The sequence below is a fragment of the Pelodiscus sinensis genome, chromosome 13, assembly GCF_052426305.1.
Source record: "Pelodiscus sinensis isolate ZL-2025 chromosome 13, ASM5242630v1, whole genome shotgun sequence".
Taxonomy (NCBI): domain Eukaryota; kingdom Metazoa; phylum Chordata; order Testudines; family Trionychidae; genus Pelodiscus; species Pelodiscus sinensis.
Genome location: NC_143064.1, coordinates 29323911 through 29395999, shown reverse-complemented (window position 1 = coordinate 29395999; position 72089 = coordinate 29323911). Strand labels below are relative to the sequence as shown.

General features: G+C 46.0%; 1 long non-coding RNA gene across 1 annotated transcript; it reads right to left on the bottom strand.

Annotated features, from left to right (window-relative positions):
* Positions 1-15723: 15723 nt before the first annotated feature.
* LOC112546146 (uncharacterized) lies at positions 15724-54184 on the bottom strand. Its single transcript, XR_003089776.3, has 3 exons — positions 54033-54184; positions 37120-37182; positions 15724-16046 (listed from the first exon to the last, which is right to left on the bottom strand). It is a non-coding gene; the product is annotated as an uncharacterized LOC112546146 (long non-coding RNA).
* Positions 54185-72089: the final 17905 nt, after the last annotated feature.

The window sequence follows — 72089 nt, the reverse complement described above, 5'->3', positions numbered from 1 at the left end:
TATGAAAGGGGTGCTGGTAAGGAGCCTAATATATGAAATCGAATGATTCTTTATACACTGATCCCTAAGAACTTGACAGCTAGGGGAAGAGAAATAGGTAGATGACAGTTTAACAGTCAATTCAGGGAAATGCTGTAATGTGAGTTTTAGAATCTGAGTGTGGTTGTGGCTCTTTATAAAACAAAACAAAACTTGCTTTTACAAAAATCTGTGATATATATTTTTTTCACAGTCAGTTTTTTGCAGCACCATCTGGTTGCTAAGTCTTGTAGGAGAAATTGACCTTGTTAAAATATGCCTGGTCTTGTTTCATGTGCTGCTGAGCTCCAATTGAACACAAATGGATGTTCTCTCACAGCCAAAGCTCCACAGATTCCCTTTATGTCCCTCATTGGGCCAGTTTGAGAGAAAGAGAAAGAAAGGCAGGGGGAGAGGGAAAAAGCCCACATGAAATGGGGATTTACAGCCACCAGTGACAAGTGAAAATGACTCAGAGAGACCTCCAGCTTTATGAGCAATGTTTTAAAGTTGACTGGCTGCTTAAATAAGTTTGTTCTTATCCCCAGCACAGTGTAACTAGCTCAAATTGGAAAAGAAAAAGGTTTAACAGGAAGATGGAGGGAAAATGGGAGCATAAAACATTTTACATCATGTCAGAGGAATATGTAATGTACAATAATATGTTAAAAAAACCTGTCGGCAATGTGTGTGTGTGTGAGAGAGAGAAAGAGAGAGAGAGATTGTCTTTAAGTGGAAGTGTGCTACCCTACTGCAGATGCAGCAAAAAAGGGGCAATGAGCACTGTGAGAGCAACACCAGGATTGATTTTCCTTATAGAAGCACAGCACAGGGGCACTGGGACTAACACCGTCTCTTCCCCTAAGTCCCAGCCAGATGTGGGTAAAAAGGGCATCTGGTTGCAATGTTGATGGACACAGCATCTGGGACCAGGAGAGGACAGAGTGTGAGATCTTTCCCAGGATATGTTTCTGATCAGCCTTGCATCCTGCTCAACCCCCCGCCCCCCATGTCCACTAGATGGCTTTGAGCAGCAGGATGGCAGAGAGGGAAAGCTCAGAGCACTGACACCTCTTTCAATTCTTAAATAAATAAAAGGCAGAGGAGGCACTTTGATATTTCCTGTCCTTTCAATGAATCCTCATGGCCAAGAGGCACATGGATACCAGGATGATACAGGCCCTGTAAATAGTCAGATAGAGAGACAGAATCCCTAAGCAAACTCCATCTCCAGAGGGATATCCCAGAGGGATAAGGAATCTTTTTGAAAAGGCTTTATTTTCCAAAAGATCCACGTCTAGACTGGCGTTTTTTTCCGGCAAAGCTCTGAGCCGGAAAAAAGCGGCAGCCATTTTTATGCTAATGAAGCGGGGGAGATTTAAATCCCTGCTTCATTTGCAATTGCGATATGTCTAATTTGCATCTCTTTTACGAAAAAGGGATGCAGTCTAGACACAGCCCTTAGATAGAAGAGTAGCCAGGGTCAGGCTGTCTTCATCTTTCTCCAGAGAGGGCTAGCAGGGAGCTGTCTGGATTGGTAAGGACTATGGAAGTAGAGATGGACCAACCAAGACACTGAGGGGCATTGAGAGCAAAGGGTGAAGGGCCTCTGAGGTGTGAACTGATTTCTTCTTCCCTAGCTGCTGGCACCCACCGGTTTACTAAAGGTATTAAGATAACCCCTATGGCCAGTTTCACCACTGACCCATTCATGTCGGTGGAGCTGCACCTGCTTATGCTATAGATACAAATGGACCTTTATGCCTCATCAGCACATCATGTTTTAATGGGGAAGTCAACACCTTGACCTCATCTCTCCCAAGCACTTCCTCTGCTCTGCCACTATGATCTTCCTCACAGAGCTCTTTCCTACTTCTTCTGGAGCAAGTTCATCTCTTCTTTCTAGTGCACAAGCTCTCTGCAACTGTCTTCCCTCCCCACCCTTCTTCAGCAGTTCTACATGCATTTTGAAATACTGCTCTTCAAACACTTATTCCAGGTTCATTGTGGGGTACAAGCAAACATAGGTCCTAGATGCTCACTCAAGACAGAAAACAGCAATAACTAGATGAAATCAAGTCAAGAGAATCAGTGCAGAGAAAAAAGCAGATCTAGCATGACTTCTCGTCTTGAAAAATGTTAGCTCTCATCAACCAAGGACCACCAGCCTGATTTTCACAGGGGATTGGCAGCCTGAAGCTATTGGGAAATTTATTAGGCTTATAAAACTTCAGTTCTCTAATCTAATTGTCTCCATTTCCCCTAAACTCCTGGAGGGAACCTTCTGAGTTAAGCCCCATTTCCAAACCAAGCCAACAAGTCAACATTTGGCACTTGGGCTGTGTCTAGACTACATGCCTCTGTCGTCAGAGGCATGTAGATTAGACACATAGGCAAAGTCAAATGAAGCCATGATTTAAATGATCGCGGCTTCATTTAAATTTACATGGCTGCCGCGCTGAGCCGAGAAACAGCTGATCAGCTGTTTGTCTGCTCAGCGCGCTAGTCTGGACGCTCCCCTGTCGACATCAAAGCCCTTTGTCGGCAGCCCCATTATTCCTTGTGTGATGAGGTTTACCGGGGCTGCCAACAAAGGGCTTTGATGTCGACAGGGGAGCGTCCAGCCTAGCGCGCTGAGCGGACAAACAGCTGATCAGCTGTTTCTCGGCTCAGCGTGGCAGCCATGACTTTGCCAAAACAACAAATCTACATGCCTCTGACGACAGAGGTATGTAGTTTAGACGTACCCTTGAAGTCAAATTACCAATTTATGCCAAGGACAAAGAATAATGATACAGACTCCATTGTCTGGGTGCCTGAATTCCAAGAAATAATTGGAGTCTCAATAGAGATGTAACCATGACTTAACGAAATCAGTCCCACTCCTCTGCCTCTTTTCTCCATACCTCAGCTCCCACTGAAATGTCCACTGGAAACAGATAAAACAACTTGGTGCTCCTATGACAGCTATCAAGGGCAGAGATATGGCACTCACATTCTCTACAGCAGAAGTTAAACACAAGGCAAAGGCATGAACCATCATGTATGGTCTTTACTGTTATGGTTTCACTTCCTAGGAATTAATGTGACTCCTACGATACTCTGTAATACATATTTATGACACAGTCAATCAGTGTCACAGGGTTTTGCCAGACAATCACAGTCTGTATTAGCACAAGAAATGACAGGTGAGGTCTGGAGATATGATTAGGCAAGGGTGTGAAGAGAGCTACAGGGAACAAGTAGAGTGGAGCATCACTGAGCAGAGGGGAGACTGGGAGGCACAAGGAGGAGGACATCACTGTTTTATTTCAGGGGAGCCAGAAGTCTGGCAAAGGAGATGGGTCTAGAGAAGATGCTGCAGAAAGACAAGGAGGATATTCCATAACGTGGGCTCCTCATCTCCGCAAAACCAGAAGGACCACAGAATGGGCGGGAGAACCAGAGGACATGAGGGCATAGCTGTAGGGAGCAAGGATGGTGGTGCATTCCAGATATTAGCAGGGATGGTTGCATTGGGTCGTGAATGGACAGAAATTCAGTGAAAGGTGTGAAGGATGGGGATGGAGAAGATGAACTGCAGTTTGGAGACAGGGAAGGGAGTGAGGAATGAGCCAGAGGTGGAAGAAGTTGGAAAAGAGAGGATTGAAGGGAAGTGGTGATGGAAAGAGAGCTTTGGTGGTCTGAATACTCCTAAAGGAAGTGACCTAGAGGGATGAAACAGAAGAGTTGACCAAATTATGAACCATGGAGAAGCCATCAGTCCGTATATATAGTAACATTTTCTCCTCTAAAATCCTCCATCTTGCTCCCACCAATTCAGCTCCACTGGTGGCTTGCTGGCTTTTTTTACCACCATAATCTAGACTTATTCTAAGTCAATTTCATTTCTACTCTTGCATTCCCATGGTTGCCATTCTGGGTGAGGCTAGACAGGTGATAGCATCAATGTGAAGTCTTAGGGAGAGAAAGCCAGCATAGACAAAGCACTAGTGGCTTCTGGTAGAAGAGTGTTGTCAAACACCAAAAGTAAAGAATAAATGAATAGGAGACCCAGGCAGTACAGGGTGCCCAGGAAATGATGGGTATATTCAAGTGGTGGAGAATGAGACTGGGGGATGGCGAAACGGGAATAGGTAGGAGAGCAGAAGGGCTCTAACTGGGCAATAATATAGCAAATTAATTTTAATGCGGATAAATGCAAAGTAATGCATGCTGGAAAACATAATCCCAACTATATATATATAAAATGATGGGGACTAAATTAGCTATTGCCACCAAGAGAGAGATCGTGAAGTCATTGTGGCTCGTTGTCAGGAAACATCCACTGAACGTGCAGCAGGAGTCAAAAAAGCAAACAGAATGTTAGTAAACATTTTAAAAGAGATAGAGAATAAGAATATTGCCTCTGTACAAATCCATGGTATGACCACATCTTGAATGCTGCATATAGATGTGGTAGCCTCATCTCAAAAAAGTTCAGAAAAGGGCAACAAAATGTTTAGGGGTTTGGCAGAGCTACCATATGAAGAGAGATTAAAAAGACTTGGACTTTTCATCTTAGAAAAGAAGAGTTTAAGGGTGTGTGTGTGTATGATAGAGGTCTATAAAATCATGACTGGTGTTGAGAAAGTGAATAAGGAAAAGTTATTTACTTGTTTCCATAACATGAGAATTAGGGGCCACCAATTGAAAGTAATAGGTAGCAGATTTAAAACAAACAAAATGAAGTATTTCTTTATGCAATGGACAGTCATCCTGTGGAACTCCTTGCCAGAGGATGTTGTAAAGGCCAGAAATTTAAGAGTTAAAAAAAACACTAAATACATTCATGAAAGATAGGTCCATCAATGCTTATTAGCCAGGATGGGTTAGAATGGTGTCCCTAGCCTCTGTTTGTCAGAGGCTGGGCATGGGTGACAAGGTGGGGTCACTTGATGATTACCTCTTCTGTTTTTTCCCTTTGGCATACCTGGCATTGACCACAGTCGAAAGACAAGACACTGGACTAGATGGACCTTTGGTCTGACCAAGTGTGGCTGTTCTTATATTCTTATGAGAGACTGATAGAAAAATTGAAGCAGTTGGTTGTGCTCTTGCGAAGGACTGCGGTAGGGATGGACCGGGAAGGGATGTTTTCTGGAGGTGCTATTGTAAAAGGGGGAAGCTAAAAGTGTGGCAGTGAGACTGAGCACCACAGATGCATTAGGACAATAATGGAGTGAGGCGAGCCAAGGAACCATGGGATGTGTTGTATCCTTCAGGGGCAGAATTCTCAGCCCCTACCTTCGATTTGTCTGTTAAGTGTTGCTAAAGGGTCTGAGTTCCAGAGCCAGGCCCTTTGTACTTGTCTCCCAAAGGAAGATGGCAATGCCTCGATTGGGTCAGTAACGACCTTCTTCCAAACCAGAGATCACTGGAGGTGGCAGCCACTTCCACGAGCTTCAATAGCTTTTTATAGCTAAATTGCCCATTAGGGTAAAGAACAGGTGATCATCCTGGAGGTACAGACATGAGCCCTCAGACACACAGGTTTGCTCTGTGGCTACATCTCCCAACAAAATCTAATAAACCAGCAGAGCTCTCTTTATGAATTGAGCAATCCCACTTAGCAGGCAGGCTGTGCTTAGCTGGGCAGTGCTGACACTGACACCTCAGGTGGCATTGCTGTCACGCACAAGGCCAAAGGCAGAGAGATGGTTATCCGCCTGAGAAGCCTAGTAATTTGCTAAGCATTCACTGCCTGCCATGCCTGCCTGCCATGGAGGAGATGGGGAGTTGTGAATCTGTCGGACCTATGTGTTTACTGGGGATTATTGGTATGTGTATGACATCACCAGCAGCCAATCAGCTCATTTGGTATTTGTCCAGAATTCCGCAGTTATTTCAGAATAATAGTCCCTAATAATAATCGTATCTGGAGACTTGTGCCCACATGTAACAGAGCCCCCCCCACAATTAAGCATAATGAACAGCATCTGCTCAGCAGAGGCTCAGGTATGGAAGTGCAGGGAGTATGGGAAAGGACAGAGGTACATTTGCAGAAGTCTGTGGAGAGTACTAGGTCTGAAATAGCAGGGAGAAGGGGTTGGGGGCTTCGGTTCAGAAATGAGGGGTATTAGCAAAGCTGCCTGGGACGCTCACGACTGAACTAACAGGGCAGCTGGCTGTTGCCAGTCAGGATTGGGGTGCATCTGCAATGCTCGGGGGTGGTTTGCAATCCCCTGATTTGCGTCAGTGCTTTTGCTACCGATACTCTTTTTTCCTCCCCTCTCTTGTCTGGCAGATAAGTCCTCTCCCTCCCCCATTTCCTGACCCACTTGATCCTATTGTATTGTGCACCTCCTACTGTACTGATTATCAAGTTGAACAGTGCCTCCTAACCTTGTCTTCCTTTGTGCGCCTGATGCACTAGCACATTAGTGCTGATGCAGTGGCTTTTTTTTGTGTGCGGGTATTTGTCTGATCCATTGACTGGAAAAACCATCTTTAGCTTGCTAAATCCAGGCAGCCTTTCTGATGGCTCACAGCAGCTTCGTGCTGGATGTTTAGCCAGCCAGTTTTTGTAATTATCTCATTGGTTATTCCGGCAGGGGGACAGGATTCAATGGGCAGGCTTTAATCCAGGAACACAGCAGCCCCAACTCGTGGATGGCTCAGTCAGCTGTGATCACTGTGAGTTTCTTTGCCCGAGGCAACTTCATCACAGTAGATTATAAACTCTAGTAGATTTTGCTACACTGCTTGTGGCCAGGCTGGCAACAGGACACATGCTTCTCTCAGCAGTCTCTTTCTTTCCTTTTCATTCTCTTTTTAAAGATGAACTTTGCTTTCCTGTTTGGTAACCAAATTTCACATAAGCAACCCTGGAAGCAGAGTGTGTGCCAAGCTGAGCACATTCAATTCCCCCACACAGCAGGTCTTTTCAGCTGTCTTCATTTGTGTGTTTGAATTTTAGCCCTCACAAAAGAGAGGGGGTGAGCCTGAGTAGTGCTGACTAGAGGCAGGCACAGCACAAGTGACATCCACCGAGCCCTGCCAATGCACATCAGTCTCACCTGCAGGAGAGTGGGGCAAATACCTCAAAATGAGCTTTGCAGATTTTTGGCTGGAGAGAATAATGAACTTGCTGTGGTCCTCCCCTCCCCCGCCCTCCTTTGTGCATTTCCAGGAACCAGCTGCCAGGCGGGGACAGCCACAGAAATGGAGAATTTTAAATGAAGGTGAGCGAATATTTACACAGAAAGTGACTTCTGACATCTGATTCTAAGTGTTATGTTCACCCAGTCACAGCGGAGACAAGATACTGTGTAAAAAGTGGATTCTATCAACAAATGCTGCCCACGTCTCTGTTTGCAAATTGTTGGGGAGCAGCTTACAATTTTCGCATTTGCAGTTTGGTAAAAATAATCTGAACCAAACATTTGCACATCGTGGAGAGGTGAAACCCAGAAAGCAGCGATCGTTGATTGACAGGGAACTACAATCAGATAGGACTTTACAAAGAACAGTGCACTTTGGGAAGTGCATACAACAAAAGCATCTCGTCACAGAGATGGGTGATAATAGTTCTCCCCTGTAAAGCTCTTGTGTGACTTCCTGGCATATTGCCTTCATTTATGGGCATCATGTTACCAGAAAGAAGTTGGCAAAACAGAGGGAGCTGATCAGAAAGCTGAAGGGGGAGATTATACCTAGATTGGTTAGGAGACACCTGAGGGGAGGGTGTGTGTGAGTGTGGGAGAGACATGGTAACACTCTATAAATATTTGAAGGTGTAAACACCAAGGAAGGAGATGAATCACTTGCAGTGGTGCTGGTGGGATGGAATTAAGAAAGGGGAGCATGCGGGCTAAGTATGAGGAAGATGTATTGGGTTGCAGAATGCTTTCCCAAGGGAAAGGATTAAAGTCCCATTAGGATTAAAGCCCAACTGCTTGAGCTATTAGAAACTAGCCTGGGTAAAATACTAGACTAGAGGTGGGCAATAAAACGGCAGCAGTTTGTCAGGGTTAACCCCGGTGGCCCCCACCACTATCTTTACATACAGGTGCTGCTGATCGCAACTCTTGTTGGCCACAAATCACTGTTCCCAGCCACTGGGAGTGGCGGAAAGCAGCGCGGCCCAGGACATTACTTCCTGCCACTCCCATTGACCAGGAACGGCGATCCACAGCCAACAGGAGCTGTGATCACCCATACCTGTGGAGGCGCAGGTAAATATGGTGGTGGGGGCCCACCAGGGGCTAATCCTGGAAGACTAGATCCAGCATGTAGGCTGGTATTCACCCATCCCTCTACTAGACAGTGTACAATTCCTTAGTCAGGCGAAGGCCTGGATGATCTCAAGGGGGCTCTATGGCTGTAATGCACTGTACTAGTCCCAGTAGTACTATGTCTCTTCCCCTGTCCTGTGGTTTCTTAGAGGACCCCGGATGATGACCATACATCTCCTTCTGCTCGCTTGTCCTTGGATTGTTTCTTATTTTGCCAGGCTGTCCATATGTGAAGCCAACATTTTGGCAAGTACCAAAATTCTGAGTTACCCCCCAGTTTTCCAAATGCCACCCCCACACCCTGTTGTCATGTTCTCTTTTTGGAATCTGCCATGATAGGTGGCAGAACCCAGCTGGCACCAGCCTGTGAGTCTTTCTCTGCTCTCGGCACAAACAGAGCAGATGGGAAAGAGGACGGCACGCTCTGTGTGTGCCAGAGTGAAAATGGTTCAGCTGTAAATGAATATTTCCAGAAACCTCTTCTTCTTTGGTTTATAATTATGAGCAGATTTTCTTGTGGATAAAAGAGAGATTGGTTTAAAAAAAGAACTGACCTTGTGTGAGAAGAACTGATTCTTCTTGGAAAATATGGTGTCTCAAGCATGTTAACTCTTCCACATCATACAGGCACGAACAGATTTGCTGAGCCCAAATTCCTAGCAGCCAGAGTCTGATCCTTGGCACTGGACACCTTTGGTGCACCAAATCTATTAACATGATCCTTTTAACAAGCTGCCATGGTCCCTCAAAACCTGTGGAAAATTGACTTCTGAGCAAAGGCTTTCCACCTGTGATTGCAGATTCAGAAAGTTTCTGTCATAAGTTGTGATGTTCAAGAATAGAGGCATCCCAGCCAGGGACTGAGGGGCACTGAGGGTACCTCTACACTACAGGACAAAGTTGAATTAAGATACACAACTTCAGCTACGTTGATTGCGTAGCTGAAGTCGAAGGAGCTTAACTTGGCGTTTGGCGCTATCTACATAGCAGGAAGTAGAAGGAAGAACACTCTTCCTTTGATTTCCCTTACTCCTTGTGAAAGCAGGGTTACCGACATTGACAAGAGTGTCTCTCTCACTTTGAATTAGCAGTCTTAACTAGTTCACTAATTTGAACCCTGGAAGATCAACAGTGGCAGCTTTGATCTTCCTCTGTAGTGTAGACGTATCCTGAGAGTATTCTGGGTGTGGGTTACAGCGCTAGAATAGCAGGGGATGTTGCTGGTTGATACTAAGGTGCATCTGCAGAGAGCAGAGCTGGGTGACAGACTCATGCTGGAGTATCAGGGAAGTCATGAAGGTCAGGAACAAGGCACACCACTACAGACATCTGATGGCCTTACTTGCATGCTAGAGAGTATAATAGCAGAGTTGGATCTGGATCCTTGTACAGGTCCTGCATAGCAGCACAAATTATGTATAGGGCTAATCACAGTTAACACAAGCAATTGATGCAAAACAAATGTATTAATCACAATTAATCCAAGTTTTAATTACACCATTAAACAATAATAGAATACCAAATGAAATTTATTATAAATATTTTGAATGTTTTGGTGCATTTTTTAATAGATTGATTTCAATTACAACACAGAATGGAAAGTATACAGTGCTCAACTTTATATTATTTTTATTATTTCATTTATCTTTAAAAAAGATAAATAAAAGAAATTGTATTTTCCAATTCATCAATACGAGTACTGTAGTGTAATCTCTTTATCATGAAAATGAAGTTTACCAATGTGAATTTGGTTTTGTTACATAACTACACTAAACAATAAAACAATGTAAAACCGTAGAGCCTAAAAGTCCATTCAGTCCTTCTTTTTGTTCAACCTATTGTTCAGATAAACAAGTTTGTTCAAATTTATGGGGTCCTTCCTTTAATTCCCCACTCTGTAATGCCCTTTCATGATAAAAAGGTTGCACTATGTACTTGTATGAGATGAATTGAAAAATGCTATTTCTTCTGTTTATCTTTTTTACAGTGAAAATATTTGTAATCAAAAGTAATATAAAGAGAGCAATGCACACTTCATACTATATGTGGTAATTGAAATAAATATATTTGAAAATGTAGAAATGATCCAAAATATTTAAACGGTAGTCTATTGTTTAACAGCGCTATTAAAACTGTGATTAATTGTGATTATTTTTTTAATCTCACAATTACTCAGGATTAATATTTTTAATTGTGTGACAGCCCTTAATTGTGTTACTTTCATTCAACACATCAAGCTGCTAGGACATGCTGACTGATATTTGAATTTCCACTGTGGAACCAATTTGAAATAGAGGAAAGATTTTATACATTTAAACCCAGAATATTATTTTCTCAGTAACCAGCTGCATTGCCCCCTGCTGCTCTGATGTGTGTGTTTGAATAAGAGCTTCTCCCATCACAATCCCACAGCTGCTATTAGCCTGATCCAGCAGTGATTCCATGGGGCCTGACTCTTCTCTCCCTTACTCTCTGTTCATATCACTGGGGTTAAAGGTAGAAGAAACCAAGCAAGTGAGAACTGAATCAGGCCCCTCATCCTGTATCTATGACACCCCAGTCCATTGCCCTGAAAATGACTGCCATGTCACTGTCTCTGTATTATGATTTCAACAAAGCATGACTCAGGAGGACTGGGAGAGAGGAATCCCTTTATTTTACAGCAATTATCTTTGATAACATGTCAAAAGTGCCAGGGAAAATTATGAAACAGATGTGAAAGGCAAATGAGTCCTTGTCTGAGTCTTTGGAAGTTTTCCCCAGTGTGAAAAAAGGCTCCTGAAGTTTATTCATATAAAAGCCACCTTATTAAAGAGTCTCATGGACAACTTTGAAGAACGTTCTATATACAGATAAACGTACTTCCATAACAGGGATTTTCCGTGTTTCTTTTGATAATGATAATGATCTTACATTTCAGTGCTGCCTTTTATCCCAGAAGATCCTAATGAGCTTTACAAACTAACGTGCAAACTACACATAGGGATCAATTCATGCAACTATGATATGTAGCCACAGCTGGGGTGGTATGTGGCAGTTATTTTAACAGCATATAGCAATGCTGTATAGAAGGTTAACCCAGGAAATGAAGAAGTTTGTTTTTAAGGTTATTCTACTGAAAATGCATGTGGTATTTTAGGAAAACACAATTCTCCAACTTGAATATGGACAGGACAGTGGCGTTAATGACCCTACACTGGACATTTTAATAATATTTTAGAGGATTTTAATAATATTATTGAGATCAGTGCTAGAGCTGGTCAGGAATTTTTTGATGAAACATTTTTTTAAAGACAGTTCGTTGTAAATGACAGCTTGTTGTGGGAATGAGTTGTTTTTGACAAATATGATTAAAAAATGTTTTGTGAATTGGTTTTGAATCTATAGAAATGTCCCATTTTGATATTTTCTAAATAAAAAGTTTCATTTTCTGGCTTAAATGACATTCCATTTTGAAATTTTAGTTGATTTTACATATTTTAAAACTCTTCTTAAATATAAATGTCCACATTATAACTAAATGTTACAAAATGAAATGTTTCTATTGAGATTATCTGACTTAGGGGATAGTCAATTCACAAACACGTTCAAGATTTCGAATATTTATTCTGATTTGCAATGGGATTAAAAAAATAAAAATAAAACTTTCTTGAGATGAGAGGACAATTTCCAGGATAAGACATTTCTAGCACCCCCTGGCTGCGTCTAGACTGGCATGATTTTGCAGAAATACTTTTAACGGAAAAGTTTTTCCGTTAAAAGTATTTCTGCAAAAGCGCATCTAGATTGGCACAGATGCTTTTGCACAAAAAGTGCTTTTGCGCAAAAGCATCCGTGACCAGTCTAGACGCGATTTTGCGCAAGAAAGCCCTGATCGCCATTTTAGCCATCGGGGCTTTTTTGCGCAAAACACTTCTTCCCTGTCTACACTGGCCCTCTTGCGCTAGTATTCTTGTGCAAGAGGGCTTTTTCTTGAGCGGGAGTGTGAAAGTATTTGCGCAAGAAGCACTGATTTTATACATTACAAAGTCAGTGCTTTTATACAAATTCATGTGGCCAGTGTAGATTGCAGGCAAGTTTTTGCTCAAAAGCGGCCGTTTTTGCGCAAAATCTTGCCAGTCTAGACACACCCCCTGTGTCTATGAGGGGCAGCATTTAGTTGAGAATACAATTTTTGTTCTTTTGGAATCTCCACTATTCTTGTTGCTTATTCCCAATTTGAAGTCACTGGAGCAAACATAGTCTTGGCACAAATTTTGCAGCTCCAGGTATGGTCCCTGGCACTGCAGTTAATGGGCGCTTTGCCCTGTTATGTCAGGGCTGAATCTGTCCTGTCATCTTCCATCTGTGATGTTATAATCATCTTCAGGGTAAACAAGCATGAAGTCACAAGCAGAGAAGTCTGACTTTAGGTTGGGTAATAAAGACCAGGGGCTAGTGGAATCCTAATGCCATTGGATTAATTTTCTTGCATATACTAAATAATGATAAAAAAGGGAAAGACACAGAAATAGCTGAACGATGGAAGCAGAGGAGGTTTTCCAAGTTGTAGGTGAGGGATCATCAGCTCTATGAGGGCCTCTGAGAGGCCATCCAGTTGTGCAGGCCCAATGCTACATGTGCAGGTATAAAATGGGAGACTGAGCTCACATACACATTGTGGCACATGCACACTGATGCACAAGTAGTTCAATAGCCTCATTGCAAGAGCTGGCTGTAGTTTGAATTGAAAGCACAGTAGTTCTAGCTTTTTGTCCTCCTCTTCAAATCTCTTCATAGCTTTGTCCATTTTTATCTGTCATCTCCCAGCTCCTCTGATCTATCTATGAGGCCAGTCTTGTCGGCTTCTCTCGCAAGTATCTGTGTGTCTTATTCTGTGCACTCTGTGCCCCTGGGAAACATTCAGGCGCTACCTTCTTTTCTGTGACATCCATTCTCAAGATTCACTTCTATTGTGAAGCCTACTGGAAACCACGCACTGATAATAGCCAGGTAGATGGCCGATATGGACAGATGGTGTTTAGATTTTAAATACATCAAACCTTTACGTGATTTGTAACCACCAAGTTGTGCACATACCTGGACTATGTAAATACATGTTCTCAGTCAGTGAAAATGGAAAAAGCTACTTTTGAGGGCAATATGAGTTAGATTTAGCGTACAACACAGATTTCCCAGTCCTGTTTTAAAGCGTCTTCCTTTAAATACAGGAAGTAGTGCCACCTCCCTAGTATTATAATCTACTTGTTAAACAGCCCACATATGATTGGTGCTGTATAAACGAAGGCTATCGATGATCCCTGTCCCAATAAACTTGCAATGTGCAAGGTACTTTCCCTTCTCCATCCAAGAGCAGATGGATGAAATTGCATGTGAATTTTTAAAAATAAGTGAATTACTTACCAAGGTAGCACCAATGTTTCCGCAACATTTGGGCCAGTCCTTTTAGTTTCATTTCAAACCAGTGGGAAGTCAAAGGAGATACAAATCCTCTTCCATTATTACCTCTTCACATTGCTTGAGTCTTGGCCATAACCATACTGCACAGGCTTCTGCAGTACTAGGAGTCAAGGGCTGATACAACAGACTTCTCACATGACAACCAAGAACCACATTCATTTTGAGGGAACAACAATGACCCACTTGGTTACTCCGATCTGAAGCTCATCTGCTCATGGGTAAGACATCCCAATTCCTCATGTTTCTCCTTCATCTGAAGTGGCTGTGCAGGCATCTCATCATTTCCTATGTTTATAGCAGTAAAACTGTAACATGCTTCAGTCCTCAAAGACCTTCAGATGAAAGACTAATGGACCTCCAGGTTAGCCGTTGCATAAATCAGCTGATTAGCTAAGTTCTTCTGGCAAGGAATTCAGATCTATAAAGTAGACAAGGCTTTGAAGTATTCAGGGATCATGTCATGTCTTCATACCTGGAATTACTAAGGATCCCAGATGTATGGAGCTCCTTACCTGGAGAAAATTGTTCAAATTCCTCCCTTTTAGGGCTCCAGCTTGTATGTGCCTCTCACTTCCCACTCGGAGCCATTTGGTATCAGTATTGTATTTGCAATACATTGCAAGAGGAACACAGGGACATCCGGAACCAACTGTTGGCAAAACATTCATAATCATTATCAAAAGCACTAGAACATTTTTGCTCACTTGGTGTCAATTTCCCAGCCACAGGAATAGGGCTAGTCTGTAATCTGAATGTATTCATTTGTTTGCATGGCTGAAATAGTGAACGCTGCTAAAACACTAACATGAATGACAGTATTGGCAAGCTGCACTAATGCCAATATTAATTTGAAGTTGAGATGGACCAAAATCTAGGTCTCACTTTATGGGGGGAAGCTGAGAGCCATAGCCAGATACAAACTGTATAGGTTGGTCTCAGGTCTGCTCTGACTCTGTGATTTTTCTGGCTGAAGTTATGAATGATAGTCTGGAATCACTGGCTTGTAGGTGTCTGAAATACTGACCTATTCTCTCATTTCACAAGGCTTTTATTTAAGGGCCAAAGGCTTGATCACCCAAATACCCTAGATGCACAAGGCCTGAAATGCAACAGGAGTAAAGTGGCCTATTTGAAATGCATGTGACAACCTGTGGAGAGGCTGCACGAGAAGACTTTGAGCAAAGAGAATTTGGGAGCAGAGAGATGGAGGAGTAAAGTATTTTTCATCATTGTTTTATTAATATTTGTGCAAGCAAAAGTTTTTTGGCTAGATTTTCCAGGAAGGAAAAATGCTGCAAACACTCATGTGAATGTTTACTTGCAGCTGAGCATCTTGAGCAACTCTTCGTTTGCTTTGTATAAGCTGCAGCCAACATCTGTGAAGGGTCCTGAGTGTGGAATATATTTGATTCATTCTGAATAATGGACAAATGCATAAAATCAAAGTCTGTTTGCAAATAATTTAGGTATAATATAAAGAACAGTATTTGCTGAATGAAGATATATGTTTGGAATATATATATAATAGTTTATGTTGAAATTTCTGTCTAATTAGGGCTTGGTGACCAGAAAACTTATTGAGGTAAAATTCCCAATGACTTCAAGAGACTGTAAAATTTAGCCTTCAGTGATCAGTCCTGTGAGTGACTTCCTTCATATGCACAAATCCCCAAGGACACTGTCGGTATACAAGAAATAATAATGATCACTTCTACTCTCTGGTTGTTTCTCCCAGGATAGTGGATGTTGTTATGTTTAGGTTTCAGGCATTGCAGGGAAAGCTTGACTGCCCCAAAAACGTTTTCACTGAAAATTAACAAACAAATCAATCAGGAAACATTTCTATTTGCATGATTTTATTCTTTGATCCTTTTTTCACCATATCTAAAATCTGGAGCCAGGGAAGTGTTCCTTGAAGTTAAAGCTGTCTGACACCAGAAGCTGTGCATATGGTTGATATCCAGTTGAAGTGATGGATATACTAGAGGTGACTGCAGCTGAGAGGTAAGCCCTTTCCTTTACTGCTAAAACACAAGATGGGGTATGTCTGTGGCAGGTTAAATGTCCAGTTAGATTCTCACACTTCATTGCTGATGGCTGTTTTTGTTGTTTTGATACCATGCCACATGAATGAGAGCCAGCAGGATCCAGGAGCTCTTCTTTCCTGGGCAGGCAAGCTGGCCTGGTCTGCATCAAGGTTTGTTTTTGGGGTTCACTAATTCAGGAAAATCTGGTCACGAACTGGCAGGCAAACCTTGTTACCTCTGAGATAATCGGTAATCCCTTTAAAGCCTGAGGGGTGGGACACACAAAGAAAAAGCAGAATGGAGCAGAAGAGATAGTTTAATCTCCCATCTAATTACAAGGCAGAGCAAATTGCATGACATACTTAATGCCTTATATAGAAAAATAATTAATAATCAAGTAGGAAGCTGCTGCCTGGCTAGTCTGATAATGCAGTGTGGGAGTCAGGCACTCCACTTCAGCACCTGGATTCATGAAAAAGCAGGAGACTGTCCAAGCCATTGGGTAAGCCATATACTTAACATGTTAAGTCTGTTCAACATCACTGCTAAGTTAGCCAGTCTAAAAACACACACAGAGTACAGCCTAATCCTTCTACTTTGCCCTGCACTAGATAGGAGCTGCATTTCCCTAGTTCTGCTCCATCTCAGTTTGGATCTCCTGCTAGGCTATATCAGTAAAATGGCAGCTCCCATTGAGAGAGGCCAGAGCACCATTCATAGCTGTGGAGACGGAGAAAGTGACCACAACCAGTGTTTCTAAAAGCTGTTTTGTTCCAATTTAGTGTGTGGTAAGATAGACGCCTTTTCTTATTTAGTAACTATTTATCTGAGTGAAGTTTTATAACTAATCGCAGCAGCTTCCCTATAATAATTAGCTTCCTCTGGCCTGCTCACATAATGGGTTTCAGCTTCACTGAGACCAGCTATCTTCCAATTTAAGAGGTGGTTAGTGGTTAACATCTCATGAGCTCATGGCATTTTATCTTCTCCTTCTAACTTCCTTTAGGCCAAATTGTTACTGCTGCTACAGAGCCTCCCTCTCCTGCCCTGGGATGTACCTGGCATTCTGGCTCTGGAGCTTCTCTCCTTTCTCCTGTTTGTAAAAGGGTAATGACTGGAGTTTCTAGATTCTTTTTGAGTGCCTGCTTAGTGGCTCTCACATTAGCTTGGTCCAATTAACATTATTTTGCACCAGGCTGGAACAAGATAGTTAAAGGGGAATAACAACAGGAGCCAAGTGGCTTTGATTAGTAGGCTGTGAACAGGCTTCCAGGGACTTTCCATGGACAATTGGTGAAACTTTTTGAAAAATATTCTAATGCCTTGAATTTCCACCTTTGCAAATGCTCCAGTAGTGAAAAGCATTGAAAGGGCCAGAAACAGTTCACAGCTTGCCCAGCACCGGCCAAATGTCAGACTCAGTTGTGGATCATGTGTTGCTAACACATGCTTTATCCTTGGCCTCTTTGTACCTGGGGTGTGAAGTATGGAGCACAGGGCCACCTTCAAGCCAAGCAGAAGCTTGCAAACCACCCACCATTATAGTGTCATGCGCACCCCTTCCCCAGAGACCTCCCTATAGCCTGCAGATGGGGACAAGTGGAGACAGTTTGCAGGAAGGGGGAGATGTGCACCATCTAGGGTTGCCAGGTGGTTTAACCAAAAATACCAAACACCCTCCCCTCTCCAAAAAAAACCCACCAGGGAAAAAATTCTGTTGAGGAAAAAAAACGGGGGAGACCAAAGTTGTTGAGAAAAAAACCAGCATGGCCCGTTTAAGAAATTCTTTTGAGGCTTTTTGGCCCTAACAGGCTGCTGGCAGCTATCTCCCATCTTGTCTTCTTGCTCCAGGCCGGACAGCTGCCCTGCGGAACCTGGTAAGCACCTGGGATTTTCATCTCCTGGCCAGGAAAAAATCAGAAAATACTGGACATTTTAGATGTCCGGTATTTTCTGCATTTTTTTACCAGACAGGAGGTGAAACTACCGGACTATCTTGATCAATACTGGATTCCTGGCAACCCTAGCTGCTCCACTTTGTACCTCTGTGCCGCCTTCTCCTGGCCCTTTGAGTGCAGCTTCTCAGTGGTAGTGGGAAGCAGAACACCCCAGCCCTGGGGTCCTTTTCTTTCCACTGCCACAGAGAAGCAAGGCACAGCAAGCCAGGAGGGCAGCGCAGCAGGCTGCTGGGTTGCTCCAGCTCCCACCACCCACATGGTAAGTGTGTGTGGGAGAGACCTCTGCTGCACCAGGCCCACTAGTAAGACTCAGGGGTGTGTTGCTAGGGGAGGGGCTGGGGCTACAGGAAGGGGTGGAGCAGGGGCAGGGTGGGGCATACAGTGGGGGGAGGGGGTTTGCTCCATGCCTGGGGTACTGAGGGGGTGGCCCAAGATCCCACCCTCTCCTTGGGATGGTTCTGGGTACATGTTCTCCCTGTGGAACAATTTGTTGGAAACTTTATAGGGGAACTTAGTGATACTCTATGTGAGGGGCCAAGCAGGCCCCATGTTATTAAGACTTGCCACTAAGAGTTGGTACAAAAAGCAGAATGAGCCAAATCTTCCTTTTCTTTTCTCATGCTACTGTTCCTGTTGGCCATAAAAGGAGCAGGACAGTGGTAGGGATGTTAATGCTTGCAGGGAGAATAGCTTGGTGAGAAAGGTATGTATGGTTTGGCTCTATTTAAATTAAAGAGAATCTGCAGCATGGAATGTCCACATAGGGTATGTGAGTGGGATCCTACAAGGGCCCATGCCAGCCTCACAAGGCCTTTGGCTTGTATTGAGCAGCCTGGGATGCCTCTTGATCATGATAGTACCTGGAGAACAAGTCTCTACAGAACTGACGTTGCTGTGTGCTGTGGAAAAACCCTCTGCTTGCTGCTCCTGGAGGCTCAGCATTGTGCAATGGGTTCTCCCTTGCCAAGAGACTCTGGACTGTAAAGCTGATACTGTAATTATTGCATGATTGTGTGGCAGCATCTTGGAATGCAGATTCAGGATATAGGAACCAACACCCCTCCCGCCCCCGTGTCTCCAAGGAGACCGATGGAAATAGCAGGCCTGTACAGAATGGCTGCATCCCCCAGGGACTGGGATGGCCCTCCATCGGGAGAGGTTGTTCTAGGACGAGGCGGAAGGGCAGAGCTCTGTGCCTGCAGGAAGGGACGTGGCCTGGTAAAGGGCAGCATCCCCTCAGGGACAGCGGCTGCTTGCTCTGTGGCACAGCAACCACAGCAGGAAGAGTGAGGGGGGGAAGGGGTTTGTAATGGGGTGAGCCTGCTGGAAAATACAGGTTAGCTGCAAAGAGCCAGCCACAGAATGCCTGGAGGCAGAAGGAACAATGGCTCTCTGGGATCAACCATGCACAAGTAATAACAAGACTAATGTAAATACTAATGCCAGTATTTACAAAGCGCTTCTCCCCTGGCTGAAGCATTCCCAGCGCCACACAGTAAAAATATAAAGATCTTGCATGCTGGTCATTGTCAAATCCTCCCCAAGCAATGACTCATTCATACTCTCAGCTCCCTGGGGAGGCAGGTGGATGGTAGCACCCCCTTTTGCAGGCTGAGAGGAAGTGAGTGGCCCACAGGGAGTCAGTGAATGAGAGGAGAGAGGACACCAGGACAGCCTGGTCCCCAGTCCAGCACTCAGGCAGTATCACTAAACAACATTCACTCAGTATCAGAATGATGACAGAAAGAGCAAATCATATGCTGTAGATCCCAGAAAAAGCAAGATCATTCCATGGGACATACAGGACTGGCAGATCTATTGCATGTGATGTATATGGGCACCAGGAGAGCATGGGTGTGAAATCCAGAGTAGCAGAAGATGTAAAACAGAACTGTGAAAAACCTTCCTTCCCAATGCTTGAGGATTTCCAAATGTCATGTGGGGAATCTAGGCTCCTTTCCTGCTTGAGGAATATCTGTAGGCATAGCCCAGGGCTGCCAGTTGATTCACTGTTCAAGTTTGGTCCCTGGAGGTTTTCTCCATGATATCCCCTTGCCTGCCACTATGCCCTGCTCAACAAACTGATCGTGAGCAGTTTGTGGAGTCTAGTCATTCTTCTAAATGACAGCTGCGCTGCTTAGTTCTGATTGGTCTCAAGTGCCACATAATATGGCTTCTGTTCCTTGATTGGCTGAGTACAATCAGGAGAAGCTCCTGAGGATTTCAGTCCCTTGGGAGATGGAACAGAATTCTGGGGTTTTAGAACTTTTGGGAATGTTTTCTTTCTAGGTCCTAAATACCTGGTCCACAGCATCTTTCCTAGCTTCATTAGACAACTGTCAGGTTTATTGGCTGAGTGCTAAGTTTGCATTTAATTTTCTTTCATCACAGTCACACAATGTAACTTCATGCATGTGCCTGGTTCTAGATGTAACAGATCTGGGAGGACGTCTGTCTGGCTCACTTAGTGATCTATTTAAAATTGACTTTTTTATGAATATTCATGCAGATGACAAAGAGAAGGGATGTTTGAGGAAAGGTGTTTATTTGGGGGGGGGGGGGAGGAGAGACATTGGAATAGGCCTCAAGACATCTGAGTTCAGTTCCCAGTTCTGCCACAGATTTTCCATGATACCTTGGGCAAATCCCTCAATCTCCCTGAGCCCTCAATTCCCAAGCTATAAAATGGGTATAATAATAAATCCTTTATCCTCACTTTGGTGTTTTCACATTGGGCAGGGATTATCTTTTACTGTGTGCAAATACAGTGACTACTAGAATGAGGTCCTGGAGTTCATGCTGGAAGTTCTAATATAATATAAATAATAACAATAGGTGAGTTTGCAATTCACTTTTTGTACCAGCTTTTGTGTTAGTAAAACTCATCTGTGGCAAATGTTTGGTGATCCCCACCTGGTATAAAGGGAACATCCAGCAAGTGAAAATCACATTACAAGCAAATGCAAATGAGACTCCTTAATTGATGTGTCATGGTTCAGGGCAACTGCATTTGTACTAGTCCAACAAGAGCACCCAGTCTAGGTACTAGGTTTCCTGACCATTGGTCATTGCCTTTCTTGGGTGGAGAAACACATCTTTCTCCCTTCTGACTGGTATGTCCAAGGTGAATCATTCCATGCCTGTCCCGTGACCTCCCCAGCAAAAAACACATTGCCTAAGCAGGCTTCTTTTGTTTTCTTTTCTGAGACAGTTAATAGTATAATACCTCAGTTACTCTTCCACGTGAAGCAGTCTAAGCAAGCCATTTTATTCTTAGGTAAATGCATTACAGAGAAAACATGTTAACAACTATACTTGAGCTAACACATGTGCCAATAAGCTTATCAGAGACCCCCAACTCCAGGTTGGGCTCTGGCAAGTGGGCAGTCCTTCAATTCCCACCCAATGGTTTTCCTGTGATTTGCATTTCGTACCACCCATTTGCTCAGAACAAAATCACAGTCTTATGGTGACACAGTAGACTAAAGCTCTTCCAACCCTTCCTTAACGATTGGGGCCCACGTGGAGTGGAAGTTCTGTCCATTTGCTAGAAGAAAGTCAGATGTCAGTTTACAACCAGGCTATTAAACTAAGATCCTTTTTGTGTCACGAGAAGTCTACTTTGAACCAGGTTAGCCGAACCTTTTCAGGAGATGTTGCTTTTCAGTAGATGTTGCAACCTGAGTGACTTTGACTAATCAGCCCCGCATTCTGCTCCTGGAAAAGGTATATGGAAACAACATACATACACACAGACAATTGTGTTTTTAATACAATGGACCCTAAGGGTGACTCATCTGAGGAAGTGGGTTTATATATATATATATTGATAGTCTCTAAGGTGCTACAGGGCTGCTCTTTTTTTTTTTTAAATTCAGTCAAGTTCATCCAGAATACTGCAGGAAATGATGCCCTGTTTGTCACATGGAGCATTTGTTTCCCACACAAATTGGTGTGGGCAGAATCCAACATGTGTCATTAAATGTTAAGCCTTTGGCTTGGCCTGAGTGAGGCTTTCATGACAAAGCCGGCACCTTGAGCCAACGCTGCATTCACCACAGGATGGATAAGATTTCCATCTCTACCTACTCTGCATAAACATTGGGGTTTTGGAGGACTCAAGTTTACTGCTGATTCGGTGCTCTGAGGTCCCTAGTTTGTGGCTGAAAGTTTGGCAAGAGGAGAGATTTGGGGGAAGAAAAGGCCCTTGTGGAGTGATTTATGCATTTTGTGTCTGAGCGTGTCGTCGCCTGGCCTATTGCTTTATTACAGCATGGCAATCCCTGGTTTCCCATCTCTCGCCTCCTCCCACTGCATGAGAACAGCTGGATGCAACCAAATTTTCATTTGCCTTTGAAGAACGAGTGGGTCCTATAGCCAGCAAAAACATTTACTGAGAAAATAGTAATAGATCTGTTTCCCTCTGTCAGTGAAAGGACAGGAGCGCTGATGTTGACATTTCTTAAACAAGATTCAGCAATTACTGCCTTTAAAATAAGCACCAGGAATGTTAGCAAACTAGAAGGGCATCACACATCCAGCAGCTGTTCTGACACAGCCTGGATTTGTGGGGAAGGCCTTTTGCATCCTTGTGAGTACTAGGCTTTGAAAAGTCTTTTGAAGGGTGTTCCCTCCTCTGGAACCAGTGGTTCTGGGCAGTGGTTTTCCCCTAACAGAAGACATTTTCTTTTTACCATAATGTCACTTCTGAGGAATTATTACTAAGCATAACCTATCCTGTGTCTTGAAAAACTTGTCCCTGCATTAAACCTCTTTCTTTCATCTTAAAGAACTTCTAATTTTAACCTGCTGGTCCAGCTGAGACTTTCCTCAGTAATACGTGCATAGGAACTCATTCAGGGGTGGGGAATCAGCAAGAGTAATGTGTGAAAAAGAAATATTAGAGTAATGATTTTGGCAACAGATGCTGCAAATCCATAACCATTATACAAAAGAAGAAAAGACACTTCTTATATGAACTGTGCCTACTCCTTGGACTTTCTCTGCCTTGATCTCTAAGGCTGCGTCTAGACTGGCAAGTTTTTCCGCAAAAGCACCTGCTTTTGCGGAAAAACTTGCGAGCTGTCTACACTGGCCACTTGAATTTCCGCAAGAACACTGATGATCTCATGTAAGATTGTCAGTGTTCTTGCGGAAATGCTATGCTGCTCCCATTCGAGCAAAAGCCCTCTTGCGCAAGTGCTTTTGCACAAGAGGGCCAGTGTAGACAACATGGTATTGTTTTGCGCAAAAAAGCCCCAATCGCAAAAATGGCGATCGGGGCTTTCTTGCACAAAACCACATCTAGATTGGCACGGATGCTTTTCTGCAAAAAGTGCTCTTGCGGAATAGCATCCATGCCAATCTAGACGCTCTTTTCCGCAAATGCTTTTAACGGAAAAGTTTTAACAGAAAATCATGCCAGTCTAGACGTAGCCTAAGACTTTTGTGATACAGAAGAACCTCAGAGCTACAAACACCAGTCAGCTGAACTGACAGTCAACCACATTTGGAACTGGAATTGCTCAATCAGGCAGCAGCAGAACTCCCTGCCCTCCCAAAAAAGAGCAGCAAATACAGGGCAGTGCTGTGTTAAATGTAAAGTACTAGAAAATAAAAGGAAAGCAGTATTTTTCTTCTGCATAGTAAAGTTTCAAAGCTGTATTAAATCAATGTTCAGTAGTCAGCTTTTGAGGGAACAGCCATAACATTTTGTTCATGGGTGCAAGCATTTCAGAGTTACGAACAACCTCTCTTCCCGACGTGTCTGTAACTTTTAGGTTCTACTGTAAAAACTTCATTTTCTGCATGAGATATGAGTATGAGAAGTTCCCCTGGGTTCCGTCATGCCCCACGAGATGGTATTTACTTTCTATGTCTCTCATTACTGTTTCTCGTTTCTCTAAGTTGCTTAACTAGACATTCGGCACCAAAATGCCTGCATGCTCACCCGCCTTAAACCACATTGTTCTCTCGGCTCTTGAACTGTGTGTCTGAGTCAGCCAAACACTGTGCCAGCCACGGCAGCTGCCCACTCTCCCTTGAAAAGTCTTTGGGCTGCAGTGGTGAAGGATCTGTGGGAATGGAATGTCCTGTGGCTTGGACTATGTTCTGTCTGCCTCCTTTTAGGCCCCAACGCCACTGGATTTATGATCAGGGTTCTTCTCCATCTGTATGGATTAAGAGGTAGCTGACATCTTCAGCAGCTGCTGGGCACTCCCAGGGAAGCTGCATTTCAACATCTTCTTTAGTTCACTGTTTCATTCCTGACCAGATTCAACTCCTTCCAACTATGGGTTCTTTCTACAGGGAGCTGAAGTGTGGGAATGAACATGGCAGAGGAAGAGATGGTATTGTTTTTAACTTTGGGAGGCTGCCCATGAGAATAGGAACTTGCCTCTAGCCTTCGCTCACTGGTGCCCCTTCTTCACCCCTTTTTCTGTCAGAGTTGCCATATTTTGCTCTTGTTTTCTTTAGATTTACACAAGAGGCAGCAATGTGGCTATGCTTGCGTTTCCTTGACTCTGAAGAACTAACTGCATGTGAAAGGAACATCATTTTCTTTCTTTTTATCGGGGAGGGAAGAACTGTGGGGTGAACTTGTTTTTTTGTGAAATTAAGGACTGATAGCACTGACCAGAGCCACAGTGGAGTTAGATGCTATGCAAAGTTCCCCTCCACAGCTTTGCTAATTCACTCTGTCACTGAACTCCTTGCTACCTTGGGATCTTCCCCACAGCATCCTTCCATCCTCCCTTATCATGCATTGCACTATGCCATCCTCAGATGTCTTTGCTAATCATGTCAGGGTAGTCAAACACTGGAATAAATTGCCCAGGGAGGTTGTAGAATCTCCATCTGTGGAGATATTTAAGAGTAGGTTAGATAAATGTCTATCAGGGATGGTCTAGACAGTATTTGGTCCTGCCATGAGGGCAGGGAACTGGACTCGATGACCTCTCGAGGTCCCTTCCAGTCCTAGTATTCTATGATTCTATGCCGAATTGAATTAAATTGGGCAGGAGTCCCATGATGTAGAGAAGGGTCCAGAAAGCATGGAGGTGAGATACAGAACATTTATTCCATTTGTGGCATGAAACAGTATTTGAACTAGGGTCTTATTTTTGATTGAGCCCTGGCCTGAAACCAGGGGCGTAGTCCAGTCTTTGTGATTCTGAGTTGGCACTTCCCTAATTTCCCCTTGCAGTGAGAGGGTTTCTCTCTCCTTTGATGCCCAAAACCCAACATTTCAGACGACTCCAATGCTTACAGAGCACACAATAAAGGAAGGGGTTAGAAAATTAGGTTTTAGAAATGAGGAGCAGAACAGGGATTTAATTCCTGACATCAGAGATAAGAAAAGGAGACCGAAGAAGAATTTCTGATATATTAAGACCTCCCCACTTGACCCTGGGCTAAAGGAGGAAACAGCTGAATAAAGTGAAAACTGCCAAGTGACCAAGTTGCTTTTCTTCTTTTTATACTCCTCCATGACACTAGCTGGGATTCCTTTATTAAGCACTTGCTTTGGAGCTTCTTCCAGTTTCATAAGGCAGTTCTTCCCTTAAAGGGATATACCTGACTAGTTTGGATTAAATTAATCATACAAGGTGGGAGACCTCTAGGAACAGCTGGATCACAGGACAACAAATCTGTTGTACAGATTTTGGAATCCCAAATACAAAAGAGAAGCCTGAACCTGCCAGGTGGGGATACCATGGCAGTGTTACAGCTTTAGTGCCCTGAGTCCAAACAGTCACTGGCAGTTACCTGAGATAAATTGGCTGTGCCTCCACACCCAGGCCACCCTGCCTGGGAAGGGCGATATTGCAGCAAAGTTGATGTAAACAAAAGTTATGTTTGGTATTCACATCACAGTAGGTGTGGGACATCTAAAGTGCCGCTCACTAAAGCGCTCCAGGGAGAATTGCCTGTTTGCACGCACGTGTGCATTTTTGGGTGTGTTGTAGACAAAGTAATGTATAAGCGCTATTTCTTCTGACAGGAGCAAACTGGCTAAGGGAAGAAAACCATTGCTTTTCCCTGGGGTTTTTCCACTGGTTTCAATGGTGTTACACCAGGGGTTGATTTGGCCTGCTATGTCACCTTCTTTCTCCCTTCTACATAGATCTGCTGGAGGAACAGACCAGAATAGGCTTGTGATGTGCTTATATCTTTAGTGCCAGAGTGTTTTTCATTTGTTTCTTTTGGATTATTTTAAGGACCTGGAGGTCACTGTGTCCTTGAATAGCAGCAAGAGAAGGCAAGAACAACGTGTATGTTATGCTCATGTGAACAGCAGAGGGAAACACAGAGTTAAGCTTAGAGAAGTGATAGACATTAGTATCTGCTGCAATATTGTTACCAGTGAGGTAGGGTTCAGTTTATGACTGGTTTACACTGGGGGGCAAAGTTGAACTAAGGTACGCAACTCCAGCTGTGTAAATAGCGTAGCTGGAGTCAATATACCTTAGTTCGATTTACTGTGGCATTCCCACTGCGGGAGAAAGTCTCCCATTGACTCCCCTTACTCCTTGTGACCTGATAGAGTGCCACAGTCAACAGGAGCGTGATCAGCAGTTGATTTAGCACATCCTTACTAGACCCACTAAATTGACTCCCAGGAGATTGATCTCCGCAGTGTCAATCACCTGGTGAGTGTAGACAAAGCCTTAGTGAAGCAAGATTACTGTTCCTCCTTTCTCCACCATGGGGACTATGGGTGCCCCCAGACCCCTCAGTTGTGCACTTGGGCTACTTGGAAAGATCCTTTAAGCCTGAAGCATTTTTCCTGGTTCCCGCCTGGCAGATCACAGTGCTTGGACAGTGCTGACTTCATTATACGTGGGCCCTCCAAGACACAAGCTGAGATCTGGACCTAGAAGTCGGGGGCTACAGTCAAATGTGTGTGGCATAGTGAGTCAGCAGGCAGCTCCCGATAGCATTCACAGAGCATGTCCAGAAGGACAGAGTTGTGGGGCTATTGGCAGTAGAAAAAGGGACAGGAGAGAGAAACTGCCCCCTGGTCTCCACCTGCTTTCTAATTCCCCCTACTCTGCCTCTCTTCTGTGCTGCCCTGGGATCTCCCTCCTAATCGTCCCCTCATTTCCTCACTTCACATCCCTACTTCTTCCCTCCTCACATTTCAAATAGTTAAAGAAGCACTCAGGTGTGGCCTGTCTGCCTCTCCGTAGATGGAGACAGAAGGGACCACATTTGGTCTGTGCTGTGACCCTGTGCTCCCAATTGCAATACTTTAGTTTCGGGAGCGACTGGGCCAAACTGCCCTTCAAGTGAGATATGGGGTTTTGTGAGTCACTGTGAGACAGTCCTAAGAGTCTGGAACTATTGGGTGAGTTACTTCAAGCCCAGTCCCCTGGGAAACTTCCTCATGGCTCTCCTTGCCAAACAGACCCATTTCCCTCTGCTCCTTAGCAGTTACAACTAGGAACAGGAAAAAGCATTCAGCCTCCTTTCTAAGACTCTGAAAGATCTTGGGATCAAACTTCAAACAAGATCTTTATCCAGTTTGGCATCTCACCAACATCTACCCACCCATGTCAAGATCTGCCATTCAGAGTGGCTCCTCAGCCTCTGAAACAAAGCTTAGGCTGCCCTATAACTAGAAAAAAACAAGGGAGGTTCTTTCAGTAACTGTGCCTTGAAAAAAAATCCCACAGAACAGAAAGTTCTTATACTCCAGCAAATGGGACCCCCAAACAGCTCTAGTCTGGCCTAGCTATATCGCTTGTATATGAGTCTCAGTTAGATTTTGTGCTCCTCGGGGCAAGGCCCTTGTCTTCTGTGTGCTTGGAAAGGACCATGTACATATAGATGCTCTACAGCTAGCAAAGGGGGAAATGAAGTAACAGAAGGAGAGCAGAGGAACAAGAGAGTCAGAATGTGGTATCAGAGTAAGTTAATCCATGAAATGAGGGAGACAGCGAGGGAGCTGTAATTAGGACAGGTTTAGTATGCATGAATTTTGCTGGGTTTGCAGCAGGAGACTTGCCCGGCAGCTGCAGAAATGATTTATTACATGCTTACTACATTTGCCCTGTAGGAAGGTAAATAAAATGTACACACTGTCCCATTTATGCCAACAATCAAGGGGATGTGACCTAATTTCTATTTTACTAAAATGTTTTGCTCCCCAAGATTGGACTCCTGGGAGGTGCCGAACTTCTCAGTTTCCCCACCAAAGCCAGAGGCAGACACCCTAGATAAATTTATCTCCCCCACTCTTGTTGTCAGAAATGTTTTTCAAACTGCACATTTAGCACTTAAATCCCCTTGAATTAGGCCCTCTGCTCAGCCTGCTCCTTCCAGCCTGGACCCTCCTGCTCCCCAAGTGCCACTGAACTGTGACACCATGGAGATTATGTGAGGTAGCAGGCCAGGCACCAGCACTGGAGTGAAAGCAAATCCACTCAGCACCATCTGCGTGTCGGATTAGACTGATGCTCTTCCTGTCACGGTTAGATGAGAGGGAGACAAACAGTAACAAAGAGGGAGCAGTAGCCTCATCCTCCTCCAGGTTCACTGCTTCTTGAGTTCACTTCTCTCTGCTCACCCAGGGTATGTCTACACTACAAAGTTTTTTCCGAAAAACCACCGTTTTTCCAAAAAACCCTTCAATTACGTCCACATGGCAGTCGCGTTCTTCCGAAAGTAAATTGAAAGAACAGAGGGGTTTTTCTGGCATTGGTAATCCTCTTTCTACAAGGAAGAAGCTTTTTTCCGAAAGAGCTCTTTTGGAAAATGGCGTGTGTGGACGGGGAAGAGGAAGTTCTTTCGGAAGAAGAGGAAAGAGGAAAAAGCACAGGTGCCCTAGGCTATGTCTAGACTGCAAGCCTCTTTCGAAAGAGAGCGTCTAGACTGCACGTTGAACTTTCGAAAAAGCGGCTTGCTTTTTCGAAAGAAAGCATCCAGTGAGTCTGGATGCTCTCTTTCGAAGAAGCCCTATTTACATTCAAGAATGCCTTCTTTCGAAAGAGGAACTTTCGAAAGAAGGCATTCTTCCTCGTAAATTGTGGTTTACCGCCATCGAAAGAAAAGCCGCGTTCTTTCGATTTAATTTCGAAAGAACGCGGCTGCAGTCTAGACGCAGGTGAGGTTTTTTCGAAAAAAGGCTACTTTTTTCGAAAAAACCCCTGAGTCTGGACACAGCCTTAGTGGCCACTCTGCCCATAGTAATCACAGCTTACATGTGAGATAGCGTCCATTCATTGTGGATGCTATCTTTTGAAAAAGCAGATTGCTTTTTTTGATGCACTTTCGCAGTGTGGATGCTCTCTTTCAGAAGAAGTTTTTTTGGAAGATCTCTTCCGGAAAAGCTTCTTCCGAAAGAAGCCTGCAGTCTAGACATAGCCCCAGTGGGTATCTCCCCATCTATCTGATCCCTAGCTCCCAGTGGGGATAAGGGCCCTCTTTGTCCAACATGGCTCTGGCTGCTAGGGAGGTACAGGCTGTGGGTGATGGGGGAAGGGTCTTATAGGTCTCTCTCATCCAGCTGCACTTGGCCCCTAAGGGAGAGTATAGGAGTACAGGTCTCCTTCACCCAGCTGACTGCTGGGACCCTGAGAGGATACAGACCCTGCTTGCTCATCCAAGACTTAGGGTTGCCACATCTCAGGTACAAAAAAAACAAGGAAATTGAGATAATCTTGGGCCCATCAAACTGGAGAGCTGGTGGCGTGTTCTGAGCACCCCTACAGATTTGCCAGGACGGCTAGCTCGGAAAAGTGACAATCCTGGCAAAACCAGGATGGGTGATGGCTCTTCTGGGCACACAATGCACTACTAGGGAAAAGTGTCAATCAATCAGAGAACAGAAACAATACCACGTGGCTAGCCAAGACCACAAATATTCGAATATAATGTATCACTGGGTGCTGGTTAACAAGAGAGCTAAAAATGCATTTTTTCAGGAGTGAAGTTGAAGCCCTTGGGGGAAAGCAATAACCAGTGGGCCATCAACATTTTCTTCAAACCAAAATTAATAATAGACTTTAAACAGCTAATCACAGGAAATATTTTCCACTATTTGCTGGGCTCTGTGTGTGTGTGTGTGTGTGTTTCTGCTGCAAACATACTGGTGCTTTAAAGAACAGGGCCTTGTGTTTGGGCAGATTGTCTGGAGGGGAGTTAGAAGAGTGACAACTGTGCTTGTTAAGAGAGTGCTTTTGGATCAGGAGACGTGGAAGCATTCTCAAAGCAGCTCAGGCTAGTTTTCGCTGATCTCTTTTCACAGAAGGTTCTCTTTCTCCCCACAGAGTATAGAGTAACAACACATTCAACTGGTTGGACACAGGAGGGAAATATTACATATTCAGAACAAATTTTCATTGGCTGAGCTGGGATCCTGAGGACAGGACACTGTTACCTAGCAACGACTGAACGATGCAGGCTTTACAATTAACCCATTTGTGCTTGATGTCACCTACACCTCAGAGGACAGAGTAGGCCTCTCCCCACGCTCCAAGGAATTGTGCCTGTGTCTGAAAAGCAGAAGAGATGCTCAGAGCTGGTGTTATTGACTGGATAATGTCTATACAGCAAACAGCTTAGCAGGTTGCCTGAATCTTTCTTGGCTGGGAGAAGCTCCCCTGGTTTAACAGAGGCCAATACAAATTGGTGCTTGCTCCCTTTTTACTTGGGCTGGCAAACATCATGCCTAGTACTGTGTTACTGGCCGGGGCCAGCCTCACTGTGTTTCCCTCACACTCTTGGCTCTTTGACAACATCATTAAGGTACGTTGTTTAAGAGCAGCTCAGACTTGGCAAAGAGAATCAGAGAAGGCCAGGCACAGTCTGCTCCGGAACCTGCAGCTCTGCATGCCTGTGGGTGGTCCTTGTCAACCCATTCCAGCTAATGGATTCGACAGCACGAGCCCACAGCCCAACGCAAGTGCAAGGGATTCTGTTGATCATTTTTATCTTGCGTGGTCTCACACTGGTGAAAAAATTGCTTCAAAGAAACTCAGAGATTCTCCTTGGCTGGGATTCATGCTTTATGACTCCTTTGCACGGAAATCCCCAGAACAGCTATCTATTTTCCATGGTGCACAATACAGGATGCGCATTAGCTGGATAAATCAGTCTCTCTGTCCCTACTGCAGTATTATAACCTTTGTCAGGACCCTGCAGTGTGTGGAGGGGAGGCAGCTTAGGAGCAGCTTTCAGACTGGAGTCCCTACAGATTTTTAATACTAATGTCAAGTCAAGAGGAGGAGTTAGCCCACAACTCTGCCCTTTGAAAGTTCTTGCAGCAGAGCAGTTGCTCAAACTACAAAGAGCTGTGCTCTACAGGAGCTCAAGGAGGACAAAAGTATCAGAGAGGCAGAGACTGAAGCAGCCATTAACCATCACCTTTTTCTCCCATTTTAAAGTGGATGTAGTGCAGTGAAAAGGTTCTGTCTGACAAACCTAGAGAATGCACTGAGTAGAGGCAGTCTGATTTTGCACTCCCTCTGCCAAGATTGCCCTGACACTGTCCCCCAGCTGAGCATTTACAGTGTCCTTATCATTTGGGAACCAGAACAGGCTCTGTGGGGTGCAAGAAGAGGAGCATTAGTCTCGTTGCTGAGACATAGGTTATGTTTACACCACAGAGGTTTTTTGGAAATACAGCCAGTTTTCTGAAAAAATTTCACTTATGTCCACACTGCAATCACGTTCTTTTGAAAGAAAATCGAAAGAACAGAGGGGTTTTTCCGACGTTGGTAAACCTCTTTTTCTGAAAGAGCTCTTTTGGAAAAAGGTGAGTGTGGACGGAGTAGAGGGAGTTCTTTCGAAAGAAGAGGAAAGAGGAAAAAGCACAGGTGCCCTGGTGGCCACTCTGACCATAGTAATCACAGCTTACATGTGAGATAGCGTCCATTCAGTGTGGATGCTCTTTCAAAAAAGCAGATCACTTTTTTGATGTGCTTTGGCAGTGTGGATGCTCTCTTTCGGAAGAAGTTTTTTCAGACGCTCTCTTCTGGAAAAGCTTCTTCTGAAAGACGCTTGCAGTCTAGACGTAGCTATAAGTGTGTATGGGGATGTGTGTGATTAGTGCTACAAGTGATGGTGTTTCGGTGATATGGATAACTCGTTTAGGAACTGGACTGAGATCTAACTAGTTAATTCACACACTGGACCAGCCAGGATAGTTCAGTCCCTCACCGCCTGGTACTGCCAGAGGATATTGTGAAGACCAAAACTTTAACATTGTTCAAAAATGAACTAGATAAAGTCATGTTGGTCCATCAATGTCTATTAGCCAGGATGAACAGGAATGGTATCCCTAGCCTCTGTTTGTCAGAGGCTGGAAATGGGTGACGGGATGGATCAGTTGATGATTACCTGTTCTGTTCACTCCTTCTGGGGCATCTGGCATTGGCCACTGTTGGCAGACAGGATACTGGGCTAGATGGACCTTTGGTCTGACCCAGTATGGCCATTCTTATGTTCTTATGTACTGAATTTAAGTTGGTGTCCCAGAGTAGGAAAGTCTTTCCAGCTAGTATTATAATAATCTCCGGGGTGTTCTTTAGTTCTCTCACCCAGCCCTCACCCTAACTACGTGAAGGGGTTAACATGATCTTCATGGACCACATCTTCATTGGCCAGTTTGGGCCACCCATGCCAATTTGCTGCCTGAAGAAGGGTGCTGCATGTGGGAACGCTGCTTCACTGAAGACAGCATGTGAAGGAGAGTCCCCTGCAAAGCTTAGGGGACTTTAGGGGGTAGTGAAGCTACATACCCAGGTAGGAACAGAGCCAGGATGACTCTAATCTTGGGAAAAGTGCTAGGGGATCTATAACTTCCAGGAGTAGCCAAGTTCTCAGCTTTCCTTCTCATCAAAGATGGCACTTCTTTTCACACAGTACGCCCAATGCAGTGTTCCCTGTAATCTGAGCGCTTGGGAGACCGCTCAGGAGAGATCCAAATGCCACCCAGCTGATTCGCAGAGCACCCTCAGCGAGGTTCTTGTACCTACTGGTAGGCACATTTGCACATGCCTTGGTGCACATAACAATGTATTCTGCACATGGATGGAAAAGATTAGAGAGAACGTTGCCCCAGTGCCATTTGGAGGCATTGGTTCATTCCTGATGGGGAAATGTGCCATCTGTTCCCAAGCATCCTCCTATCAGCTCCCTCAGTTTTTCCCCACAAATTGTAGTCCAGATAGTAAGTGAATCCTGCTCTGTTTTGCCTGTGAAATCTCATGGGAACGCAGGCTGAGGTGACTGGACGTAGGGGGAGCCCCACTGGGATACCTGAAGGAAAACCAACATTAAGACTCCATGGCACAAAAGAAAAAAAATCCTGAAACCATATGCTCAGATCCAGCTTAGCACAAGTGCCAGGTCCCATAAATAGCCCTGCTGAAACCAGGGGCTGCGAGTGCCTCCTGCCAGCGACCATTCCCGGCCCTGCCTGTGACAGATGGGGAGACTTTAGTGAACGTTTCAGACCCATTGTCTGTTTCACCCTGGACATCTTCTTTGGGGCTGCTCTCGCTGGAGCACGGTGTGTATAGGGGGCAGCATCTCAGAAACACCTCACCCTTTGCAGTTGCCAGAAAGGCCAGAGGTTTGCTTCCCAAATTCACTTTCTTCCTGCACAAGGCCAGATGCTACTCCTGGGATTTCTTGGTTATTCTGTGGAAATTCTCCTGAACTATGGATTCCAGCCCTAAGTGACAGCCTGGATCTCCTCCTTCTGCCTTCCCACAGATGTTTAACTCCTAGCCAGTATGCTATAGATATTGCAGTCATCCCTCCATCACTGAACCCAAAGGGGAGTCATATGGACCCGCTGCAAATGCTTCCATCCCTCAAATATGTCCACCCTTCTCCCCACCTCAGCAGTCACAGAAGAGGGAGCCTAGTGGGTGATTCAATGCAAAAGTATTTCATATGAAATGTATTAAACAGACTTGCAAGTTCAAGGGCAATGCTGGGACTAGAAACGATGGCTCCATTCCTCTGCTTTAACCAGTCGATATCCTGTCTGCACAACCTACTATTGACCTCCTCCCATCTCTCTTAAATGAGCCCTTGGTGCCCTGAATTTCACAGCACTTTATACAGATAAAATTACATGAAACATTTCCGCGTTCATCTGCCCTGTGTGCTAGACACAGTATTGCCAGGGGTTTGCAGAGATGGGGCTGCTAACCTGGGGAGTCCCTTCACATTCAGTCTCCTATGCTGTAACATGGGACGATTCTCCCCATCAGTCCACATGTACCATTGTTCATGATACATGTGATGGAGGCAGCAGCATGTCTACCAAGCCTGTCTTTTCCAGTGCAATTTCCACTGTCCCCACTAGCATTAAACACATTTTCTCCCTGCTATTGATGAAAAACTTTGTGCGGGTGGAAATGTTTTGACAAGCTCAAGACCCATTTGTGTCTGAATATTGTGCGACCTGGCTACTGAATATCTTCCCTCTCTCTGTGGTATCCTGAATGTAATCTCCCTCCCTCATTCTTTCCTCCCTTGCATGGAGATGGGGAAGACACAGTTGCTTTAGCTTTTGCATTTTCTCCTTCCAGTCACTAGATTCTGCAATTTACCTCCACCCTTCCTTTGCACTAGCATTTGCCCCCAGAGATTACTGGTGAAACCTTATTGCATGACATAAGTTATCTCCTTACTCTCCGAATAAAAGCTTGGGAGAAAAGGCTATGGCTGGACAAGTACTTGAAGGGCCACTGGAAGAAGCATACATTCTTTTCCCTTATGTTTTTAGTTTTACATGTCTCCCAGAAAGGAGCCAGCCACTTGGCTTCCATCAGTCCCTAGCAACCAGCTGGGGAAAAGTGGCAGATTTAAATGCCCCCATTTATCTTGGAGGGAGTGTCAAGTATCAGAGGGGTAGCCGTGTTAGTCTATAAGGTGCCACAGGACTCCTCACCGCTTTTGCAGATTCAGACTAACTGAAGTGTTGGAGCATAAAATGCAAAGGGCTGGGATTAGCATCTGAATACCAGGGCAGGACTATTCCCTGCAGTTGGTTCTCCAGAACTTTGGGTAGTCTTAATAATACCTTATGCCCTGAGACCATCTTTCATCTGAAAATCTCCAAGGCTACGTCTACACTGCAGTTTTGGCACAAAAACAACTGTTTTTGTGCAAAAACTTGCAGCGCGTCCACACGACAAGCGCAAGAAAAAGTACAGTAGATTGTCAGAAGACAGGGCTTTTTGCACAAGAGTTATTCCTCTTTCTATGAGGAATAAGCCTTTTTGCACAAGAGCTCTTGCGCAAAAAGGTGTGCGTGCACAGGGAATAGGGGTTTCTTGCATAAGAAACCTCTATCGGGAAAAGCACAGGTATTCTGATGGCCATTCTGTGAATGGTAATCTGAGTTTCTTGCCAAGAGCATCCATGGCAGTGTGAACGCTCTCTTGTGCAAAAGCACATCTCTTGCACAAAAGCACATGGCAGTGTGGATGCGCTTTTGCACAAGACCTTTTTGTGGAAGATCTCTTCTGCAAAAAATTCTTGCGCAAGAAGCCTGCAGTGTAGACATAGCCCAAGTGTTGCAAACTTTAATAAAACATGCCAGATTCTGAGATGCAGCATATCTCCATGTGGAAGATGGGTAAAATGGTCGTATAGGGTATGTCTACACTACAGAGGAAGATCAATGCTGCTGCTGTCAATCTTCCAGAGTTCGAATTAGCAGTCAGCTAATTTGAAGTGAGAGGGGCACTCTGGTTGATGCTGGTAACCCTGTCTTCACAAGGAGGAAGGGAAGTGGAAGGAAGAGTGCTCTTCCTTCAACTTCCTGCAGTATAGACAAAAGTCAAGTTAAGCTACTCTGACTTCAGCTACACAATTAATGTAGCTGAAGTTGCGTATCTTAATTTGACTTTGTCCCGTAGTGTAGACATACCTGTCAAGGCTGATCCCCACTCAAGCACTCCGAATGCAGAAGGTGGAGGCCCGCAAGAGAGCTTCAGAATCTTGCCTCTACAGGTACTGGTTACAAAAACTCCCCCCCCCCCCAGAATCCTATCACAGTTTTTGGGGAATTTTCTGCCATCATCAAGTGCTTTTTGACCCCTAAAAAACTCCAGGGGTGAACACTTGAAATCACCCCAAGGGTACCCCAAACTGCTTTGCCCCAAAAGAGCTTGAAAAAGAAAAGAGGGAAAAAAAGCAGCAATCTCTGGTAGCTGACCCCTCAGTCAGAGGCATGCAGATACACACAGACAAGACCTTCTAGGACACAAGAATGAAATCATCACCTTAAAAGAAGTTACTTTTATTACAAAACAAAAGATAAACTTGAGAAAGGGTTCTTGGTTGCTAGATGTTACAGAGCAACCAAGGAAAACAATTAAAAAAAAAACAGAGAAAAGTCTCTGGGCACAATGCTTAGATGGTGGTGAATGGGGAGGGGAGGCATAGATTCACATAGAGCAGTTCAAACCAAACCCCAAAATAAAGAAACATTACCCTGAATGGGACTGGACTCTCATTTCCCTGGTACTCACTTATAATTTTCTCTTTGTTCAGTCAGCTCCCATGTCCTGAATTTGATGGGAGGGGGGTGAGGGAATGGGAGAAGGGACATGGTAGTCCTGCCTGGGCTTAAATCATTCTGGCTACATCTACACTGCCCTTTCTTGCCCAAGAAAAAATGTAAATGAGGCGAAGTGGTGAATAGCACTGCGCCTCATTTGCATACCTAATGAGCTGCCATTTTTATGCAAGGGGCTTTTGTGCAAAACCCCCCTTTTGCACAAGAGCCATTCTTCCTGAAAAAAAAGCAGCAGAACAGCTCTTGTGCAAGAGGGAGGTTTTGCACAAAAAGGAGCTATATAGATGGCTCCTTTTTGCGCAAAAGCCCCTTGTGCAAAATGGCAGCTCATTAAGTATGCAAATGATGCACAGCGATATTCACCACTTCGCCTCATTTGCATATTTCCTTGCACAAGAGAGGGCAGTGTAGACATAGCCTCTATGTCTCTCAACTCCTGGTTTAACTCTCCCACACAAAGAAAGCAGGCAGAGAACCTATATCCAATTCAAATTGCAACCCTCTATCTCGATTGGCTCTCCTGGCCCCTTGGCCAACACCTTTGCTAAGTATCTGAGTTAATCCCTTCGTCACCAGATGCTGGTCAGCAGTCCCCCTGTTCACGACTTACCTATAGTAAGCTCATTGTAGGACTGGGACTAGAACCCAGACTCCTAGCCTAGGCTTTAACCACCAGAGATTCCCTCCCCTTCTGTTGTGCCTGGGCCAACCTGCATGCAATGCAAGGATTATGTGGGCTTGAGCACCCAGAACTCTCTTTGAATCTTAACAGTGCCCAGACTGACAACTGGAATGAAGTCCTTAAAAGCAGCAAATGCACCTATTCCTACCTCAGATTCACTGCACGGGTCCTGGGGTTCATTCTGTTGTTGATTGTGGGGCAACATGGACTCCTGCAGAGATCAGAGAATGTGGCATCAGTGGAGGACTCACCAGTCAGAAAAAGGAAAAAATGAAAGCAGCTGAAAGAAATACTGCTCTGAAAGGTCGAAGGGCAGGACCACTCCAGAGCTAAAACTGCCTGACTAAAATTCCAACACATGAGGAGCCTGCATGATAATTAGAGCCAATTTATTCTTCCTGGTCACAGGGTCACTGTGACTTGTCATCATTTTTAGTAGGGTGATAAACTACCTGGAAACCCGAGCTGTCAGGAAAACACAGGAAATGTCCCATTAGAGAGGGAACTTCTGAAGTGAGTGCTGCTACGGTCACTCTTATAAAACACCCATGGCCACGGGCCTAGTCACTGGTGCCAGACAGTGAAGCCTCCCAGACAGGCTTCTGTTACATCAGACTGAGGGAGAGATGGAGCTGCAGGGTAAACCAATCAACACTCTATGATTTAAACACAGGCAGTTCTTAGCAGGGCCTTGCAATGAACAGGAGAGACTAGCTCAGAGCAGTTAAACATGGAGTAGACCTAATTAACCATCCTGCCTGTCTCACTTCAGTGTAGGATTGCTCCCTACATCATAAAAAGGTTTTGTCCAGTCTAGTTTTCTATGTGCCAAGAGACTGTCCCCTTTGGAGTCTGTACCCAACCCAATCAATCTCTCTGACAGGAAGCTTGATATTTAGCATAGCCATTCCCATTCATAAATCCATTTCACCCTGCCTAGTCACACACCCCTCCCTGCTTGGAGTTTACACCCTTCTGAGATCTGCAGCCTGTAATCAGGTCTCCTGTCCTCCTGTCATTGCTTAGTCAATCTAGTCAGATTTAGCTCTCCATATTTTGATCTCTTCTCCTTTCTGTGGCTGTTCACCAACTCCTTCCAGTTCACCCATCCTCCTGGGTTCCCTTCCTTTCCCTTCACTTTGGTAGGTGTCTTCGGCAGGACATTGGTGGCTCTATGAAATGCTGTGGCAGTCCCACAGAAACACTTTTCCTGGAGACTTGACACATTTTGGCAGTGGTTCCAATGGCACACCAGAAATAACCCAGCATGAGAAGTCAGTGGCTTTTAGACAGGGGAGCCTGAGAAGCCATCCAATGAGATTTTGTGTGTGCACGTGCGTGTGTGGGAGATTTCCTTTCTGTTACTTCTCTTGGTGATCCATCCCCTTCTTTGCCAAGTGGGAGTGCTCACAGCACAGCCACAGTCTTTCCATGCAGCTCACATACTCAGAGCAAACAGACTCAGTGACCTTCTAGAGCAGGGGTGGAGAACCTTTTTTGGGTCAGAAAAATCAGTCAGGAGCTGCACACGAGTGAGAAGCAAAAGAGAAAAAACAAACCCTCAATGATGTGCTCCTTGACTGAGGAGAAAGACACTCCCCACTTTCCCTTTGCACACCAGAGCCTAAAGGGGGCCCATGCTAGTAGATTTTGTGTGCTCCAGCCACACAGTTGGACAGCAAGGGGGAGGGGGCTACAATGCCAGCCCAGACTCCCCAATGCTGGGAGGGGAAGTCCCGAGCCTAGGGGGCTGGATCCAGGTAAGCTGGGGGCCCCATCCAGCACCTAGGCCTTCGGTTCTCCACTCCTGAACTGGAGAAGTCCGGGGACTTGTTATCCTTTGGATCCATTAGTTCCTCTTTTGTAAAGAGCCCCCTCTTTAAACCGCCCAACCCACATAAAATTCCTATTCAGAGGCTGACACAGTGTCTGGGTGCCCAACCTTAACAGTTCAATGTACCGAGCACTGGAGTGGGGAGGGCCTTAGCCACCCTGACCTGCACACATTGCCATGTCTGGCTTGCTTTGGTTCTTGTGGTGCCAAGGCCAGTGGAGCTCACACTTCTAGACTGAGTCCAGAGACTCATATTTCTTACCTAGCTGCCTTAACTGGTATTACCTGGGGTTCAGGGCTCTGTGCTTATGGAAGCACATAGCAGCCTCTCCAGGGGCAAAGACTAACTAGAGCCTAGACATGGAAGCCATCCTTGGCAACAGCTGCACTAGCAAACAGATGTTCCCAGCCCAAATGAGAGCAGTTGGTGCTGAGTGAAACCCAGTGCTTGGCACAAGACAGAATACAGCATATACCACCCAAAGCCTTCCTGCCCACGGCAGCCCCACTGATACCCAGAGCTCAGTCTCATCTCTAAATAAAGACTGAGGGGTTGTTTATAAGGCTCTGTCTCCAACCTCTTTCAGACAATGTGCTCTACCTGGCAATCCATGAAGAAAGGTCTGGGCATGCTCAGTGCAGCACTGTTGCTTTTATTTGTGGCCTAGTTTTGCTCTTTTGACTTTTCTAATTGCAAGGTGTGTCGCCCTCCTACAGCAGGACCAGAAGCTACATTCAAATGCCCATGTCTGGCCCACCTAGTAACCTAGCACAAAATCACAGTCTCTTCATAATGACCCTACTGGATCTAGATCAGATCCAGATCTGCCCTTTGTAGTTTAGGCCCATCTCTGTAATAAACAGATCAAAACAGGACAGTGATTTGGATCTAGGCCAGGAGACTGAAAGGAGGGACTTTTCCAGAACCCCGAGGTGTGGGTTTGATAAGAACTTTCTCTCAGACATCCAGGCTCTCTGGCCTATCTGCCATCTTTGCACACAATCAGCCATGAATGTTCCTTTAAATAGCAGATGATCAGTGTTAGTTCTTGAGCTCTCATTCTCCTGCCAGGAAATGAGTTTTCTTAGCCCTGGGCTACACTAGGGAGTTATTTCGAATCCATACTACCAAGCCTATTATTTTGAAATAATGGGCCGCTTATTTCGAAATAACAACTCCTGCTTTCCATTGTTTCTTCGAAATAGCGGTAGTGTGGATGCTCTACTGCTGCTATTTTGAAATAACTACTACACAGAGTAATTCAAACTAATTACTCTCCAGTGCTTCCTTTGGCTCTAAGTCTAGATAGCACATCCACATTAACAGACCCTGCCTCAGCTATATCTAGACTGCAGACTTCTTTCGGAAGTACCTTCTTTCAGAAGAGATCTTCTGAAAAAACTTCTTCCAAAAGACCGCGTCCACACACAAAAGTGCATCTAAAAAGCGATCTGCTTTTTCAAAAGATAGCATCCACACTGAATGGATGCTATCTCACATTTAAGCTGTGATTAAGATTTGGTGGTGATGGGGGACTTTAGCTATCCAGACATATTTTGGGAAACTAATACAGTGGGGCACAGGCTATCCAATAAGTTTCTGGACTGCATTGGAGACAACTTTCTGTTTCAGAAGGTTGAAAAAGCTACCAGAGGAGAAGCTGTTCTGGATTTGATTTTAACAAATAGGGAGGAACTAGTTGAGAACTTGAAAGTGGAAGACAGTATGGGGGACAGTGATCATGAAATAATAGAGTTCATGATCTTAAGGAAAGGTAGAAGGGAGACAGCACAATTGAGGTAATGGATTTCAGGAAGGCAGATTTTGATAAGCTCAGAGAACTTGTAGGTAAGGTCCCATGGGAAGCAAGACAGAAGGGAAAAACAACTGAGGAGAGTTGGAAGTATTTCAAAGGGACCGTTGTTAAGGGCCCAAAAGCAAACAATTCCGCTGTGTAGGAAAGATAGAAAATACGGCAAAAGACCAGCTTGGCTTAACAAGGAGATCTTGCATGATCTCAAAATAAAAAAGGAGTCCTATAAAAAATGGAAACTAGGACAAATAACAAAGGATGAATATAGGCAAGCAACACGGGAATGCAGGGGCAAGATTAGAAAGGCAAAGGCACAAAATGAGATCAAACTAGCTACAGGCATAAAGGGAAACAAGAAGACCTTTTATAAATACATTAGAAGCAAGAGGAAGACCAAGGACAGGGTAGGCCCACTGCTCAGTGAGGAGGGAGAAGCAGTAACAGGAAACTTGGAAATGGCGTAGATGCTCAATGACTTCTTTGTTTCGGTCTTCACCGAGAAGTCTGGAGGTGTGCCTAACGTAGTGAATACAAGCAGAGAGAGGGTAAGTTTAGAAGATAGGATACACAAAGAACAAGTTAAAAATCACTTAGGAAAGTTAGATGTCAGCAAGTCACCAGGACCTGATGAAATGCATCCCAGGATACTCAAGGACTTGATAGAGGAGGTATCTGAGCCTTTAGCTATGATCTTTGAAAAATCATGGAAGACAGGGGAGATACCAGAAGACTGGAAAAGGGCAAATATTGTGCAAATCTATAAAAAGGGGAATAAGAACAACCCAGGAAACTACAGACCGGTCAGTTTAACGTCTGTTCCAGGGAAGATAATGGAGCAGGTAATTAAGGAAATCATATGCAAACACTTGGAAGGTAATAAAGTGATAGGGAATAGCCAGCATGGGTTTGTGAAGAACAAGTCATGCCAAACTAATCTGATAGCTTTCTTTGATAGGATAACGAGCCTTGTGGATAAGGGAGAAGCGGTGGATGTCATATACCTAGACTTTAGTAAGGCATTTGATACGGTCTCGCATGATATTCTTATTGATAAACTAGGCAAATATAACTTAGATAGGGCCACGATAAGGTGGGTGCATAATTGGCTGGATAACCATAGTCAGAGAGTTGTTGTTAACGGTGCTAAATCCTGCTGGAAAGGGATAACAAGTGGAGTTCTGCAAGGGTCTGTTTTGGGACCCGTACTGTTCAATATCTTCATCAATGATGTAGATATTGGGATAGAGAGTACGCTTATCAAGTTTGCAGATGATACCAAACTGGGTGGGGTTGCAACTTCTTTGGAGGATAGGGACATAATTCAAAATGACCTTAGCAAGTTAGAGAAATGGTCAGAGGTAAACAGGATGAAGTTTAATAAAGAGAAATGCAAAGTGGTCCACTTAGGAAGGAACAATCAGTTCCATACATACAAGATGGGAAGCGATTGTCTAGGAAGGAGCATGGCGGAAAGGGATCTAGGGTCATAGTGGACCACAAGTTGAATATGAGTCAACAGTGTGATGCTGTTGCAAAAAAAGCAAATATGATTCTAGGTTGTATCAACAGGTGTGTTGTAAGCAAAACTCATGAAATCCTTCTGCCGCTCTACTCTGCCCTAGTTAGGCCTCAGCTGGAGTACTGTGTCCAGTTCTGGGCGCCACATTTCAAGAAAGATGTGGAGAAATTGGAAAGGGTACAGAGAAGAGCGACAAGAATGATTAAAGGTCTAGAGAACATGACCTATGAAGCCAGGCTTCATGAACTGGGCTTGTTTAGTTTGGAAAAAAGAAGATTAAGGGGGGACATGATAGCGGTTTTCAAATATCTAAAAGGGTGTCACAAGGAGGAAGGAGAAAATTTGTTCCTCTTGGTTTCTGAGGACAGGACAAGGAGTAATGGGCTTAAAGTGCAGCAGGGGAGGTTTAGATTGGACATTAGGAAAAAATTCCTAACTGTCAGGGTGGTCAAATATTGGAATAAATTGCCAAGGGAGGTGGTGGAATCTCCCTCTCTGGAGATATTTAAGAACAGGTTAGATAGACATCTGTCAGGGATGGTGTAGACGGAGCTTGGTCCTGCCTTGTGGGCGGGGGGCTGGACTCGATGACCTCTCGAGGTCCCTTCCAGTCCTATGATTCTATGATTACTATGGATGGAGTGGCCACCAGGGCACCTGTGCTTTTTCCTCTTTCCTTTTCTTTCGAAAGAACTCTCTCTTCCCTGTCCACACACGCCCTTTTCTGAAAGAGCTCTCTTGGAAAAAGGCTTCTTCCTCTTAGAAAGAGGTTTACCAATGCCGGAAAAACCCCTCTGTTCTTTCCATTTACTTTAGGAAGAACATGATTGCAGTGTGGATGTAACTCAAGTTTTGTTGGAAAAACGGCTCTTTTTCCGAAAAAACCCCTGTAGTGTAGACATACCCTCAGGTTAATTTCGAGGCTCCTCCATAGGATTGACATGCTATTTTGTAATTATTATTTCAGGAGTTATTTCAAAATAAATTATTTCGAAATAATTTTCTAGTGTAGAGACATGTCCTTAGAGATGTAAACAATACAGGTGTCCCATCATCTCCTTGGGATGAACTATATGGGCTTGTGCATGCCCATTATTTGGTATTGCAAGGAACGTATTTGTCCTGATCGTGTCCCTTTATGGTGTTTGTGTGTATATATGAACATGTTACTGCACCTTTAAAGGGTAGGATAGGGCTCTGAGTTAGCCAAGCTTGTTTAGCTCAGCAGAAGTGGTCTGTGGTTTAAAGAGCAGCAGGAGGTTGTAAGTTCCATTCCTGATGACACCTGCATGCAGTTAGCTGACACTTTTGCTGTCTGTGTGTGCATCTGCTATGAAGTGTTATACCAACAACTCCCCTACAGTGCCCCTAGGCTGTGTGAACATGTAAGAAGTTATTCATATACATTTATTCAAATAAGATTCCTGAGGTCACTTTGATGTAACTTGTGATCGTTTCAATTTATTTTCCACATATACTCATACGGGTACATTTCTGTTCAGGAGAAATATTCTCTGAAAGCAAGAGATGCATGTATCTTTGTGGTGGCATGCGTGTGTGGGGAGGAGGGGCAGTGAGTACCATGAGTCCTTGTACAAGTGGTTATACCAATGTTCCCCATGGAAGTGACTCATTCGAGCACTTCCTCCACAGTTAATAAAAGTTTAATTAATCCAAACTAGGGACAGAAGCAAAATCATGTGACTCAGATGACCAATCACATGGTACCAGTAATAAAGCTGAAGTGCTGAGTGTATAACAGCAAATAATCTGCACTGAGCTGAGACGGTGTTCCAGGAACTAACATTTGAAATCACAAAGAATTTCATTAAAAATATCACAGCTTGCAAATGGGAAAAATGAAATTCATCATTAAATTATTTGTTCACTCAGGTCCAAGTGAAGAGGCAGAAGTTACTGTGCTCTCTCTCGCTCTCAATCTGTGAAGTGCAATGGCTAGCAGATACCTCAGTCACAGTTCTTAGCTAATCTTCCCTTCAGCGGCTGTTCAGGAGAACGCTGCAGTCATCTTACAAAAAAGGGAGGGGGAAAATGGGAGCTGCTGTCTGTATGATTGAAAAGTAATTCCTCGCATCACTCAAAGCATCCTCCTGGCTCAGGCATTGCTGTTCCTTGCTTGGAGAAAGCCCCATCTTTGCAGTCAGTTGCTGGGTGGTCTGTCTCTTAATTACAGGGTTAATGTGATGTTACTATCAGGCGAAGTTTTTTAACCTGATAATGAGTAGGAAGCAGCTGTAGCTTGGAAAATGTAATAATTGCACAGTGGAGCGATCTAATTATAAGGTGTGTATCCAGTGCCTCCATGTTTACTTAGTGGAGCATGAATTCCCTCTAAAGCAGCAGCCACAGCACACTCCATTTCTTGCAAGGGAATGTAACTGCATGGGGGATGCTAATTCATGTGGGGGAGGCAAGTCATGGCTTGCTTCTCTTGGGGCCTACATGCTTGGGCTGCAATTGAGGCTCGAACTGACTCTGGACTCAGGAGAGATTTGTCCTGTAAACACTCCTCCTGCAGCACCCAATCAGATGCTGTGTAATTTCAGCTGGGGTGTTAGAAAGCAGAAGGGAAGGGAACCTGCCTCATTAAGGGTCTGTGAGCTCAGCACGGAAAGCATCCCACTAGGACCAGGAGCCCAACTCAGGTTTCTGCCAGTGAGGGGAGAAGCTGACAGCCTCTGGCCCCTGGGCAAGATGGAAGGAGGGCAGCTTTGCACTCCTGGAAGGGGTGGGGCTAAGGGCAGAAGAGGTGGGGCTGGGTGACCCTGCCTTCAGCGCTACCTGGAGCACAGTACCTCCCTCCCTGCCCCAGCCCTAGCCCTCAGAGCCGCATGGAGTGGGTGGCACAATGGTTCGGTGGTGATTTAAAGGACCCGGAGTTCTGACCAATGTCTCTGCCACAGTAGCAGTAATGCTGACCAGATCCCTTTGAATTGCCAGGCTCCATGGCAAATTCCCCTTTTGTCCCCTGCTCCCTCGTAGGTGGGCCTGCTTCCACTGCCATGCTGAGCATCAACCATGAGGCTGCTGGAGCTGCAGTATGCTCAGCGCTCCCTCTAGGATGGGGAGTTGAAGTAGAGTTTGCCCCACCACTGTGCACAGACCTGACAGGGTGCAGGCCTCTAGGGCTGCATGGTATTTCCCATACGTTTCATACACACCTTATCATTGACATGGGGGAGGGGGGGTTCTGCCATTTGCTTGAGTGCTACACTGGCATCATGAACGTGTTCTAAATCCCATACGTGGAACAGTGAGCACCAAGCACTGTGCTCTCTACTAAGACTTACACCATGATATCTGATCTATGCCTTCTATGGCAAGAATGCTCCTTTGCTCTAGACCTGACTGCCAGGGGCTTCTTTAATCAGGTAGAAAGTCTAAAGGTAAAGCCATGTCAGGGGCCAGGGGATGGAGACTGATGGATAGTATTAAGATGTAGCAAATGGGAATCTACGTGTAGAGCTTACAGAGCTCTGTTTTGGTTGTCTGAGAGACATGGGCCTGGAAAACCATTCCCACTCCTGGGAGGGAGTGTTATTTAGTGGTTCAAGGAATAAAACAAAAAGGATCTGGCTCCTTAATGCTACCACTGTTCCCTGCAATTTGGGCCAAGCACCTTAGCTTCTCTGGATATGTCTACACTGTACATGCTAAGCCCCCGTTTGTGCCACATTCTCCTTTTGTCCACATACAGATCAATCTGACTCAGGCTAGCCAGCATTCAGGAACAAGGTCCTCGGATCCTGTTGGAGCGGAATCACAGCAGAACTCAGGCTCTGAGCACCCACCATATTCCCAGCCCTGTCATTGTGCAGTGTGGATGGAGGACACCGCAGAAGGGCTGTGTAGTGCAGAGTGGAGGCATTAGCTTGGCTGTGAGAGCCAGGTCCAGTAATTGCAAATCCAGGCTGACGGTGCAGTGTGGATGCTTAGGCACTGATGTGGAAAGTTCGCAAGCCTGTCCCACAGTGTTGAGTGAGTGTAGTCACGCCCTCCTGTGCCTCAAAGCAGGTACCTGTAAAACCGGGATAATAAAATCCTTCTCTCCCTGCCAGGGAGGTTGTGAAACTCCATTAATCTGTGTAACATGCTTTCAGTTATTCAGGTGAAAGGGCACAAGACAGGGCCAGGGAGTTATAATTGTAACAGCATAAACCTCCAACAGCATCTTCTTGCACAGAACATCTGCACCCCCGTCCTCCTTCCATTGTTCTGCGACTGCTTCTCCCTTTCTTTCCCTCCCTGCCACGCTTTCCTCCCCCAAACACCTGCCAGTAAGCAGCCCTCACTGAAGATCCAGGTTCAAAGGGCTCTCCCTGCCTCCCCGGCAGTACCTTGCGCAGTCCCGGCCGGCTGCCGGAAAGAGCAGCATGTTAATTGGCGAGGTATTTCCAGTAAGTGCCCTGTTTCATTATGCAGCCCTCTCTTCTGTCTCCAGGAGCAGGGCCTCTGTGTGTAACCTCTTTGTTCCTGGATAAGATCAATGGACAGTGGAGCAAGAATTGCCGCCTAACCTTTTCTGTGGAACAAAAGGTGAAAGCAAGAGTGGGAGGAGGGAGGCTCACGGCTGCTAGGGAAGCTGGAAAGTTTTGTCTTCGTTAGATCCAGACAGCCCAGGAATGTATGCCTAGTGCAGCTCTTTTGCTAGCAGCTCTGCTCTTTACCTCGATAGAGGTGACCCTACTGGCTCAAGTCAGCATGGGGAACTCACTGTCATAGGAGAGTGTCTCCATTAGCGGAGGTTCCCATCAAGTCACCAGATTCTCAAATTATCCAGCATATTAGCACAGCTGGGACTCAAAGTGGGAATCCTCAAGGACTCAGTCAGCAGAGCTACAAACTGAGATAAAATACAGTCTCCCCTTAGGATGACCAGATAGCAAGTATGAAAGATCAGGTCAGGAAGGTAATAGAACCCATAAGAACATAAGAACGGCCATACTGGGTCAGACTAGCAGTCCATCTAGCCCATATGCTGACAGAGGCCAATACCAGATGCCCCAGAGGGAGGGAACACAACAGGTAATCCTCACGTGATCCCTTCCCTGTCACTCATTTCCAGACAAACAGAGGCTAGGGATACCATTCCTACTCATTCTGGCTAACTCATAGACCTAACCTCTATGAATCTATCTAGCTCTTTTTTGAACCCTGTTAAAGTCCTAGCCTTCACCACATCTTCTGGCAAGGAGTTCCACAGGTTGACTGTGCACTGAGTGAAAAAACCTTCCTTTTGTTTGTTTTAAACCTGCTGCCTATTAATTTCATTTGGTGATCCCTAGTTCTTATGTTGTGAGAATAAGTAAATAACTTTTCCTTATTCACTTTTTTCATATAAGGAAAAGCTCCAACTACCTGTATTGTCCCTATAAAAACTAAGAGGACATCTGCTTGCCCTACCTCTCAGAGGCTGAGATGGGAGGAGTCATGAATGGGCAGATTCTCTTGGGTCTCCTCCTCCTGGCCAAGCTGACGTGCTCTCATTCAGGAGTGTCCACCTCCTGGCCAACTTGATTGGAACTATATTGAGATGGTTTAAGCCAGGAGTTCTCTCTTTTGGCTGAGCCAGCGGGAGTGGCACAGAGCTGCTGTGGGCTGGAAGTCTTTTTCAGAGGCACTGCATCCCCAAACAACAAAGCAGCTGCACATGGAAACTTGCAGGTGTGTGTGAATATCTCGGGACAGGAGAGGAAAAGGCAGCATGTGATTATTACAAAATGAAGCCTTAAAAGTAAAAGGTTCCCCATCTTAGGCTATGACTGAACTGGATTTTGAAACTCAGACCCTCTTCAAAATGGGGATGTGTTCCTGACTTGGGACAAAACCGAGAAGTGCTTTCAGGAATGGTTCACTCCCTGACAGAATTATATAGGAAGGGGAGGCCATTATGCCATGACTCAGTGTGGAAACAAATCTCAAAACAGGGAAATGACAGCAGAGACTGAGCCAAGCCTGTTCCACTCTTGTTTCACCTCCAGATTTTTTCTCCTCTCTTGCCTTCCCCCCATTTTTAGGAGCTCTTTGCAAAGGAGATCAAGGTCACTGTCACCCCATTTTATAGATGGGGAAACTGGAGCACAGAGCAGTGAAATGACTTGTCCAAGGCCACCCAGCAACTCAGTGATGGACCTGGAAATAGAACCTAGATATTTATCTTCTGTAGTCACTAATCAGGACAATACAATCACTCACACCCAAGCAGGTCTGCTTTTCTAGCCATCCACAGAATGAGTGTGTGTCTAACATATTATGCACTCCCCCTCTCTGATAACACAAAGCTGTCTTTTAGGCACCTCAGATTCACAATAATTCCCTTACAAACACACAATTCCTGTGCTCACCTGCATGCACACAGAAGTGCCCATATATGTACAGACACAAAGGCCCAGCCTACTCTTGAAGCATACTTCTAGGGTTCATTGCCTACACAACCTTTGCAAATGTCTCTCTTTGATCCACAATAATTACTCTGTGCAAATGATTTTATGATGTAATTAATCAAACAAGAGGAATGGGAAAAGCTGAGTGGAACTCTTGACTCTCTCATCTCAAGTCCTTCTGTCATGGTCTGTGAGCATCTCCCCCATCTCTCTATGCTGGGAAATATCCTGTGGGTCAGCTAGGAAGTTGAGCAACACCAGTTATTCAAGAGATTGTCATTCCCCACAGCACGTCCTACACATAACTCTTTTACCAGAAAAGATTCCCTCCCTTTATTGCACAGATTAAAAAGAGAAAGTTCTTCTGCCTGCGTATCATGTCATGAGATGCAACTCCCCTTTTTCCAGCTCAGTGAGCTTTCCATCTTGGTAATGGCAGACAAGGAAGCTGTCAGGCCAATTTAGAACACCACCATGTTCTCTCTCCAACCCTCTTTGGTGCCCATTTCCTCTGAGGATATGTTTGAAGATGATGAATCTGTTGACAGCCCCCTTGCACATGGCTATGTTAAGTACAGATTCTTCATAGCTGAGTCATGCAGCTACCTCAGGAGGGGTTATGTGCAAATGCCCCATCTACATCCTTACTAAGAATTACTGCTTGGTCCTGTAAACCCTGGGTGCTCCTTTCTGAGTCTAAATGCAGTACCAGGAGGGATAACACAAATACAATGAAGGAAAAGAAGATGAGAAAGCAGAAGGATGAGCTGTGTGTGAACAGAGTTGTATCATCTACATGTGATACAACAGAGAGGAGTGTGGCATAAATACCCAGATGAAGAGAGGGAGGGATTGATAAATAGGGTTGGCGTAGGGAGGGGGAGGAAATGGGAGGGCAGAGAATGTGAACGTGCCGCAGAGAGACTGAGAAGGGGACCGAGACACAAGGAGGATTAAGGGATGCGGTTGGTTTGGGGCTGGATAAGGTGGCATCAGGTCATGTTGTCAGAGTGGAGGTTAAAACTGCAGTGATGTATGCGGAGTGGGGCCAGGACAGGAGCCATTTCCCCACAAGAGCAGTAACACCATTATTAATAATTTGGATGCGAACTGTTGAATGTCCTGTCAGTGCTGCAGAACTGGGCAGGGATTAGCACAAATTGCTGGTCATTTATGTTTGAAGACTATTTAACAGTGCGACAGCAGGCAATGGTGGGGGGAGGGGAAGAGGGAGGGATGAGAAGGGGAGTTAGCCTGAAAATACTGGGGATGCTCTGGTTGGGAGAGAATCTGGAGCAATAGCCCCCCTCCCATGGAAGGGCAATGACAGGGCCCAATCTCTCCTTGATCCTCCTCTTCCCCGCCTCTTGCAAGCTGGTACCCATCACTCTAAGCCAGTTCTGCCTCTCCCCTGGTGCACCCTCTGTCTCTCTCGCATGCACACAAGAAAGGGCCTGAGGCCCAGGGTAGCAGGTAGGGGGAGGAGGTTTGACTTCAGCATATGGAACCTCCTGCCTGTCCCTGCAGGGGCAATTAACTGGAAGTAGGTCCCATTACACCAAGGTCCCCCAGTCTGCTGCCTCTCCTTCCACAAGGCAGAGCACAGCAGTGTTCCTAATGCATTAGCACTGAGCTCTGGGCAAGGACTCTCTGAGGATAGATGTGGGACAGATTGTTCTGCACGGAGGGGAATGGCTTCTCATTCGGAAAGTCATTGTTTGTGCAAAAGCATGTGTGGGGCAGCTAGGAATCAAGCATGGATGATGAAGACTCAGACCCAAGTGGAATTGGCCATGGATGGCAGTGTTTTGGTCAAGGATGGCATCACACACTACAGATGGCACCTTCCCCTGCTCATCACCCTGTTAGCTGAAAATCAGAAATGGAAATGAAAACATGCTTGCAAATGTTAGTGCTGCTAGATCTATGTGGGCGGATTAGCAAAGCCATTCGGCTGCTCAGTGCTGTTTGTGTGCCATGCCCATGCCGCATGGAGTACAGCACAGTCCAGTGGCTCCACTAATCTACCAGCCAAACCCCTTTATAAGTAAATCAATCTCTGCCATGTGGATCCATAGGAGGGCCAGTTGCTCTTGATCCGTTCACTCAGAGCCACACTTGAATGAGTAACAAATGTCAGGTTCCCAAGGTCCATTGCTCGCTAGGGGGAACAAGGGCAGGGCTAGGAGCAGATTAGAGGCTGCTTTCAGACAGTGTAATGAGCAAGAAGTTAATCTCAAATAGAGACACTTGGAGCTCCCCACATCTGCCAGGAGGAATTGCTGGTGGATGGGATGTTCGCTCACTTCCACCCCCAAGCTGGTTTGTGTAGAGAGCAACCTCTGGAAATGCTTTTTAGGTGTACTGTTTTCTCTTTACAGTGTGGATGCTTTATCCAATTGTATTTGAAATACAAGTTCCATAATAACAACCATAATTAACTAATCATATTTAACCAGAGCTTTTTCTTCTTACTGCCTTTATTAAAATAATTGACCTCAAATATACAGAGGATCCTGATGGCCTTTGTCCATTCCAAAGTGAACTGTTCTATCACAGGAATGTTTTCTATGTTTCCTAGAGTTTTGGTGGCTTGACCATTCCCATCATAAGACACTAGAAGATTTACCCCGTGTTGTGCAGGTCCTTAACTCAATTAATTTTTGTTTTTTGAAAAATGTATTGCTCTGGAGTGGGCTAGGAATAAGTCTGCAAGGTGTCCCTGGGGAGAGAGGACAACCCCAGCCCTCTCACTGCAGAAGCTTGGGACCAAGTGAGAATCACTTCTCCATGGCTGCTGCAGCTCCAGTGGGCACAGCTCGGGGAGGACTTGGGGCAGGTCTGGATTTGTCTGTCCCTTGTGCTCCCTAGCCAGAGTGAGGAATGCAACAAACTGTGCACTTTCCCCTCACTTCGGGTGTGTCTAGACTACATGCCTCCTTCGACGGAGGCATGTAGATTAGCCAGATCGGAAGAGGGAAATGAAGCCGCGATTAAAATAATCGCGGCTTCATTTAAATTTAAATGGCTGCCCCGATCTGCCGATCAGCTGTTTGTCGGCAGATCGGGAGAGTCTGGACGCGATGCCCCGACAAAGAAGCCTTTCTTCATCGACACAGGTAAACCTGGTTTCACGAGGCTTACCTGTGTCGATGAAGAAAGGCTTCTTTGTCGGGGCATCGCGTCCAGACTCTCCCGATCTGCCGACAAACAGCTGATCGGCAGATCGGGGCAGCCATTTAAATTTAAATGAAGCCGCGATTATTTTAATCGCGGCTTCATTTCCCTCTTCCGTTCTGGCTAATCTACATGCCTCCGTCGAAGGAGGCGTGTAGTCTAGACACACCCTTCCTGATGAAGGGAAATAGACAAAAATGTTCCCATACGAATTGTGGGGGAAAGCTCCAGCCCCCTAAAGGGTGCCCGGGAAGTGAGAGACTCAGAGCTGGGGCAGTCCCAGGTGGGGAGGGGACACCCCTCCTTCCCCTCCCCCCGCCCCCTCCCGCTGCTCCAGCCAGCTCCTTTTACCTGCCTGGTAATTCTGTCTCTTTTATGTATGGTTTTATGAGAAGCAATCCTGTTCCAGGCACATCCCTTTTTCCTGGCACAATCAAACCCTTGCCTTGCTTGAAATTATGGTAAGAGGAAGCTATATTCCAAAATTGATGGTCCTAGCTCTTAACGATTAGGAGGAGTTCCTGAACAAACAGACAGACAAACTCTCTCAAATCTATAGTAGATTGTTTCAAGTTATTTATGATATTAACTGTTTGGGCTGAAAGTTTCCAGGCTGGGTATCTGACTTAGATTGATTTAGTTTTAAAAACTTTCATCCATTTAGCAGCTAATAACTCCAGCAATTCTGTCTGCACAGAGTATTCTCCCCTCATAACACTGATGTGCTGACTGCATATGCATCATCCCCACACAACAAATGAACATGTTCCAAGCCACGTTGCAGGTCTTTCCCAGTAATGGGTCGTCCTGTCTGCCACCAGCTGCTAGGGTGTTAGGAACACTAACACAGAGCAGAAAAACGGTGTCTCCTGAGAGTTGGCTAGAAACAGAGTGGGGAAGGGGGCAGGAATAGGATGGGTAGCAGCAGAAATAAATCTGATCATGTAATTAAAGACTGTGTGATAATTAAGGTTATGAGTCTTTCACAGAGATCATGGAAGTCACAGATTCTGTAACCTTCCATGACCTCCAGAGCCTGTGCAGTGGCCAGTGTGGCTGGCTGGGGGGCCACCTGAGCAGCTTGGTTGCACCTGAACTGGCTGCATGGGCCACTTCCTCCCAGCTGCAGCAGGGGTCTACAGCCATCCTGCCCCAGAGCACTAGCTACACCCTTGGCCTGTCCCTTGCCCCCCAGCACCCAAGGTCTAGTTCAGGGTATATCATACAAGTAAAGAACAGATCACGGGCCATGAATTTTTGTTTATTACCCATGAACTGTCCTTGACTTATTACAATACTCATGACCAAAATGTAGCCTTAATTGTAATACATATGCACAAAGGGGCCAAAACAAGATTGCAAGCAGGGCTGGCCTTACCATGAGGTGAACTGAGGCGGCCGCCTCAGGTGCCAGACTGGGGTGGGGTGGGGCGCCACTAGGACCCACAGTGTAGAAAATTGTGTCTGCTGCTGGTGCATATGTATTCGCTCTGTTCTAGAGAGGGGGCATCATTTGAGCTCCCCGCCTCAGGTGCCAAAATGTTGTGGACCGGCCATGATTTCAAGGCAATCTTAATTCCATAGTTTCCCAGCTTTCATGGGCTTGACTTTTAAACATTTACTGTAGTTTCTGGGTCTGTAATATAAATTGCTCCATTTACCATACGCCTTGTCTGCACTGGGACTTTGCCCTGAATGTAGCAACCAATGGACAGTCTCAGCACAAAGTTTAGCTTTGCTTGTCAACAAGTGGGGTTTGCACCAGGGCAATTATAATTGCTGTATTGTGGCAAAATCCCAGTGCAGATAAGCCCCATGCATCTTACACATGCCAAATTTTCAATTATGGGTGCTTAAAATTAATCACCTAAGTCCCTGTGTAGGTACCTAAATGCTGGAGCTTCAGTACCTCTGGAAATTAGGCCATGTAATTGGATGTCCAAAGGAGGATACAAAGGTGGGAATTCCAAAAGCACCTCAAGGCTTTACCACATGACAACTTAGTCACAGCAAATGCATGGTGTGAACATATAGTGCAGCGTAGATCTACCTCCTGACTAGCTGTGCACAAGGCCTCAGTGATTTAGGACAAGCCCTCAGTAATTTAAGAGCCTAAGTCCCAAGTCACTTATGCAGTTTTGAAAATGACACTACCTATTCCAGCATCAAATGTTTTGGCCTATGCAGCTAAAAGAGGCTTCCATTTTCCTCTCTGTGAGGAAAGAAGTTGCATATTACATAAACCAATTAATTTCACAAGCCACCAATGATCTTTTTACAATGGAGAAACTCAGGTGCAGATGGGTAACTTACCCCTGATCATGCAACAAATCTGACTGTCAAAAATGAAAGCTCAAAGTTGTGACTCCCAGTCCCCCTGTTTAATTGCTTGATAATTCTTCCTTTGTAGAATTGGAAGTTGATTCCCACTCCCTGCTCCAACCACAAGGTACACTTCCTGTGAAAGACTGGCAAGAAGATTCTAGTCATCTGATTTGCTAATGTACATGGGCATTGTGCTCTGCACAGATATAATCTTACTAAAAGAAAAAGTCCATGTGCTCATTATTCTTTGTTGTTCATTTCCATCTTATAACTACAGTAGTAACTACCTCAATTTGCAACATTTCACAGGGCAAAGGACTGACTGTCCCTTAGGTTCACTTGAGGACATCAACTACTCCCAGTCAGTCATTAACCCCCAGCAATTATTACCTAAGTAATGGTGCTTCCATCTTGTCTTTCAGCCTCAAAATTCCTTACACTATCCCTTGGAAGCAAATAATAATCACTCACTATGCTCTGCCTCATGCATGTGTGTGCATGCGCGCGCGTTCGTGTCTCTCTCTCTCTCTCTCTCTCTCTCTCTCTCTGTCTCTCTCTCTCGGAACCTTAGTATCATACTTCCAGCCATTCTTCAGAAGTGTTAAATCAGTCTCACTGGTGTCCATTAAGCTTTTAAGTGAGTTGTCTGCAGACCAGATACAATGTGGGGGCAGAGAAAGCAGGGAGAGAGAACAACAATTTAGAGCAACATGAAGATGCTGCCTCTGGAGCAGGTAATGAATAAGAATGAACCCATTGAAACACCAGGCTGCTTCCAGAGCTCTGCTCTGGCTCATGCTCCGGAACCCACTTTAATTTTATGCTGTAGTTACCTGTCCCATCCTCAAATAAAACAAAGATTTAGAAGGGAATATTCAATTAAACAGGCTGCTTGGTTCTCTAAGTTTCTTGCTCTCTTACTCTCATTCTCCTCACACACAGAAGATCTTAGCAATACAGTTAAATGTTTGCATGGAAATCTGGCTACAGGAATGGGTCCCCATTAGGGATGAATCTACAGGGTGCTAGACATAGTCGGATGAGGTGTGTGCTCACTTTCTGATATAATCATGTTTTTTGTTGTAACTGGGGGTATGTCTACACTACAGAGTTTTTTTGGAAAAATGACCGTTTTTCCAAAAAAACCTCACTTACGTCCACACTGCAATAGAGTTCTTTCGGAAAAACCCTCTGAAACAGAGGGGTTTTTCCAACATTGGTAAACCTCTTCCTATGAGGAAGAAGGCCTTCCCTGAAAGAGCTCTTGAGGAAAAAGGCATGTGTGGATGGGGAGGAGGGAGTTCTTTCGATAGAAAAGGAAAGAGGAAAAAGCACAGGTGCTCTGGTGGCCGTTCTGCCCATAGTAATCACAGCTTACATGCGAGATAGCGTCCATTGAGAGTGGTCACTATCTGTCGAAAAAGCAGATCGCTTTTTCAATGCATTTCATCAGTGTGGATGCTCTCTTTTGGAAGAAGTTTTTTCAGAAGATCCCTTCTGGAAAAGCTTCTTCCAAAAGATGCCTGCAGTCTAGACATAGCCTGAGTTACCCTCTTACAGTCACATACCCTGTGTTAGCCCTCCCTCCATGGGTCTCACCTTCAGGCAAAGGAAGGATAGCGAAGCAAGGGCGATTAATGTAAGTGATAAAGAAGAGAAAGTAGTACTCATGAGTCCCTGGGACTTGGACTGGTATTTGTATGACCAAGGACAGAGGTACTAAATGGCAGTGTAAGGAGGTCTACATCTTGGAGATGTCAGAGTGAAGCACGGGAGGATAATGATTGATACTTCAATACTATCCTATCATGTGGATTAGAAAATTCTGATACAGAGAGAGATGGATAAAAAAAGAGAAAGATGATGGATTGATGGTATGAAAGATTTCCAGCCAATAAGGGTAGATGTTATTCCAAGGCTGGGAATGGGATCCTTGAAGAACTGCAAGGTAAGAGCCAATTACTGTGGTTTTTCTTCCTCCTTGGATTCTCTTTTAGACTCCTTTTCTCCCTTCCCACGTATCCTACCCTGGCATTAAAGCTTCCTTGGGCCAAAGATGTGATTCCCTTGGACATCATTTAACTTTGCTGAGTTCTAACTACTCTGGGAGAGACATACATCATTCTTCTTCCTTCCAGATGGATATCTCCCAGCCTGCAATGCATACAATGGTCCCGACTGGCCTAGACCTCGCAAATCTATATTCAGTACAAGAGTCATACATTTGTTTCAGGACACATGATGTCACAATGTCCTGCCTTTATGCTGTGATGCCATTTGTGATGTTGCGATGACATCACATGAAGGTGCAGGTGGAATGACATGGTTGTTTCACCACCTAGGTTAATACCAATAGGTGGTGACATGCAGAGTAAGGGTTGCAGAGTGTGAGTCTTAGCTGGCTTGGCTGCCAAGATTTCCGGGGGGGGGGGGGGGGCAATTCTCACCCAGTTCCTTTGGGTGCTCTAGCTGGAAAGGACTGGGCATCATTTAATTGTGCAGTAATAGACCTCACTGGGTACATTTCTCAGGCTATCAACGTTTACAATGACTTTTGAGGACCAATTTCCTCCCCCCAATACCCATTCTTCTGCTCCTGAATTAGGTACTACAAACTAATTCAGTGCCAAAATGACACTGTGCTCCCAGCTATATGCATCCTGCAGAGCGTTTCCTCCCTATGTTGCCAGTTCAGGGAGGGTTAACGTTTCGGTTTCCCTTAGAGGCTATGCTCCAGTTGACAGTATCATCAGCGTGTGACAGTTAATGGGGGATCAGGTGCATGAGGCAGCCTGCATTACCCTGGAGAGAAATGAGTTGCATCCGGAAGAGCCAGACCTGGGATACGTGCCATAATTGTGGAAGGCCTGATGATGGCTTCCCGACCCATCTCCTCTTAATAAACCATTAGCTGCCTCTCCAGTGAAGAATCTTCTCTCCTCCTTTTGCATTAACTTTTCTTTCCCTTCTCTCACTTGTTTTTTTTTCTCTTGCTCTGTTTACCTTTTGTAGCTGCATACTCTTCATTCATTCCTGTCAGACTTTCTTCTCTTCCACTCTCTTGCTTTGACCCTCCCCAGAGACTCTGGTTCTCCACAGCCTTGGGAAGTGTGTGTGTCTTTTGGCTAATTACATTTATTGAAGGAGGAGGAATAGTGATAAGCAAATGACACCCCTCCCATCTCGCCAGCACCAGCTTCCCCCTCTCCTCTTTTCCCCCCTCCAGCCCTTTTTACATGTTGGGAGATTTTTTCAATATATATTCAAATCACTGCCGTTACCAGGGAGCTTAAGGCTGCTGTCCACTGTTCATACAGCACTCATACCCGCCTTGCTTCCAGCCATCAATTGGGACGTGAGTACCAAGCGGAAGGGATTCTCTGCAGGATCCCTTTGATCTCTTCAGTGCCAAACATAGGCTGGAATAGACTGTACCAGATGTGCCCATCTGAATGGAAGATGCATATTGATGAGCATCACTTGCCAATACTCGTTCGGGCTGGAGCAGAGAGTTACACTAGCAAAGGTGGCCTGTCGCTCTGCGATTAATGCACTGACCCCCCCCAAGCGTAAAATCCAAGTTTGCTTCCCAGCACAGGTAACTCGTTCTGCCAGTGTAGAGGGATGGGAAGTGGCTGTTGTTGCCGTCTGGCTCACAGAGAAGACAGAAATAACTCAAATGCCCTCTGTGCTTTCAGTCTAAGAGAAGGCCTTTCTATTGACATGTAACCAAAGTCAGCTGGAAACTTCTGTGTGACCCCAGTTCAGAGATTTGCCTGGCTCTGTGCTCTCAGGGGGTATGTCTAGACTACAGGCTTTCTGTCAACAAAGCCTCTGTTGACAAAGAGCATCTAGACTGCATTACGCGGATCGAAAAATTGATCCGCTTTGTGGACAAAGAGCGTCCAGACTGGCGGACGCTTTGTCGACAAAAGAAGGCACCCGGAAGTGCTTCTGGCACGTCACAGGGGCAGCCTTGAAGTCCAGATGCTGCTGCATGCTCTTTGCAGAGACGCGTTCTTAAAGGGATCCTCCTGGACAGCCATTGCTTTGCTCCTGTTTCTGGCTTGCCTACCTCCTAGAGGAAAAGCAAAGCTGCTGCAGTTTTTGCTCTGGTTGCTCTGCTTCTTCGGACACCACAGCAGTTTATTTTCAGGTTTGGTTTTGTGCTTTGCACTGTGTTTTTGGCCATAGAGCCTGAGCTGCCCCTGGGCAGGCAATGGCCCCACACGGTGATGATGGAAGTTCTGCTGCATCTTCATGAGAGCATCATGACGTTAGCAGCAGAGCTGGATTCAGAGCCCAGCTTTGAGCCCCTCACTCAGGCTGCAGCCCTTCTGCCCTTGCCCCCGAACTTATTCCCGGAGAGGCAAGTTTGGAGGCTGGACACAAGTTCTGACTGGTGGGACCGGCTTGTTATGCAGCAGTGGGACGATGACCAGTGGCTCTGAAACGTCCGGATGCGGAAGTCCACCTTCCAGGAGCTCTGTGCCTGGCTCGCCCCTGCCCTGCAATGCCAGGACACCCGCTTGTGGGCCACTATCCCTCTGTAGAAGTGCATTGCCAGGGCTCAACAAATCGCTGTTTCTGCTCGCCCATGGCGAGTAGATTTCAGCTGGTAGCTCTGTTCGCCCCGTTCATCGGTGCTGTGCACATGCGCAGTGCTGGTCTGGCGCATGCGCGGTGCGGGGCTAGCGAGTAGATCTCACTGCAGTTTGTCGAGCCCTGTGCATTGCTATTGCTCTGTGGAAACTGGTCATTCCCAACAGCTACCGCTCTGTAGGAATCAGTTTGGTGTGGGAAGGTCTACTGTCAGGGCTGTCTTGATGGAGGTAAGTCAGGGTATGTCTACACTACCCTCCTAGTTCAAACTAGCGGGGTAATGTAGGCATACCGCACTTGCAAATGAAGCCCGGGATTTGAATTTCCCGGGCTTCATTTGCATAAGCGGGGAGCCGCCATTTTTAAAACCCCGCTGGTTCAAACCCCGTGCAGCGCGGCTACATGGGGCACGAACTAGGTAGTTCGAACTAGGAAGCCTAGTTCGAACTACCTAGTTCATGCCCCGTGTAGCCACGCTGCACGGGGTTCGAACCAGCAGGGTTTTAAAATGGCGGCGCCCCGCTTATGCTTCATTTGCAAGTGCGGTATGCCTACATTACCCCGCTAGTTCGAACTAGCGGGGTAGTGTAGACATACCCTCAGTCTCCGGGGACAGTCCATGGAGGCAGGGGCAGGAGGATAAGGGGAACAGTCAGGACCGGGCACAGGGAATGGGAGATGGGGTGGGAGTGTTAAAAGCCTGCCTGGCCTCACGCTGTGGTGATGCGGGGGGCACAGCGGGGTTGCCTGAGGAGGGGCTCTCAGGCTCTGGGAGGGGAGAGGTGGGGGAGCACCTCTCATCAGCTCACGCAACTCCTCTAATGTCCTGTTATGTGTTTGTATTTGTCCCTTTCTGCAAGTGGTGATGGCCATCAACTCAGAGGTGCTTCACAGGACTGTCCGCCTCGGAGACCTGCATACCATCTTGGCCGGATTTGCGGTGCTGGGTTTTCCTAACTGCGATGGAGCACTCGACGGGACTCACATCCCGATCTGCGCACCACCCCATTGAGCAGCACAGTATATTAATACAAAGGGCTACTTTTCCATGATGCTGCAGGCCCTGGTCGATGATTGGGGACAATTCACAGACATTGTGTCGGGTGGTCAGGCCGGGAAAATGATGCCTGCATATTCCAGAACTCACACCTGTACCACAGGCTGCAGGCTGGGGCATTCTTTCCAGAGAGGATCTATGCAGTCCGGGATGCGCAGATGCCTACGTGCATCGTGGCCAACATGGCGTACCCCCTTATGCCCTGGCTCATGAAGCCCTACACCGGCCACCTGGATGCAAGCAGGGAACTGTTTAACTCCTGCCTGAATTGGGCTCGCTTCCAGGTGGAGTGCGCCTTTGGACATCTGAAGGGCAGATTTAGATGCCTGCTCACTCGGCTGGACATCGGAGAACACAACATCTCTGATGTGGTTGCAGCATGCCGTGTGCTGCACAACCTAGTGTAGAGGAAAGGGGAGGTCTTTCTTCCTGTGTGGGGGACACGGGCTGATGTGGAGGGGAGGCACTTTGAGCAGCCCCAGACAGCTGCCCTATGGCAAGCCCACCAGTTGGTCTTGCGCATTCGAGAAGCCCTGAGGGAGCAATTCTCCCAAGGAGACCAATGATTTTCCCCAGGCCCTTCCAAAGGTGGGATTGCCCCATGTCCCTTCCTCCTCAAAACCCCTCCCCACATTCACACATTGTACTCATTCATCACACACTGAGAACAGAGACAGGTGTTGATGAGGAAATGTTTACAGTTTATTTCACTGTTGATATTTTGAAAAACTAAAATACTCTTGTTCAGAAAAATAAAGTGTTTGTAAACAAAGTAAAGTGCTGTGACTCTCACAGGTGGGAAGGGGGAATGTCAACCTGGAAGGGGGAGGGAGGCTCAGGGCTGAGGGTGCTGCCTTGATTAAGAGCCCCTGGCACTTTGGTTGCAGAGGCCTTCTTGCACACGGCCGCACATGCGGGCTGGGACAGTAGGGGGTTGGGCTGAGATGGGGCTGTACCTGGGTCTGGGTTGGCAGGGGCTGAGGGGGGGGACAGGGGCTGATGGCGGCAGGCTGAGCAGGACCAGGCATAGGACCAGGGAAGGCCATGGCCTCCCGGATAGCAGCGCAAATCTCAGTGCACTGCTGGGCAAATTCCTCCAGCAAGTGCCTGCACCACTCTGCCTCTATCCTCCAGTTCATTGCGTCCTGCATCCCTTGCAGAACTGAGATGTGCTGGTGCACCAGGTCCAAATACGTGCACCAATGCAAACGGATTTCCTGCAGCCGTCTGGGTGGTGGGGCTTGCTGCCAGAATGGTAATTCCTGGGTGCCTGTGCCTTTTAAAGATGGCTGCAGGCAGGAACAATAAAGTTGAAAACTGTGGCAGGAATGTCCACAGGGCTTCTTCCTGGAGGCCTTTATTGTTGACATAAATTCTTCCCTGCGTCCTCACTTACCTTTTGTTGACAGAACTCTGTCGTCAAAGGTGTTATTCCTCATAGAATGAGGTTTACTGCCGTCGACAAACCTGCCGAGTTCTGTCGACTTCCTGTCAACATAACGCGGCGGTAGTGTAAACGCAGGTACAGTTTTGTTGACAAAAGGCCACTTTTGTCGACAAAACCCCGTAGTCTAGACACACCCTATCTATCTAAGGGTATGTCTACACTACAGAGTTAGTTCGAACTAACTTAGTTCGAATTAGTTAATTCGAACTAAGCTAATTCGAACTAACGTGTCTAGAACTAAAAACTAGTTCGAATTAGCGTTTTGCTAATTCGAACTAGCATGTCCACATTGAGTGGACCCTGAACAGGGCTTAAGGATGGCCGGAAGCAGTGCCGGCAGGGCATCAGAGGAGGACTTAGAGCGTGGAGATGCTGTCTCAGGCTAGCCGAGGGCTGCGCTTAAAGGGACCTGACCCCCACCCCGGACAGACAGTTCTCAGGGGTGCCCCGCTTGCAAAGCAGTCCTGGCTTGGAGTGCCCGGAGTGCCCACACTGGGCACATCACACCACTCGGCCAACAGACCGGCTGCACTTGCCGCAGGCTGCCATCTGGGGAGAGGGGGCAATCGGGGGGCTGCAGGAGAGCTTCCACCCCCAGAAGCCTGCAGAGCCAGCCCAGTCCTCCCCATCGGGGGCTCGTACCCCATTCCTCCCACACCTCCTTCCACTTACCCTTCCCTAGCCCCCCTTCCTGATGTACAAAATAAAGATAATGTTTCTTCCAACATTGACTCTGTCTTTATTGAACAAAACTGGGGGAGACTGGGAAAAGGAGGTGGGAGAGGGGAAGAGAGAGGCTGGGAGAGGGGAGGGCAACTAACATGATCAGGGGTTGGGAACAGGTCCCATATGAAGAGAGGCTACAGAGACTGGGACTGTTCAGCTTAGAAAAGAGGAGATGGAGCGGGGACAGGATAGAGGTCTCTAAAAGCAGGGGTTGGGTGGAGAGGGTGCACACAGAAAAGTTCTTCATGAGTTCCCCTAAAGAAGGACTAGAGGACACCAAAGGAAAGGAATGGGTAGCAGGCTTCAACCTAGTAAGAGAAAGTTGTTCTTGACAAAGCAAATAGTTAACCTGTGGAACTCCTTGCTGCAGGAGGCTGTGAAGGCTACAACTAGAACAGAGTTTAAAGGGAAGTGAGATCAAGTCATGGAGGTTGGGTCCATGGAGTAGTCTTAGCCAGGGGGTAGGAGTGGTGTCCCTGCCCAAAGTTTGTGGAAGGCTGGAGAGGGATGGCACGAGACAAATGGCTTGGTCACTGTCTTCGGTCCATCCCCTCCAGGCTCCCTAGGGTTGGCCGCTGTCGGCAGACAGGCTACTGGGCTAGATGGACCTTTGGTCTGACCCAGTATGGCCATTGTAGGCTCAGGGTTGGGGGTCTCAGTGGACCCCTTTGATTTTCATGCACACCTGCTCCTGGGTGACCAGGCTGGCAGCTCTCCTGCCCTAGACGGCCACTTTCCTGTGCCTAGTGCGGAGATCATGGACGAGATCCACGATGTCCGCACTAGCCCAGGAAGGTGCCCGCCTCTTGCGGTCCCGGGCAAGCTCCCAGGAGCCGCCAGCCTGGTCCCGGGAAGAGGTGGTGGGCTGGGGGACATCGGGTGGGTGGCTCTGTGCCGTGCCAAGTGCAGGGTCTGCTGGCTGGGTGCTGGCAGGCTTGCACCTGGCACTGGCACCGTAGCCAGCCCGTGCCCCTTTAAGGGGTCCGGGGCCAGGAGGGGGGCAATAGAGTTTCCCTGGTGTTGGCCAGAGTGGCCACCAGGGAAACCTGAGGAGCGCTAGCCTCCCACTAGTTCGAATTAAGGGGCTACACACCCCTTAATTCGAACTAGTAAGTTCGAACTAGGCTTAATCCTCGTAAAATGAGGTTTTCCTAGTTCGAACTAAGCGCTCCGCTAGTTCGATTCAAATTCGAACTAGCGGAGCACTAGTGTAGCGGCTATGAATGTTAGTTCGAACTAACGTCTGTTAGTTCGGACTAACATCGTAGTGTAGACATACCCTAAGAAAGGGAGAAGGAGCTGCAGAATCCAAACTGGTTCCCCATGTCTCCTGAGAATGGACTCCACATGCAAGCCTTGGGAAAAGAACCGGAACTGTGCTCACCTGCCATGGTCAGTGGACCAGTTAGTAGGATGTGATTTGAGAACAGTGCAACGTAAATGGGGAAACATAATTTCTGCAAATTTGTTCATAATCAAAAATGAATTTGATCTGACTGTGGTGGTAAATCGTTCATGGTCACTTTCCATGGGTATTCAAGTGCACAAGCTAATCAAGACCCTGTAAACAGTGAATGGTAAATATGGCATTTTTTTCTTTTGTTACTACTATTATTATTTGGTATTTGTATCCTTCTGGTGTGGGAGTTGAACAGACGAAAGCACACTTCCTGGCTCAAAGTTTAGTCACTAAAGCCTTCCAGTCAGGGACATGCCTTATATAAACAGCTAAATAGCACATATTGTGAATATGTATAACAAATTGTGAATGAGCCAAAAATTATTCACTCAGGAAATTCCCAGACAATTTCACACAACAAAATGAGTGCATCCAAGAATTCCACAGTCTGTGCAGGGAAATTGGGAGGAAAAAGGAAAGAAAGGAATTTGCTGCAGAAATGATTTGCTCATCTCCATGGGAGAAAAATCAGTCACGAGGATGTCTTTTGCATGCCTGGAATGATTTCTGGGTGCTGCCCTGATGATTTCTGTATCCACTTGGAGTAAACTAATAAAGCAATGGTGTTTATTAGTGCTCATCAGCAGAGCTCAAGGGCTATAAAGAAGAGGTTGGTATCATTATCTCTATTTTATTGAAAGGGAAACCGAGGCACAAAAGTGAAAGTGACATGTCCAAGGTCACCAAGTAGGTCAATGACAGAGTTTGGCATAAAACCCACATTTCCAGAACTCTCTCCCCTCCACTATGCTGCCTCTAGTCTACTGCAGTGTTTCTGATGAACACTAAACTGGAGACAAAAGGTAAAGTCAGCCTAACTGGGTTGGGGCCCTTCCATCAAGCAGGAAAAAACAATGACACAAAATCCCTTGGCTAAGCTCTCCATCTAATTGCTAAAGAAGCTCATTCCCAAATCCAATAAAGTTGCAGGAGCATTTTACTGGCCCCTCTGGAGCAACTTTAAATAAACTGTTAGTGAGTTTTTATGATATTTGAGACTTTTAAACCATGTTGCTGGGACATTGCTCTGCAAACCCACTCCTCTCAGCAGCTTTTACTGGGCTTCCAAACATAAAAATCTACAGACAAGCTACAAAGGGATGGCATTTCTGCTGCCATTAAAATGCTGGGATTCTTTCCTTCCCATGGGCTCTCCCCCCATAAACAAAGAAGTCCTTTTCCTTTCCTGACATATGGGTAATAACAATTCAGGGTAAAAGAATTTTCATAAAAATGAGACACATTTGCACAAGAATAATCTCTACTCTGATGTCTTTTCACCTCTCATCTTCCCTCCTCATCTGTCTCAGGAAAAGCCAAACTCAGGGCAGCCCCTGGTGTTCAGAAGTTTTCTGTTTTTTATATAACATCCCAGCTCAGGTGATAAAGGCTTAGAGCTCAGAGAAGCCGCCAAGGTCACAGAATGAGTCGGGATCCGTTCTCACTGGAGCCCAGGATGACCCATATGGCTTGCAGCGCACATGATTTCCAAATGGACATAGCTGCAGAAATTCCTTAACTCTGCAGCTTGTCTCACTCTGGGGACTCTTATTGTACGAGCAGCTGCAAGACGCGGTTGAAATCTTATACTTGTCAAGATTTCTTTGCTCCTCTCCATTTTGGGCTGTGACCTGGCGTCTGTGACTATTTTAGCAACCTGTAAGCACTTTGAGACTACGGAAACACCATTTTAAATGGCATTACATTAGGAAGTTCCACTCCAGCTCCACCTTGTTTGGCCCTGTGACCTAAGTAGCTGATCTATAGCTCCCATCATCAGAATATCTCAGTACAGAGATGTCCAGCTGCCAGGCAGTGTACCATGAGTAACAGAAATCTTTAAATGAAGTTGCGATGAATTGAAATCAAATTTCAACCAGCTGCCTCCTAGGTGCTGGTATACATGGCAGAATGCATATGCTCATTCTCACAAAGCATCAGTCTGAGTGTAAAGGCTGCTGGGGTCTTCTTCATCCCCTTCCTACTCATAAAAATACAGCATCCTGAATGCCACTTTTAATCAGAATGCACATCCTTTTAGGACAGAGTGACCTAGGGCCCAAAATCTGAGGCACTATCTGAACCTCTTAGAACGGCAACGCTGGACTGGGAATCCTGTGGGGCATGGTGTTCTCAGAAGATTTCTGGATCTTCATGTTGGAGCAAATCTATTACTGGCCTGCCTTTCACTCAGCACTGCAACATTTCCTGATATCACCCGAAAGGAGCCAGTAAATGGAGAACAGGCAGCAGCAAACCTGAGCAATAAGAAGGCAGAAGGAACGTTTTCTCTTCTTTCCTGCATGTCAGCAGCAGTTTGAGGTTTGGAGGTTATTTGAGCATTGGGTGAAGAGACGGGTTGGTTCTGGCCTTATCTGAATTGGTTTCTCTCTCCTATTTCTGCTGCTTCAGTTCCCTGAAACATGCATCCCTTTGTAGCCTATTCCCATCTCCTTTCCCCTACTCTCTGAGAGGCAGTCCTCATTGGTTCCCACCTTCACCTCTCTAGCAACTCTTCCTTTGTTTTTGCCCCCTCATAACTTTAAATTTTTACAACATTTGTCATCCCTGACAGCTGTGATATATTAGCTACAAACTCCCATTGTGTTCTGCCATTGCACAACAATAGACACTCCTGTCTGTTTATACAGGTTTGAGTTTGTCCCTATAAATACAGTGTGGAGGAAACAGTAGACCATGTATTGCATGCTGACAGCTGAAAGATTAAGGGAATCCATTAACTAAACCAACTGCCTGGAAATCTTATGCAGAGCATACACCTGAAAACCATTATTGCTATCCTGTCATACTACTTTATCTCTTTATTTAGGACTAGAGGGTGTTTTTGGAGTGGGGTGGGGTTAATAATGTAAACTTGTTCTTGAGTAACAGAGAAGCCCTTGATTAAGTATCTAAGTATCCCTGCTGAAGAATTTATGAACTCTGAGCCAGCACTGTCCTTGCCAGAGCCTGTGGAGTACAAGGGCTGTGTGTGGAGGGGGCATTAGCCTGTCTCTAGATTTGCACTGTGAATGGCCTGGATCAGATTTCCTTGCAACAAACTGTTTGCATTGCTCTCACAAGACGATTTTGTCCCACTTAAATAGCTGGCTGCACTTAACCTTATTGCACCTGAATTCTCTCTGTTGATAGAGCATCCCCTAACCCCCTTCCCAGCGAGTCTCTTATAGGAGCAACCCAGACTCAAGTTTTCAAACTGCTGGCAGTTATATCAGGCCTTCCAGCTCTGCTAGTGAATTCTGACCCTGATGCTGTCAGATCTCTAGCCTGCTCACAAAAGCCAGCAGAACTCCTAACATTGCAGAGGCTCTGAATGTGTAGCACAGACTCTTGCAGTTCTTCCAACTGATTTACCATGTTTTCCCTCAACTTCCTTGACTCAAATAGGGCAGGGATAGGATAATCTAGCAAGAAAGACTCACATAGGGCTGCACAGACTCACCAACTAGCCAAAAGTCAGTCACAAGATTTGTAAACAAACCTCCCAAGACAATTGTTGCCCCCCAGGGCAGTGTTGTCGGAACCATTTATCTAGTAATTTTGAAGTTAGGAAGCACATTTATCTGGCCCTTATCACGGCAGTATCTCAGAGCCATGGTGACATCATAATGGATCTCTTAATTTTAAAGTGTTTAGGAGTTTGAACAAAGTCCATGCTCTTATTAATATGCACATCTGCATTCTGACCTAGCAGCCAAAAAAAGGGGGGGGGGGGGCTGGGGAGGGGAGGAGGAACACCTTCAGCCCAGTGATCAACACCATGAGTTTGAAGAAACACTTAAGTAAGGAACATTCAGGGCCTAGGCCCGAGTTCCTTTTCCCATCCTCCTTCCACTTGAATCTTCCTTCCTCTCCCCACACAGCTTTCGTGCTTCCCTCCTTGCCTTGTCTATGTTGGGTCCCCATTAGTAATAAAATATGGATTTATTTGATTGTATATACTTTAATGTTAAGGTTGTTAACATGGTTTTGGCTTAGACATGTTAATGATATGTTGTGTGGTGATGATTTTATATTTGAAATGTTCCTTGTCTTGTTTGTCTTTTCTGTATTGTGATGTTTCCAGTGAAAAGTAAAAATACCAACCAACTCAATGAAAAAAGTTCATATCTGCCTAAATTCGAAGTGTTCTACAAATCAGGCTTCTATTGCTGGAAGATATTGATTCTTAAGTACAAAGGTGAGGAGAGGAAGAACAAGAAATCCTGTCAGTTTTAAGTACAAATATCACCATTGGCAGCGTCCATATTCATGTTTTGATGTGATGCAAGAGTGATGAAGTCTCTGCCAAATGCAGAAGAAAGTTTCAATGTGTAGTATTGTCAGGGCAACACCTCGGATTCCTCAGCTAGCTCCGTCCCAGACAGATAGTAACCATGGCTCCTGCTTTCCTAATTTGGCTCAGGCCACTAGGACACTCAATAAATAAAATGCTTTAAAATGCCTAATATTGATTTGATAGCTTCTAGCTCAGTGTGTGATTCACATTCAGTGTGTCTCCTTTCTGAATCCATTGCTGTGATACTGGGGAGAGAGGAACTTGGAAAGATATTTTTAATAGGTAGTGCAGCTGCTGTAACGCAAACTCCCATTGCTCCACAGAGCCAGGATATTTTCATCTCTCTTTTCTTTCTTTCTTTTTTTAATAAATACCCACAGGGTCTGTCTAGCTTCTGAACTAATCACTTCACTTGTAAAATGTCAGTGTAACAAAAAAGGCTGTTTGTGAGCTGTGGGAGAGCCAAGAGCAATGGAGGGTCTGGAAGTGCTAAAGTGTGTGTGTTTGTCAGACTGCCTAGCCAGTGGCCTAGTTGTTAGTGTTGTGGGAGAAATTTCTCTCAGGCTTTCACTCCCTGGGCTTGGATTCTTCAGCGCTTAGTGATCTGCTCTGCTTTGTGCTGTAGCGTGGGATACCTGGGTGTACTTGTTAAAGCAGCTGGGGCCTATTGATTACTGTACTGCCCCGGGAGTGGGGAGAGAGGTTCTCCTCCTGACTTCTAAACCTCATAGAATTTGGAGCTGCTCCAGGGTCAGGGACTGTATACTGCATTATGGAGAAACCTCAGCACATGTGAGATTTGAATAGAGTGGCTAGCAAAAGCCTAACGTACAGAGAGAGAAAAGCTGAGATTTCCCTGATGGAGTATCACAGCCCTAATCTACACTAGGGAGTTATTTTGAAAGAACTCCCCTTATTTCGAAATAACAAGCAGAGCATCCTCACTTCCAAGCCCGTTATTTAGAAATAGTAACTCCTGCTTTCTATGAGCAACAACACTTATTTCAAAATTGTTGTTTCCAAATGGCATTAGTGTGGATGCACAGCTGCTGCTATTTCAAAATAATTGGCCACCAGAGGCTTTTCCTAGCTGCACTTGTGGCTACGCCAGCCACACACCTGACATCTCCAGTGCTCCCCTTTTCCTGCGGAACTTAAAAAACCAGGCTGAAGGAAAAGGGTGTGTAGCACGTGTGGACCTTTCACAGCCTTGTGCTGCACAGACCTGTCCCAGGAGCCATGTCTGACCTCCGTGCTTCCTCTGAGCCCCCCTCGCAGAACTCTTGGCTGCCCCAGCCAGGGAGGAAAAAGGGCACTGGCCTGAACTGGTGCTGAGATCCTGAACCTCACTGAGGTCTGGGGCAAGGAGACCAACCTCCAGGATCTCTACACCTGGGGGAGAAATGCTGGTATCTATGGCTGTATGGCCACCAGCCTAGCTGAGAGGCACATCGGGACCCCTGACCAGGTCTTAATGAAGATAAAGGAGCTCCGGCAGGCCTACAACAAGCCTACGGAGCAAAATGGATGCTCTGGGTTGGCTGCTCACACCTGCTGATATTATGAGCAGCTTGATGCCCTCCTGGGAGAGGGGGTTGGTCACCTTCCCCCCATCATTGTCAAGTCTGGCCAGGACACACCTGATGTCAGCCTCCATCAGGGTGGGGTAGAGGAGGAGGAGGAGCAGGCCAACAAGGTCACCATGCCCGTCAACCGGGAGTTGCTCCTAACCCTGGAGTCAGTCCCCCCTCCCACTATGGCTTCCAGGCCTCAGACAAACCCTGGGGAAGGCATTTCATGGGAGTTCTAGAACTTTCCCTACACACATGCAAGGGCAGGCGATGGGCTGTAAGGGGCTGCACTCTCCTCACTCAGCCTCTTTGGCCTGGGGGGTCACACAACATGGAGCCTCCCGAGCCATCCTCCCAACTCCGTGGGATCTGCTGGAGAAAGTGAACCAAGGAAGACTTATTGTGGCCTGCCTCCAGTCCCTCATCCAGGGGCTTGAAGAGGAGTTCCAGGAGCAGGCCACTGACCAGACGTAGAGACAGGCTGACTGGGAGTAGCGGAAGACCATGTGGGACCAGTTAGTGTGCCAGCATGAGACCATGTGCTCCTCCATCACTGCTGTAATGGAGTGCATAGCCACATGCATGGAACAGGCCACCGGCCACTTCCCTGCTCTCACCCGCACCGCCAACTCTCCATCCCTGTTCTCCAATTTCCTGCCCCCACCCCCTAACTCCCTGCTTCTACCCCCGCCCTCCTTGACTTCTCTTCCTAGCCCCCCTCAGGAGCCACTGGGGCCCCTGCACATGTGGGGTGGTGGGACCTCTCAGGTGGTCAAAGCCTCCTGAGGTACCCGAGGCAGGCGCCAGTCCCAGCCCCGTCCCTGAGCCCTTGTCGTCCACCAGGGCCTGCAGCACCATGGAGAAATACCCCTTCCTGTTGATGCAGTCTGAGGTCAGGTGGTCCGGGGCCAGGATGGGGATGTGAGTGCTATCTATGGCCCCCTCGCATTTGGGGGAACCCATGGTGGCAGAGCCACCCAGGATGGGGTTGATGTTTCCCAGAGTGACAAACCTATGCAGCAAGATGTTGCTGATGGCCTTGCTTAGATTTTCCCATGTTGAACTGGTTGAACTGATGGAGTGGTAGCTGTCTGCTGTGGCAAGCTTCCAGAGGACAGTGGTGACGTGCTTCTGCAGGGGGATGGCGGGTCTCAGCCAAGTGTCCTGTTGCCTGAGGGCAGGGACGAGCCACTCAAAGAACTCAAGGAAGGTGGCCTTATGCATGTGGAAGCTCTGCAACCACTGCTGGTCATCCCATCACTGCAGGACGATGTGGTCCCATCAGTCGGAACTTGTCTCCCTCTGCCAGAAGCGGTGTTCTGCGGTGTGCAGGCAACTGAGGGTCATTTTCTGCAGCAGGAGTGCCACAACCTGGTTGAAGGAGTCCACTAGTTGGGCCAGGTTGTCGTCCTGATGGAGCCGCACACGGGCAGTCTGCATGAACTGCACGATGAGGTGCAGCACGAGGCCCATGAGCCTGCCACTGATTTTCAGCAGCTCTGGCTCCATGATATCAGTGCTGTGGCATCCGCAAAGGCAACCAGAGTGCACAGTGTGAGTTTGGTGTCCCACAAGGGGCGAGACAGTGGAAGAAGTGGCGTGTAAGATGAAGCCGTAGAGCGGAACCCCTGAAAGCACATGTCTCAGCTAGCCTCAGCAAGCAGCCACAGGAAGTGTCCATTCTGTGCCCTCCCCAGAGTGCTTCTGGGGGTTTTAAATCTGTGACCGGCTCCAATCAGTGTGGACGTGCTATTTCAAAATAATTGTGAACTGTTTCAATGCTGCTTTATAGTGTGGATGTGCTATTTTGAAATTATTATTTCGGGAGTTATTTCAAAATAATTTCCTAGTCTGGACATACCCACAGTGCCCTCTGGGGAGTGATGGGGGATAAGAAGGGTGGAAAAGTGGTTCCAGGGGAACTTAGGAATGAGTCGTATGGGAAGGATCTGATTGGAGGTATTGGGTCCATTCTGGAAAGGGCTGATGCTATTTCCTAGAACGTAAGTTGTATGGAGGAGTTTTTTTAGATCATCCTGTAGGAAGAGTAAATTCTGTCCCCACTATAGATGTCTGTAAGGTGGTCCAAAAAGCCTACAGAAGGGATCTCACCATTCTCAGTAGACTCTCGGAGGGGTTAGAGTAACATAGGGCCTTATTAAAAATCTGTAAGACACTCTTACTATCTTATAGGAGTTTTCCATAAGGGGGAAGAAGTGATATCTCTGGAGGCTCTGTCACATTTCAGAAAAGCATCTGTGCATCTTAATGTTTATTCCAGTGGCATTTCTGAACCTGAGATTTATCCGTCACTGCTAAACAAGCCCAGGGCCCATGTTTTGTGGCCTCAGCCCCTAGCGTTGGCACTTGGCTTAGCACCACCCTCAGATGCACCAAAGGGATGCATAACCTTGTGCTCTTTCAGAAATCTGCCTGTGAGTGTATGCATACCACCCTCTGCCTATTGGGCTTGCCAGGCAAAGACTAGTGAGCCAGCCAGTTCAGCCCGTGAGGAGAGGCACCTGCCACGGATAAGAAAAACAAACACATTTGAACTTGATGGATAAGAAACACATATTTGGGACACTAACCAAGTCCATGTGACTCAGTTCAAGAGTATCAGATCTGAGCCTGAGAAGGCTCCTTTCAGTTTAAGGCTCATTTGGGCTATGCTAGCGGGGAGGGAGAGAATATGGGATGGTGGTGGAGAAGAGTCTGTGTTGCTAAGAAACTTTCCCTGTATTTAGGAAGATAAATTCCATAATAATGGAATTTTTTAATGGATCTGATACTTTTGGTTTCCTTTCTTTCTTTCTTTCTTTCTTTCTTTCTTTCTTTCTTTCTTTCTTTCTTTCTTTCTTTCTTTCTTTCTTTCTTTCTTTC